This window comes from Anopheles stephensi, chromosome X, assembly GCF_013141755.1.
Source record: "Anopheles stephensi strain Indian chromosome X, UCI_ANSTEP_V1.0, whole genome shotgun sequence".
NCBI classification, from domain to species: Eukaryota; Metazoa; Arthropoda; class Insecta; order Diptera; family Culicidae; genus Anopheles; species Anopheles stephensi.
Genome location: NC_050201.1, coordinates 14356726 through 14419594, shown reverse-complemented (window position 1 = coordinate 14419594; position 62869 = coordinate 14356726). Strand labels below are relative to the sequence as shown.

The window sequence follows — 62869 nt, the reverse complement described above, 5'->3', positions numbered from 1 at the left end:
CGGTCGAATATGCTTCCGGACGGCTCCATCGATTGCAATGGTTCCGAACGTTTTTGCCAACTATGAACGGTTCCAGACGATTCCGCCAATCCTGGACGGTTCCAGCGGTTTCGATGTTTCCACCGGTTCAGCAGCTCCGTGAGGTTCAGGGCGATCTCGAACGGTTCAGGACGATTCTGAACGGTTTAAGGCGGTACCGGATGGATCTGATGATTCCCTTTCTTTAGAAGCGGAATCGGAGCCAAACCAGCTGGATGCGGACCCGAAATCATGGTTCCCATCACTGCTGACTTATGCTGCTCAAGCCTGCTCGGATATCTGACCTTTAAAGAGTTTTGAGGAAAATGAAACTCTATGTGTACATACTTGAGTAAACTTCGTTTGAAATTTAGAAGCTCTCAAATTCCTCATATAAGTCTCAGACTATTATTACTATTTAAAAAGTAATTTATTCATGTTTAGTACCACTTCTTCCCACAATCTTCACATGACTGGACTGGGGATCAACTCCAATTCGGACTATCTTCCCGTACGCAGGACTGAATATCTATGGCTTAAATCAAGTCGCAGAAAATCATAAATGGCAGGCCGAGACCATTTGAGGTTTAAGTGCCACAGAAGAAGCATATCTTCTATCTCCTATCTCCTATCACCTTCTTTCTTCTTTTTTCTTTCTTCTTTCTTCTTTCTTCTTTCTTCTTTCTTCTTTCTTCTTTCTTCTTTCTGAGTTCTTCTTTCTTCTTTATTCTTTCTTTCTATTTTAACTGAAAAACCTTCAAGTACTCCATCCTCACATACAAAAAAAAGTAGAATTTTAGGCGTTTAAGTTTAATATTTTTCATAGGAAAAAACATTATTCAATAAAAACTCAACTGTATCGGGATAGTCTAGTCACATCTAGGCGCGAGTGGTGACATAAGCTTTTCAATCGTTCCCCGAAATTGTTTATTTTGTATAACAACACGGGATGTTTTTGTTGTCGCTTGAATGTCTAAATGCTCCATCCCCGGTAACCGCTAATGGGATTGCTGAAAGCTGATCAACAAATGGTTCAATTAGTGTGCGCGTGTTGCTTTGTGCGTTGTCTGCTAAAAAAATCTAGAAATAAATTCCTATTACTATCAGTTATTTGAAACTGATCATAAAAATAGCATTACGGCGTACTGTATGCAGCTGCACTTTGACCTCGGGAAAAAGAGTGAAGAAGAGAGGGAGAGGAAAGGATGAAAAAGATGAGAGTATATTACATTCATTTATGTGTTCGCGGGTACGACTGACCTAGTGTGAACCGGGCGACTCATCCCCGGTACCATTTCGCAGCACTCAACTGAACCATACTGTTCAATTTCCCGCCCTTCTACTAGGTCCACCTTCTTCCTTCCTCTTCCCCACACACGGCGACTGACAATGGTGTCTCGTGTTGGTGTGGCGTAAAAGGCGAAAACAGAGGTGCAGCAGCGGTGGGAAATTGTGTCGCAAATACCCACCCCGGCACGCGGGGTCGAGGGAGCGTCGTGAAATATTTTAATAAATTAATTTAAATACATCGCGCAATGTAAATAAATGAAACCATCATTTAATTACAGTAATAAAATATTCTATAATTACTGCGCTTCATTTCAAAAAGCGAGGAGCTTTACCCTATTTACCTTTCGAGGTGGGGATGAGGAGCGGGAAGGAAGGAGGGCAGCAGGAAGGGGTTTGTTTTATTCGTCCTTGGTAGCACAGTGAGCTCTCGCACCAGTTGTCCTCCATTATTGGGTGATTTTTTTTTTCTGCATTGAAGCCTTTTGTATCGAACCGAACAGATATTACAGCAGAAGACGAAGGGAAAGGAGTGACGGGAGGGCGGGGGGGGGGAGGGAAAGAGAGGACACAGGAGCAAGAGGGCAAAAGGGGGGTGTTAGAAGAATGGGCCCCCAGCTACTATGTGTCTGATGATTCCAATTCCTGACCCGTTTTTTCTGCTCGCACGACGCTCCAAACGTGGAAACACATTGAAAATGCAGAAAAAAGGGGAAAAAACGTCACGGGCGCAATGCATATTTTATTTCGTGCATGAAACAAATCAAAACAGTCACACACGCACACAGGAACAAAAAAACCTTCCTCAAAAAAAAAAATCAAAAATCGTTCATGCGATGCGCCGGAAAGTATGCAACCTGCGTAGCAGCCTGCCTGATATTAACTGGGCTAAATGAGCGGTGAATCTATCCTTCTTATAAGCAAACGTGAGCCACACGTGAACTCGAGTGGGTGGGGGTGTGCCGGTAGGGAAAATCCCGAGAAAAACTTTGGCCAACAGTTCACGTATATTCGCGCTAAGCTTTCCCCGACGAACTTATCAGCAAACGTGAGGGAATGTTCTTCATCTTTTCTTCTTCCTCGCCGCTTCCTTTTTCTAACTTCAACCCCTCTTTTTTTTGTGCTGGTGTGAGAAAGTGTGCGCCACGTCCTTTTTCCGGGCGTGTGTTGTGTACCGGCAGCTGACCCAGTAATTGTAAGGCCAGCGGACTAACAGAGAAAGAGGAGAAAAAAAAACACGCTAGCCGGAGGAAAACCCCTAGCAAAAATACAACCGATTCCGATGAAAGCAAAACACAACGAGGTGTTAGCGAATGTGTGAGCAAAAAGAGAGTGGGGAAAAATCATAACGATGTCTTCCCGCACCCGTTTTTACCTCGGCTCGTTGGACGTCCTGCGAGTTGACTCTGTTTTTTCTTATTCTTAATGAAAAATAACATATAATAACGTGCCATCCACTATCAGTTTGTAAACACTCGAGCAGTTTTGGGAGCGTTTGCGGGAGGAAGGGGTGTGCCATGCCACTTACCGGGATTGGCGGGAAGTTTTTGCCAACCGTTGCGAAAGAAATGAAATACGACTCACCCTGTGACTGACTTGTCCTTCGGGCGCGCGCTGGTGGTGGCGAGATAAAAGTGGTGAGCTTGTGTGAGCCCAACCATCAGCGAGAATGTCGAACGAATGGCCGGTGTTGGTTGGTGAAGGCGGGGAAGAGTAACATTGCACCAACCTGGCCGAAGTGTCATCCGGCGACGACGACGACGACGACGACGAAAGCAAATTAGTTGCAATTGCTCTAATGATATTCTACGATAGAAAAGCTTCTAAATTATTACATTGAACCCCGTTAACACAGTATGTCCGTGTGTGTGTGGGTGTTTTTTTCTTTATTTTAACTATTTCTTATCCTTCGTCTTCTTCTCGAGAGCAGTTTTTTTCTGCTTTCTTTCCCTGGCTAGAAAATGGTTTCGAGCAGGGGACATTGAGCTGGACATTCGGGGGTTTTCACTTCTGTTATCGGTCCGGTCCGAACTGGACAGCCATCAATGGATGGTGTGTTCTGAGGCTAGCAAAAGAATTCTTCCTGTATTTTTTGTTCGTTCGCTCCTATAACACTTGACTGCTAGTTTTTTATGCGGTTGTTGTTGTTGGCGAGTATGTGGACGTGGACATTATGATGTTTGCTAAAGTTTCCCGAAGACGATGAGAAACACCTTGGAAAGCGGGTAACGGGATGGGCACTGTTATTGTTATGATATTTTCGTTTTGAAGTTGTGGTTTCGTGTTTGCTTGTCCTTTTTATAGTTTCTTGTGATAAATTGTGATGGAAGCAGAAAGAGTTATTGTAAAGAAACAACTCTTTATAGACGTGTTTTATTATACTTCTTTTATTTATTTTCTGAATTTTTTTTTACATTTATTATTATTTGATCCGGTTTCAAATTAAGTTTTATGGCAGTAATCAGCTGTAATAAATTAATAAATAAAGTTAAAATAAAACAAAAGTCTTAATATGCTGAAATTTTACATATTATAGTTTTCTGCTGAGCGGATTGCATACATTGCGGCGGAGTTGTTTAACGCTGCTCACACATTCCTTGTATTTTGATATTCAATTCTTCTTTTTTTCCTTCCTCTTAGCTTTAACCAACGACTAGGTCATGCCAACAATTTAATGGCTTACCAGATAACACACAGGCCGATAGTCAGCACCAGCAACTGTGTTTGATTTTCTTCTAAAAATACTTTTAAAATTTCTTTCGTTATAAATTACAAATATTTTCATTGATTTAAAGTAAAAAACGGTAGCAATACGGCCAGGCCGTTCTTTATGAATAAAAAAAAAGTAAAAAACGGGGCCGGTCCGGTGGCCGAGGTGACAGCGGCGCCAGTCTTCACACGGCAGGATCGGGGTTCAAATCCCATTCAGACCGCCTCCCCGTACGTAAGGCTGACTACTTTTCTACGGGTAAAATTAAGTCACAAAAAGCCATAAATCGCAGATCTGGACCTCTCAAGGTTGAAGTGCCAAAGAAGAAGAAGAAGAAGAAAGTAAAAATAAAAGATATATTAATGAAAGATTAAATTAAATAAATAAAAACTTTGAAGGTAAATAAATGCTTCAATCACAAGTTAGTTGTAAGTATCGCTTGCATGCATTCAGACGCATCCGAACTGAGAAAATCGTTTATTAAAGTTCAGAAAACTTATTTGTCTAAAATTTAACGTTTATTTTTAATTTTCTCAAGTCAAACAAGAGAGATTTCAGCAATACGGCCAGGCCGTTCTTTATGAATAAAAAAAAACAAGAGAGATTTGCAACAATTGCTCGTATTTTTGTTTGGTAAAGTAAAAGAACCTTTTGTTGAATATTTGAAGCATTCATTTTTTGTATTTATAGTTGTTTTTATCATTAAAACACAAAAACAAATAGAAAGGTTAAAATACCTTTCAAAAGCGACATTTTGTTTCATAGTCTGATTACTTTTGTATATGGATTGCAGACATGAAAGCGTATTTCGATGGAGAAATTATGAAAAACTGATGAAATCTCGACACTAAAACAATGCTTATCAAAGTAATTGGGGAAACATTAGTATCGATATTAATCTTGACGCTCCAGAAAATAGTGTTAAGCTGGTTGCATACATTTAGGAGCATTAGGATTTATATTTAAGTTATTCAACAACAGACACAATTTAACGAAAGCAATTTTTAGCAGTGAATTTTATTCAAAGCAAAGGGTTACTGTTTTAGGTGTTGCGAAGTAGCCCAGTCTAAGATTTGGAGGTCTCGTCTAAGTCTCATGACTCTGGCTCGCGCCTTTTCATCTGTATTTATGAGTGACTACTATAACCAGACGTTAATTGCTCCAAACACTTCCCACCGGAGGTGTTATATTTCACCTCCTCAGTCCATTTAAACAGCTATAACTCACCATCACAAGTATGGTTTCTTACCAAACGCGTAAGTGTGGCCCACAGCCCGCGAGGCAGAAGCGACGAACCTCGCCGGCCACGAAACTTACTCAAAACTGGCCAAAAAGGCTCATTATGCGGGCATAAATTTTAATCTAACCTCCCATCCAAAAGAATCCACAAAAATTAGCCGAAACACCCGGTGGTAAACTCCTTCCGGTTGGATCATGATTCAATATGATGAGGTGATAATGCGATTTTCCCTTCGTCCAGCGACGTTTAGGCCAACGGTTCCAAAGCTACGGAGCCGGAAGTACGGTGGGTAGTGCACTCGGGAAGCTGCGAGCTACCCTTACCCTAACCTGTCGAAGAAATAAAACCGGCAGCACCCGTACAGCACCCCAAGCACGCCAGTGTTTAAAACTTTAATGACCCATTAAATCAAAAGCAAAATTTGCACAGTCACGCACGTAAATCAGTCAGCACGGGGTGGCTCGGGCGTGGGACAGTTCGTCAGCTCACCCGCCAAAAAATACGCAAATGTGTCGTAATTTAAGGGCCGTATGCACCGGGTGCCTTTACCTTCCCTGGTGTGTTTTTTTTGTGCTTCTCTTGGGCATTGGTAAGCAAACGAACCCGGCTCTGCTCTACCACTTTTGGGTGGAAATCGTGGGATCACAAACCGACAGCCGTGCCGCCGCGGCTGGGCAAAGCATGATGTGCATTTTCATGGGTAAGTAAAAATTGCCCCTCTCCTTTTAGGTTTCTCCCACTCCAATCTTCGCAAAGGTCCGGTGCGTTTCGGGTGTTCCGTTTCGAGGCTACTTCGCGCTGACTCAAATGGGAAGACCGGAAGGAAAGATTCGTTTGGACGGGGAGGGGAGTTTTCTTTTCGGCGCGCGTCCGCGATTATTGACGTGGTTGGGAAAAAGCATCAATGGAACATTTATTCAAATGCGCATAATGTATGCAAATGTAAGAAGGCTCGGCTAGCACATTCCATGGATCAAAAGGTCTGTTCAAAGCGATGCTTTGAATGCGATGCTTCTGTAAGTGTTAAGATGAAGCTGTTGCGATGGTTGAGCGTTTGTTGCATTACTTTTCTCATGTTATTGCATTAGAACAGCCGTATTGCTAGTTGTTTGATTTAAATATATTTTTCTCTTTCGTTCTTTCCCTTTGGTTATCAACGGTATTTCATACGCACTCTAACACCCAAAAGGCGCTCGAAGATAGGCAATGTGCATAACATGAAGTACTGAAAGGTCAGTTTAGAGACTAGAGAGACAGTTTAAAGACGAGACAGAGAGAGAGAGACAAAGAGAGACAGGGAGTAAAAGAGAGAGAGAGAGAGAAAGAGAGAGAAAAAAAAGAAAGGAGAGTGTCAAGAAAATAATTAATGGAATATAACTGTTGATTTCAATTGGCAAGGTGACCGTGGTCTGCATACGGCAGGATTGGGGTTCAAATCCCATCTGGATCGTTTTCTCGTAGTGATGACTGACTACCCAATTACGTGGTATCATTAAGTGCAGTATCATTAAGTGCGGTCCAATCCTGTCCAAACCTATTACCAAATAGCTGAAACCTAGTTGCAAATCTTGTTTCATGGTGTTTTTTTGTCACACTGAACCTAAATGTATGCAATAGGATTTTTTTCGATTGGTTGAGTTTTTTTCTTTCATCGGCTCAATTGAAAAAACGGTTATACAATGACGAACAGTATAGGAAGATAATCTAATTTTGTAAGAATGGTTCAAGAATCCGATATTTTATTTCATTGTAAAATTAAGAAAAACAAAAGAACTACAATCAGAATCTAAAATCATAACAAAAAAAAAAAAAACTATCACGACGACTAGCTGTATTGTTTTAAACTAGATTACAACAAAAGAAAACAACTCACAACGGCATGTAGACATTTGCTCCTCCCAACCGTGAAAGAACACCTTATTCCAGGTGAGCTTGGCCGAAAAATTTAAACTTAAATAAATTTCAAACTTTTGGTACTTGGGTAAAAGACTTGAGAGGGCCCTCCCTAGAATCTTTTGCGTGCAGCACTTTGGCCTGTCATTTTTATTGCGAGATTATTTGAGAGATTTTATTGAGATTTTTGTATGGTCATAACTTTTTTGATATAAACATTGTGCATTGTTCCTTAAGTCTGTTACTAAACAGTGAAAAGAGCAAGATAATATAAATGGTCAGGATAGAGGGAGGGGAATTTAATTGAATAACAAGCAATATTTCATTTGACTTCGCAACGCTCTTCGCAACGAAGAATTACTTTTTTTTTTAAATTGTCTCTATCTATAATTTAGATTTTTCAGAAGCATTATTTTGTCGCATTATTTTGTATTTTTTAACTTTTTTAGCTATAAAGAGGATTATTTTGTCTGTCACTGTATTTATAGAGTGACAAGTGTTCATCTCATTATCAAAGACAACCGTCCTCAAACATTTTTACTATCTTATTCTTATATCAATGGAATCCAACTTTTTAATAATAAGCCGTAGTGTTTGTTTAATTTTTTTATTTTTATATTTTATATAATTATCGAAATTTTGTGATTTTTCATTTTCATCGAGAAACACCCAAACGTTTGTTACATGATTCTATCAGTGATTATGGATGCTTTAGCTGCTGAACGGCATCTTTTGTACATACCTTTGTGAGATAATTATTTTTCTTCTAATAAACATCTCATCTAAAATATTATATAAAATAAGCTCAATTAAGTCATTTTGTGTTAAGAAGATCCTTTTGGCAGTTTTTTTGACCGTACTGTCCAAATGAGAGTGAAAACGTTAGAAGAATTATATTGCATACATTATGGCGTTTTGTTATCTTCTCTTTCGGTACAACAGTGAATCGAAGAGCTTTATCGACAAGCGACAATTCCATTTATTTAGACCTACCGTAAAGGAAGACTCTTTTGTGAGTCTTAACGCCTAAAGTTATGCACAAAGTAGTATTATGTTTTAGTATTTAGCTAGCAAATCACGAAAATAATAGACTGAAATATATTTTCAAGAAAAATAATTTTCAAATTCATTTTAAGTATTTTTGTGTGCCTGTGTCGATGCAAGAAAGTACCATCACCGAGATGAACCTTAAATAGTGTGTCTCGCGGCACCATAATGTAGCAACCCCCCCCCCCCCCCCCCCTTCCTTCGCCACCTAATGTGGAAGACATTATCTATTACAAACCCAATTAAAAGCTGACCGATAAACGGTTTTTGGTCCCGGATCGAAGCAAAACGGTGCCACACACACCCACACGCACACTCTTGAAGTTGGGAGGAAAACACACACATACGCACAGTGGGGGGGAAGGTGAAAAGGAGGTGAGCACTGATGGAGTCGAGCGCTGATTTGTTGTTAGCATAATATGAGCATATGCAGCTGTCGGTAAGAACGCGCGTCGCAAAAGGGGGTGCCGGCGGTGTCCGCGCTCGAGGTGGGCGTTAAATGAGGGAAATGTGTTTATCCAGTGCTGCGCGTTCCCGTGCTTCGGACCGACGGACCTGGGCAGGGCGGACCGGGCGGGAGTCGCTGGCGGGAATGCAAAACTGTTTTTCAATCGCTGATTAGCACCTGCTAGCATTCCCAGGGTCCCAGGGTGGCGGGTTTTGCCTGCTGTTGTATTGCAAAACTGCAGCCAGTGAAATACTGATGGCCAGCAGGTCGGTCGGTGGACGGGTTTTTGCATTGCGCTGGATGGGTTGGAATGGTTGGGTGATTTTCGCTGCGGTCGGTAGGCCTCCACAAGCTTCGGGGAAGTTAATCCTGAAGTTGAATGACGAATGGCCGGAGAAAAAAAGATGGAGGAATTATTTGAAAAATTTCGGCATTCGTGTGAGGGTCGATCTTTCTGACGCAAACTTCCCAAACTGCGAAATGGACCACCTTCAGTGGCACTTTAAAATAAGTGATACGTCAACCATCATCGTTTTGAGGTTTGTAATACGACGCGCGAGACCGGGGGTGGTCGGGAAACACGGGAAGACTACAAATCGTCCATGCGTGTATGCCACACACAACACCGCACGTTTGTAAACAGTTTGTTCGGGTTTTGTACCGCCGCGTACACGATGGGCAGGGTATGAAGGACCGAAGCGAACTGCATCCGACCAGTGCACAACAGGCCCGACCGAGTCTAGCTTCGGGTTCGGGCGTTCGGCGTTCGAAACGTTCGGGTTTTTGTGTGTCGCTACGGGTGCCGGCAGCCAACGGTTGCTCCAGCATCGAGACGTTCCGGCAGTCGCGCTGGAGCAACGGTGCTCCGTGTGCAACCGTGGGCTGCTGCTCGCGCTAGCGCCAGTCTGGATCGGTGGATCGTCGTCCAGGTCCGGTCGCACCAAACACCGTCAGTCTGACGTTGACGTCCGGCCGCACTGGTCACACTGGTTCACCTTTACCTGCACCAAGCCTGCAACGTTTGCGAGTGCGTGTGCGAGTGTGAGTGCGTTTAACAAGAAAAAAAGGATTCTTGCTCTCTAGTTCATCAAACACGCCCGCTAAGTTCGCGCGCTGTCATCGGTCCCGTCGGAATCGTCGTTATCGTCGTCGTCGCTGTCGTCGTTTGTACAAGACCTAGTCCGTCACCAAGAAAACGCTGGTGATTTCAAGCAGCGGTTAAGCGAGCAAAGTGATAATAGCAGTTCGCAACAGTCACGTCGATCACTCCCTGTGACAGTGATGTGTGTTAATGAAGGGGTGAGCTCGTTTTATCTCGAGTGATGACGAGTAACTCGATCTTGTGAAATTAGTTAAGTGTTAAACACGCACACACACGCTAAGAAAAAGCTGACGTGTACGAGCGCCAATCAAAAAACCCGAAAAAAGATCAACCCCGTTTGCTGTCTTCAATCAGCTGCTAGATGCCAGTGGTTCATGGGTGACGTGTGATCTTGCGTAAGTAGTAGCAATTTAGGCGTTAAAATTCCCTTGTCGAAGCAGCACCGTCGGCAGGTAGCTCGTAAAATGTTTTCACTCGTAATAAGATACAAATTTTGTGTGTGATTAAGAGTTTAAGCTGTTTAAGTTTGAAGAAAAAATGCTTTTTCAAAAATACCCCTTAATGTAGGCAAAATAATTTCTAGAGGAGTATGTAAAGAAGGGCTTTTTGAAGTCACTTTTACCAATCGCTTTAAAATATGCAGTTTTAGAATCTACTATTCAAATCGATTGATAAAATATTGAAGTCAAATGCAAAAAAAGTAGTCCCTGCATGAAGGCACTTTGTCGCGCAAAACGTTCTTTCGATCATTAATACATTGTTAATGAACATATTATGATTCTGTGAGACGATGTGAGGTGACGAGGGGGTCTCATAAAAAATGTACTATCATTGATAATTAATTTATTATTATTATCATCATCCACTAAAGGTAGCGGTACAAAGAAGACTTTTGTCTAAAGTCTAAGTCTTTAGTCTTTTTTTGACTAAAGAAGATGAAAAGACAAAGGAAATGTAAAATAGAAAAACGTATTGGAAATTATTCTTCGAGTATAAAAATTTTGTGCAAAACATGAAAAAGTAAATGAATTACCAAGCTATAGGCCTTTTTTGGGAGATTTTGTATTAAATTATAAACAGTAAAATATTTAAATCTAGCAATGCGGCCAGGCCATTGCTATGGAACAAGAATTTAATTTTCAAATGATGTCATTATTATTAATTAGCAAATATTAGACAAATTAATAAAAAAACCAAACATATAAATTCAAAGCTCGAAAAAAAACCCCCCAAAAGTAGACACTTGGCACTTAAGATCGCTATCTTTTACACATGAACTTATCGCTTGCATCCTTCCTTATGCATTCATCCTTCAGGGGTAATTCAGAATTAATAAATCTTAATTCTTTGTATGTACAAGTTGTGCTTTGGATACACTCTGAAAAAAAGAATAATAAAACCTTTTTCTTGCATACTTTGAGGGAGGAGCGTTTCAACAAAATTGCATGATTGATTAATAAAGTATCAAAACATATACATTAACTTCTGCTTTGGTAAAAAAAGAAGAAATGCGTTTAAATTCTAAGTAAAAGTATTATGCCCCTATAATAAATAATAAATAAAAGTATTATGCCCCTAAATGTAGGCAATATTATAAATAAACGATATTTTAACGCAAACATAGCAAACTATAGCTAAAAAATCTTAAAGAGCTGTTTTGACATTTTATCTCTTTAGTAGAGTAAATATTCTCACCATTATTTCATTGAATCCTGTAAGATTATGGAGGAATCCTAGTCTTAATTTATGGAAGGGAAAAATTAGTTTCACTAGATTCGTAAGGCGGTAAAAATATCCTTTAAAATCAAACTTGTCCCACGGTTGCTCCTAAATGTAGGCAATTTTCCAACAATGCGATCTTTTAAGCCTTAGATCAACAATTGCATATCTTTAGAAGCTGTTTGACGATGTGTTTTGAGTAGAGCCATCTAAAATGTTCACTTCTTGAATCGTAAGCCCCTAAAACTTTGCAATGACCTATCGATAAAACGACACTACTGATAAGCCAATAATACTTTTCGCCTTATTCAACTGTTAAACACGGGCGGATCAATTATTTAATAGCCCTGCGACTACACTGCCCAAAACTAGATAGAACAAATACAAAAAAACACCTTCCAGAACTCCCGTCGGTGGCCCATTAATGGCTCACGAATAAACCCACGCGTTACATTGATTTATGGGCGTTCGATACTGTGTACGCGATCAGTCGGTCGTTCGGGCCGCGATTTTCACCCTTACCTTTAGGCTCCTACCCTACAGCCAGCTAATTAATGAAAGAGTGTCCTAAAAATCCATTATGTCATTTGTCCAACCTAACACTCGTGTTTACCTTTGGCCGGATAGAATAATGATAAAACCAACACCGCCAGGCCCACCCAAAAAAAAAAAAAAAAAGAATGAACCACGTCCCTTGGTGAACTAAAATTGATTTCAAAACACAGTTTCGTACAACTATTTCCTTGTTTTTCCGGCTTTCCCACTTTCGTTTTTTCTTTTGGAAAAGCGTACTGCGTGCGAGTGAGATACATAATTGATGCTGATTAGTGGTGGTAATGACAGCAGATAGAAGAAATTGATAATTCCCAATGCGTGCACACTGGTGAGTCGGGTGGTTTTGAGTGAGGGAGGGCACCGGGGAGGGGTCGAATTTTCCAGCGTGGAGGAAGTAATCAATCGCGTAAATTTACTCGCCATCAAACACCGTCCCGATGACATATGTGACATATTGTTTGGTGTTGTTTTGTTTGCTCCCCCCCCCTTGTGTTTTTTCTTGGTTGGGCGACTAAACACGGGACACCGTGCTGGCTGGTTGGTGGCTTGCTGGGTGGAGATAATCAGATCAGTACGTGATTGTGTAGTGGATGGCTGAGTGAATAACAAGGTACGAAAACATGTGTCGCAGAGCTTTCCAACTACCACCCAAATAGCACCGGTGGAATTGATTTTCCAACAGCTATTATCCGCGCAAAACCGTACATAAATCATCTAAATCTAAACCTACACAGAGGAGAGCGAGATGGGGCGGGTTTGGGAAATTAAATTCAATAGAAAGCAGTCACGGCGAGTGATCGAACGAACAGGAGGGAGAAAAATTAGCAAAAACGCGACTAGGAAAATCATCCATCTCTGTTACATTACATTTTTAATTCCCTTCTTAGAAGAATGTTCCACCAAACAGGGCCAGATCGCTATTACGTGTGTGTGTGTGTTGCTTTTTGTAAGAAGTTCCTTTCACCTTATTGTAATGTTCACCGGAGCAACCGTGCGCGCTCTCGTACACACACACACACACGCTGTGTCGCTAGTTTCGTAAGAAGCTTACAAGTTTTCCCAAAAACCCCGACTAGTTTGAATAATTAACGAGCACCGCGAAATGAACGTTTTTCGGTTCGGTTTTACCCGTCCCGCTCAGCGTTTTGTCACCGCGCAAAAAGACAGCTGTTCACCGTGTGGGGCTAAAAAAGCACACATTGCGGTGGAGGAGAAAGAAAAAGCCGCAGTGAAGCCTTTCGCCGCGAAACAAACCGCCCGCGAAACTACCGACGGGCGTTTTGCTCCACTACCGATCGGACGCTCGTTGATCGATGGAATGGTGCAAGGACACAGGGGTTTTATTCCTTTTTCCGATTGCATATGCATCCTGTAAAACACGCTCACCTTAAGCTGAGCTGGTGGATATGGATTAGCAGTTGATTTTTGGGGCTAGCTGAAGCGCCTTGATCATTAATTTAGAGCGAAACGAAGCGAATTTTGCTCCCGATAAATGTGGCTGACAAGCTGGGCAAACAAGCGGCGTGCGACCTAAATTTCACGACCGTTCTGGGACTGTCGTCCCCGAATTGGGTCTCTTAAAGAGGGTTACTGCGATAGTTCCTGAGTCGGGTGAGGCTCACTGGATTAGGAGTAGGAGTGCTTGTGTTAGGATCGTCGCACTTTTAAGTCTTTAACGGGGTAAGAAGAGCGATTCAAGATGGCTTTTAAGATGAAAGAAAAAAATCATTTTTCTGCAATATTTATTTTACTAGAAGCGTTTCTTTTCTTGAAACGCCTAAATGTATGTAAATTTTAGCAACTATTTTGTTGTTGTTTTATTTAAGACAATCAGTTTTCGCATTTTTTTTCTCACATATTTAAGAACCTAAGAATTTTAAAATGTTTACTTAAAAAAACTAAATAAAGTTTCAAAATAGAACGTGCATACATTTAGGCGCAACAACAAACACTTAATGTTGAACAGACTTCGTGAAGAAAGATTTATGAAAATTCTTATACCATGTCACTAATGATATAAAAAGAGAAGTCTACAACCATTTTCATGATAATTTTCATGACTAAAAACAATTACTTTAAAATTATATCCTTATTGCTAGGCGCTAATCTCTCTGCAGTCGATCTTTTAGTGTGTGCAGTGTGTGGTGTACAGTGAATAATTTAAAGTGTGATTTCATTGTTGTGGTTAATTGTGGTGAAAGCACAATAATACACTGTTAATATGGGTAAAGTTCACCTGGTGGATCACTGCTTCGATGTGTGTTGAATGTGTGACGCCTAAAAGTATGCAAAAAAAAAATTAACTCGATCGTTAAAGCACGTGTACGTACGCTCTGTGTTACCTTACATCACAGAACTGATGGTTAAACTGACAAGGCTCTGTTTTTTCTATCTAATCCTCTAAAAAAAGTTACTATTTTAGGCTGAAAATTGGTTATGTATGCTCCACACCTTTCGTGAGTGTTTCTTAATCTGATCTAGGGATTTAACTGGGTTGTGTTTCTCTTTTGTGTGCTCGTGTAGATAATATGTGGATAATTTAGCCCATGAAGGCTGAAACTGAATACCATGTGAATCTGTGAATCTCCAATCGCGGTGTAGTGTTTAAACGATCGCGAACATCTCCTTTGGCAAGCGTCTTTGTTCTGAGGTACTGTAGAATTGATATTCCTATCATTTATAACTAAACGAATGCTCGAGCACAGATCAAACTAAACCTCAAAAAATACATGCAGTTATCTTGGATATGAAATTGTCTGTCTTGAAGAGTGGTAAAACTTTACTTCAACTTTATATGTTCTAGTTGTGTGGCCTTTGGAGCTGGCGTTCATCATTTTTGAAGTAACCGTACAGAGTCCGCTCTTTTTATTGCACGTGTGAAGTAGCGTAAGACTCCGAAATTGTTGGACCTTCTCGTTTTTGGCTCTACAATCTGACTTGACGTTAGTCTACCATTACTAGCCATCCTTGACTTGATGACTTGAGTACTGGAGACGGGGGAGACAATCCAATCAAAATGCATTTTATAGACTTAGACTGCAAACATATTCTCTTGGACGTGATATTACAAATAAATGTGTTTTTATTTACATTTTATAAACTACGGACACAATAGCTATAGCAAGCCCCATGCTAGTGATGATGCTCAACTTTAACGATTTATATGAGCAATTCAGCTACAAATGTTCAATATAACGCTATAAAAATAAGTAGATAATTCTAACAGCCGTTTTAACTCTTCCGATAAGAATAAGCACAGTATTTGGACCTTTTCCGTCCTCTTTTTCTTGAGTACCAACAATCTCGAGAGATCCCTTCTACCCTATGTATGTATACCCTTTATTTGATAGATATTTCAGTTCAAAACAGTTGCAAAAGACACAAATTTATCAAACGATGGTAGAAACAATAAATGATTTAAAATTTATCAAAATTATACTACAGTCATGTAAGAGTTCGATAAGTCTCAAATACTCAAACGGCATTAATAATGATCAGAATTACTTAACTAATGTGAAATAAATCGCTTGTCACATCATCTCAACCAATGAAAATGCCTTAAAGTATGCAATCAGTACTACAAGGTAGCTTATTCCAGAATTATTATTAAACAAGGCTGAAGGCGGAAGGTAATCTCTTCCGAAGACACTATATCGTAAACAAAAGGACCTGGGAACGCCTACAACCTAACGACAGAAAGCCTTTTCCGGCGCGTGCCATTTCCCGTGCCAACTACATCCAGTCCCAGGCTCATCTGCCAATCAACCGCCGGTCGTATGCATTTTTCATCTCAAAAGCACCGAACGTACCCTTCGCTCGTTAAAGGTTGACCGTGCTGCTAATCTGCCAAGATTACAGGTGGTAAAGCTGTTGGGCCACTTTGTACTTGCTTGGCCAAGCCGCATCCTCCGCTGCACGACGGGTATCTGATTTGATTTTACATCAAACCGGGATGTCCACAAACACACGAAAGTGAATTAAAATGAGGCTAGCTGGAGTGAGGTTGTGCCGACTTTTGCCAAGAACTTTGTGCAAGTCTTTTTAAGTCTTAAATCAGATCAAATGCGGTTGGTGGAGGAAGGGAAGGAGAGGGAGGAGGAGGATGGCAGGAAAGTATCCTTCCGGCGTTCCTAACCGCGATACGGCAAACCCACCTCTTTCCCCCCCTCCCCTCCCCAAAAACGATAATGGCGAGAAATAAACAAATTAATTTAGCAAACATGCCGCCACCTCACCCATGCCCGGGCCGACACTATTAATGTTCGGGGCCCGAAAAATTCGAGTCTTCCCCGTGCGGAAAAAGGGTTTTTACCATTGAAACACACACGCGCACAAGGCTTTTCATCAGGATTCTCTAGCTTCGTTCCCTGCAAGTCTCTCTACTCCATCTCCCTCGATTGATAGTAAAATCAGGCGGCAAATGGGTGACAAGACCGCCGGACGGACGGATGGACGGATGGATCCCGGAACAAACTATTATCATTCGTCGGGCCTATGCGGCGGTCGGTCGGTGACGGTCTCATCAGTATTGGGCTTTTAGATTATTTTAGAGCGGCTGTCTTTTCACGCCATTCCCACGCCAGCCATGTCGGGTCCAAGGTTTAATGAAGTTCGGAAAAGGGAAATATATTTACACGAATTCCACAAATTTAATATTCATTCGAAAGGGTGAGGAAAAAGGGTTTGCAGTGGTAGCGTCTTCGTCCGTTCAGAGGCTTTTCTTGGCGTGCGATGCCTCGTGCCTATCAAGTAACTCGTAGTAACGCTCTGTCACGCCGTGTAACGGCAACGAAGCCTAATGGAGTTTTCCACGCTAAACTAGTGCTGAATTTTTCGCCCAGTTTTACACCTGTCCATTTGACGAGGCTGGGGATTTCACCCAGACATAATGGAATTTATTATGATGGACTAGTGTGCGTATGTGACCCGGGGCCTTCCACTCCTTTTCCAATCAAATGTAATCAAGTTTTGGAAATGCGCGTCGTCAACTTCGGCCGGAATCCACTTCGGAATCGACTGGTTTTTGGGGAGCATAACGTTAGAGTTGAGTGTAAATGGCCAGCTTTTTTGTTTTTGGCACGTTGAAACACACGGGGCCGTTCTGGGGGCGACCCTTTCGTAATGTACGACCGGCATCAAATTAGCCACTGTATATTCCTCACGGCGCCCTACGGGGGCAAGGATGTACGAATCGGACCATAACTCCCTGGGCAGTCGTATCGGGCAAAAGTTGTCGGGATGCCTGGAACCGTTCCGGATGATTGCGAACTGCTTACGAGCCGGGATGGTGATGGTCGTTAAAAAGCTGGACCCATTATCCGGAAGTGTTCGGGAGTTTAGGTAAGGTAATTTTGCCAATTCGTCAGGATAAGCCTGAAACCTTGCTAGCGTACCTTTGCGGATCAGGTGATTAGCAAATTGTTGATGACAATCGTTCTGATTGATTCTGCAAACACAGGTTTAGAACTGTTGGATGTAGCAAAAAGGGGAAAAGATACTCGAAATATTGTTAAAAAAAATAAAAACAGCTCCTTTGACTTATGATTTGTATAAATTTAGGATTTTTTTTTAATTAATTAAAGATACTGATGGTGAATTTTACGTTGAAAATTTCTTTAAAATTGTGTTAACTATCTTTGTTTATGTTGGTTTGATCTGAAAAACTTGAAAGGCTCAAAAAAGGTTTTTCTTGGATTTTTTTTATATTCATCAAGAACGGTCTGGCCGTATTGCTATTGGATTTTTATTGAAACTGTTAAAATTGATAAAATTTTGTCAACCCGTTTTTTCCTACCTCCAAAAACCTTTAAAAAAGTAAAAAAAAACATTGCATACTTTGAGGCTCCACAATATCAGCATTACTCCACAGGTAGTAAAAATTTGATGCACGATGAATAAAACCTATAAATTGCTTTAAGCATTCAATTTCACATTTCCAGCGATGCTGATTGCATAGTTTAGTACGCCCGTTACCCCCTAATTTATGCATTAGTTGATATAAATCGTAATTAAGTAAAACAAAACAAAGTAACAAAAAAAACCCCGACGCGCAATCATGTGCTCGTTGCGGTACATGAAATTTGATTTCTTTTTTGCCTGATAGACAGTCTGTAGCTATTTATTTAAAAAAAAGTATCATCTAGCAAAACCGCCAACGAATTGAGTTGTAATTTGTAACCTCCGGTGTGTGCAATTGATTGAAACCCCTTTTTTTCATAGCTCTAGTTTTGACAGCACATCCCCTAGTTTTTTTTGCTGTCGTTTCGCGTTAATGTAATGTTCACTTGCACGTTAGAAAAAAGCTGAAATTTTCATCGAACTCAACTGTGTTGGTGTTGGTTACCGTGTTGGTTAAGGTATCGAGTTGCGACCAATCCGGAACCATACAGCACAGCATTAAAAACGAAGCGTGGTATTTCTCAAAAACAACACGGAACGAATTTTACCAATTAGCACAATGCGTAAAGTTCAAGTAAAATCGAAATTGAAATGTATCCTTTACTTTTATTGTGAAAATATGTGGTTTTGTGGAACATTTGGGCAGTTGGAATTGTGCAATTAATACAAATTAATCCCTATTTCACTTTTTGCGGTTCCAAATAATTAAAATTAAATTTATTTTTGCATAAACTAGGAAATAAATTTTTATTTAGTTGCACAAAATGAAGTATAAAAAAAACGAATACCAAACCGATTGGCTTAACTAACATCGGAAGTGCCTAAATGTAGGCAATGCTTTGTTCATTGGAGGGAATGACAGGATTGCAGCAAATTTTTCGAACGTATTATGATGAATTTCACTTGTATTAAAGATCATCCGTTGGTGTCGAACATGTTCCAACCCCATTCACACCGTCCCCCCTCCCCAGTGCCTTTTTCTAACCCCAAAAGTCACCCCTAGAGAACGATCCTACTATGATACGAAATTTTCAAAGCATGACTTTTGCAACAGCCGCACGTGCACCGGGCTACATTTATCACTCGAAAATCACTACGCAAACACGCAATTAATCGTCGGAAAAACAGCAAACCCCTTTCCCTCCCGCCGTCCCAGCCCGTCCAGGTGCGGTGCCAGAATGTGGGGCGAAAAACAGGAATTACATTTGATAGAGTTCCGTAAGGTTTCTATTCCTGTGGAAAGGGGAGCACAAAACATGCTGTAGGAGAAAAACCGCCCGTAGTGCGAAGAGCATCCGATGTAAATGTGTCCGACACGACACGTGTGTGTGCTGTTGGTTTCAAAAGTGCGTGCAACTGGTGCATCATCCAGCGACTGGGGACACAGGGACTATTGGAATGTCGTGGCAGGAAGGTGTTTTTTCGTTTTTTTGCTGGCACATCCATTCACATCCAATCCGTACACCATATCGGTGAAAATCGGACCGAGAGGGTGGTACAGCTTTTATTTTGTTTTTAATACCGAAAGACGATAATGGGCCCGGAAATGTTCGAAAACGAATGGGTGAATTTAATTTGCATAGTCAACGGACGTACCATTCACTCACGGTTTGAGTGAAGAGACAGACAGAGAGAGAGAGAGAGAGAGAGTGAGAGAGAGAGAGAGAGTTGAATAGAGCTAGTGTTGACGTTAAAGACGAGGATTCAACGAATTTAGCACATGTGAATCAGGCGTCAACGATAATGTTCGAAAAATTAACACTATTCCACCGCTTGTCCCGCGAAATACATGAGTGCCGGGAAAAACTATGAATGCAGTTCAACTAACGCCTAAATGTATGAAATTTGTTACAAAAAAACAATTCACCATTCTCTTTGCAAACAAATGTTTGTTGTTCATTTTAATAAGGTACTACGAGAACTATCTAGTTGAAAACATCGCCTAAATGCATGCAATTTATATAACAAAACAAGCTTCTCATAGCACTAGTTGGCCATTTTGAAATAGGCACTGTGTGAAAAGTATGCTTTCGGGCAGGTTCATGAATTCAATTTAAAAACGCCTAAATGCATGCAATTTGCAGCATATAATAAGTGTCTTCGTGGATAAGTGAAATGAATATGATGAATTTAGAATGTCAAATTGCAGCAAAAACTGACTCTTGGTGGCCTTATTACCTGCCTGATTGGCACACCTTCCAAGCCAGTGGCATACTTTCTTAAAGTATTTGAGAAAAAAACGCCTAAATGTATACAATTTAAAATAAATTTTAAGTTCTCTACGGGCTTAAACGGTCTCCCGACTGTGTTTTGGTTAGTGCCCTAGACATTTTTTTTCAAGATTTCTCAAATTTATCCAAATGTTTCCAATTTTAATAATATTTGATTTAACACCTGATTGCTTTTGAGAAACAATGTTAGCAAACGATCTATACTCTTCTATTTACTGTTTGTTGATCATTTTTTCCGAGGCGTCTCGTGAAAGTATACTTTTAGGCGCATTAGTTACTGCAGTTGAAAACATCGCCTAAATGCAAGCCACTTTCTAAACAAAACTAGCTTGTGGTGAACTTTTCAACTGCCTGTGGTCCACTCTTTTCAAAGCATCACGCCACAGGTGTACTTTATTTACTTAGGAAAAGAAAACGCCTAAATGCATACAAATTATAATACAAAATTAGCTGTTTATTGCTTTTCCAAAGGATTAGTAGTTCAATATAATTTTAATATTTAATTAAATACCAGTTTTCTGTTATGAAACATTTTAAATGAATCATCTGTTTAGAAAAATAAGTAAACTCTTCACAATATATTCGTTCAAGGTTCAAGGACGAAAAAGCAGAGAGATAAGAGTAAAAATAACTTAGGAACCATACGCTTACTGAATGAAAACATTAATAAAAAAAGCAAAAGAAAATGCCTAAATGCATGCAAATTTAAGTTCTTTCAGGCCTTTAAGCAGTTTATAGCTTGTTAGCCACTTTTGGGAGAGGCGTGAAGGGAATAGTTATTGGAAAATATCGCCTAAATGCATGCAATTTAAGCACCAACCTAGTTCTTCAAGCCTTTATTAACTGTTTGTTGATCACTGTTGGCAAACGTGTCAAGCAAATAGCATACTTTTAGGCACATTTGTGAATAAAGCTGCAAAACATTGCCCAAATACATGCAAATTACAACACAAAAAGAAATTCTTTAACAGCTTATGCAGTACTTTACTGGTCTCTTTTAATAAGGAGCATCCCTCCACTCTTCACTTGATGTAAAAAGGGGGAGGGAGAAGAAAGTAAAATTAGCCACAATGCATTCCTGGCTGTTGTGCCCGTCCACGTTGCACTACTTTACGCGACAAATAAGCGCTCCCCAAAAACTATTCATAATGCCATTATAATGAAGTTTTGCAACTGTCCTAATCAACAACAGCAAAAAACGAGCGACGGAAAAGCGTTCGAGAGGTGCGGAAACGAGGTGCGGGCAACGCGATGTGAAGTGCATTAGTGAAAATGAAAAGCAATAAAAAATGGATGTCCAAATAAATTATTCCTCGGCAGTCCGGTTCGAGGTAGGAGGGAAAGGCGCGAATGGCTGGTTGTAAACGTTTTGCCTTTTTGCATACGGCGGAGTGCAACAACAACTACAGCAAAACCACACAAATAATAGCAAACACCAAAAACTCGAAAGGCCACCGAAAGAGAGAGAGAGCGAGAGAGAGAGGCAGAACCAGCAGAAAAACATTTATCAGCATATGAAAATTTATTTCCTTTCGCACCGAGCATCGCCAGGCGATGCACTCGGGCACACTGTCCCTAAGTGTTTTCCACTGTCAAAAAACCTGGGCAAGTGGGTGAGGGGATGTGGAGGATGGGGAGATGAAGCGAGGACTGGGGACACTGGAAGATGTGTTGCTGGTGGTCATCGTTGGCCATTGCCGTTTTATGATTATTGCACGCCGGGCGCAATCAGCGTGTTGCAATGTTGTCTCCCTAGTTCACCAGGCCGCAGTTTTTCGCGCGCAAAAGGGGCAAGACTTTTCGCGGTCGGCCACGTTGTTGGGTGGATGGGTGTGTGTGTGTGTGTGTAATTAGAAAGCGCTACCAAAATGTGCTTCCCGAACATGCCTTTCTACCCCACACGGAAACATTTTTAATGCTAAACTCAACCCAGGAGTGTAAGCGAGTAAAAAACGACCTTTTCAGATATTCTGCAAGTAACCAAAACCAGCTGACCAACAAAAAACTAGCTCTGCCTCCCCCTTGGATATAATGTGAGCGCGAAAAGAGTGCAAATCCGTGTTGGGTTTTTTTTCTTCTTTTGGTTTGCTGCTCGCCTCCCTGGCCCGTAGTCCGTGACTTACGGGACAGTTGATGGTTCGGTAAATACCTCGATTATGACCTGTTGTAACAACAACCTTGCGGAAAGCTGGCCCACGGTACCCGGATGTGTGTTTCTAGTTTGTTTCAATTTTGTTGAAGCACAATTCTCGACAGGAGGCAAACAGGCAAAAAAAAAAAGACCGGACACCCCCAACGGAGTTGTTACTTTGAAGCGAGACTGTGTAGATGATGGTGGACAGGCCGGCAGGACGCTGACGTTGAGATCTTACTTCAAACACCCGTTTCATAACCCGAGCGGTTTAAAAAGTGGGAAGGTTCCAGCTCGCCCGTAGGTCGAACGATCCGGATATCCCGGACTTTGGACGTGTGTGGTCAATCCAGCAATCCACGAGCACGTTACCGTGCAGCGAGCTCCCGGGATGGCTGTGGCTGGAGACATAATTAAAATGACTTCAGCCAGCTGCTACTCGAGGCGCTGCTTGTGCGGTATGTATTGCGGCCCGCTTTTGTCACATCCAGGGAGGCAAGAAAGAGCAAAAGAGAGAGAGAGAGAGAGAGAGAGAGAGCGAGAGAGAGAGAGGGGGGTATGTCGGCATGTATTAATAATCGAAAGTTGCGATTTTCAAACCTTTTACTGAAACAAAGTTTTGTCCAGGACCCTTCGAACGGTCTATAAGGATAAAGATGTGTGTGTGTGTGTGTGTGTGTGTGTGTGTGTGAATGTGTGCATATTTTTTGTGTTAGCAGCAGTATGCAGCACCAAGTAAGAGGGTGCCTTTCCTTTACCACACACACACACACATCCATGGGGAGGAGGCCAAAAATCGGAAAGTCCGATTTCCGGTGGACCCTAAATTTATGCCGTTCCTCTTCGCCAGATGCAAATCCTGTCCAATACAAGCGTATAATGCGATGCTTCGGCAGAAAAGTTCTACCATTACTCTATCTCACACCAGCCAAAAACCCCACCGCCCGCCCCGTTCAGCTTTTGTTTCCGCTCGGTAACCGTTCCGTTCCCAGGACTCTCGCCTGTTCCTGTTGGCAGCTGCATACTGACGGCACCAGGCTACTAACTGGAGCCCCGGTGCCTGCTGGAGGTTGCACAAGCTGAGCAGCAAAATTGAAGGCTTATCCACCAAGAAAAGCCAAAATTTAAACACCAAAGTCTTGGCACTCCTCCGTTGGTTGAGGTTAGTTTTGTAAGAAGTTCTGGAGAGGGAAGAAGCGGACAATCGAAATTTGATCTCTGCTCCGGCTCCATATGCCTCCATAAAGCAAAACGAGCTCGGTGACGGTGTTTGGAATGGGGGCGCTCAGCAAGGCAGAGGAATTAAAGAAGATGGCAGAATGCTTCGAGCTCTTAAAGACGACCGTGGCGAAGCGCTTCTTGAAAAAGATCAACCAGTGTAATGGTTGGCTAGCAATACACTTCGCACCGGGTGTTTTACTGTAAAAATCTGCATGAATGGGAGGGCCATAAATCTATGCGTAAAATAATTACCGCACAGTGAAGATATGTGGAACCCTTTTCCAGCCGCGGAAGGTCGATAAGCACCAGACCAGCGTGAGAGCTCCCATAATACTTACCGAACCCTTGGCATACATACCTCGCCAGAGTCGAGTACGTGCGTGAGTGTGTGTGCAAATTTTCTTCTAAAAATACACTCTGTGCCGGCTTCCGTGTTCTACTGCTCGCTTACTAAGCCGATCGGAATGTGTGTGTGCAGAAGTGTGTGAGTTAAGTGGCGAGTCACCCCTTACTCTGGAAGGGTATAATAATTGCAACTGGCAACACTGGTTGATAAAAGGAAGCAATTGCTCAAACCCCACTCTCAGGAATGCATTCTTGCAGCTCGTGAAAGCAGTTGTGATGAACGATCTGATAACAAACACATCACTTGGTGAAACGCTTCCTGGAGACTGTCGGCGGCACAACAGCAGGCTACAAAAGAGGACACGATCGAACGATGGGATGGGCAGATCGGACGATTTGTCGGATCGCATCTGGTCGGAGTGCTCCGAGGTTCGAGCTCGGATCACGATTCCGCACTCCGGAATGATAAATTTTCCTTAGGGGTGTAGTATGGATGGGATTTGATACCTTGTGCCGGGTGACCGCCTGGACCGCCTGCCACAAAACCTTTAGAGTAGTTAAACCATTATATCGATTGCTATACCAAACACGAACAATGTGTTCGAGATAGATTTTCAACTGGAACGGGAAGCTGTAGTTTGTAATGTTTGTAGTATAATCAAAATCCAGTATGAAATCAAATATGAATCCGGAATCAAAAACGAGCCCGGAACTGATCGGAATAATTGTTTTGAATCGGATCGGAATCGTGATTCCAACCCAAAGCACCCATCTCTAATATGAATGTGTCAAATATCTCGATCGCCGTAGTACGTCGCTAGTGTGTAGAGAGCGCGTCCAACCAACACACCCGCTTGAACAAGCTTTAGCAGGTGTGAAAACATGTTCAGACTACACTCTCGTAAAGTGGTGTACTTCGTTCAGCGGGCATCGGAGATCGGAGAGAGAGAGAGCGAGAAGGAGCATTGTCTTCTATCTCCATTATCGCCCCGACTATTTCATATTCCGCATATGCTTCGAACGTGTGCGCAACTCAAAGGCGTGCGTTTTTTTTTTATTTTTTAGGGTGTTTAAGCCCTAACATCTACTTTCAAACATATTGCGTCCACTCTGTCAACGGGACAGAGTCGAGCTGTGTGTTTTTGCTGTTCTTGGTGTGCTGCAGCTGACGATCTTTCACTCTACGGAACCATTCTCGCACTTCGCCGACAGGTTGCGCACCGTGACGAGCTCAGTACGGTTCGGTTCGTTCAGTTTGTTGCTGGGGCTTTCATTCTTTTTTCCATCTTGGGGCGAATGTTTGGAGAGGATATTTGTTAAGATAAAGGAAGAGGATGTCTAACGGCCGCCGCTCACCGCTCTGAAGATGTGTGTTTGGGATTGAAGAGGATCTATCATATCTCTAGAGCCGAATGATTGATTCCGGGTCCAGTCGGTAGGATCAGTACGCCGTACATCAAGAATGCTCCACAATCCAAGTGTAAAGAGTGTTCATTTTCGGTGACCTGCAAGTATCGCAATCGCATTATCGGTATTTTCCTATAAACAAGAGCAACAATCAACAGCAAGATCAAGAGATCTCCTGAGTGATCCCGTCAGCGCAAAGCGTCGCCCTTTACGGAATTCGCGTCACACGTGCTGAAGTTCCACTTGTCGCCATGTCGCGATATTCAAGGTGAGTTGTTATGGTACGCACCGTCCGTGCGGTGCCGGGCCACAACACTGGCCACCCTATTTATAGCACTTTCGGTCGAACGCCGCTACCAACGCTGTGCGAAATTGAACTGTTTGATTGTTGGGTTGAAGCGCGGCCACCAGTGTAACAATATCGAAGCCGAAAAGTGTGTGTTTCAAGCTGTCAAAACGAAGAGGAGATGTCTCGGTGGGTGCATTTTGGTGTGTGTTTGTTAAGAATATTATTAGAATTCTGTGCCGTGGGATGAAAATCCCATCGTCGGGAAATTCTAACCACTCAGGCTGAAGTCTGTCAAACGATGAGTCCCGATGAATGATGAACTAGATTGGGTATCGCATCAGGTAGGATCGCTGTTTTCCCGACTCCAACACGCAATCCCGGGGAAAGTCCAAACTAAATTGAACTGGGGCGTTGTGTGTGTGTTAAAAACTGACGCTCATGGTGACGTACGCAAAGACCACACGAAGTAGCAGCTTATTGCGCTGGAAATTGGCATCCCGCAAGGATGCTGTCCACCACCAGCAATTGCCGACTCCTCAAAGTTCTCGTCGACGCGCCGGCACCAAAGCGACAGTGCCATTGGTGGTCGTTTACACAATTTGCCCAAACTAATGCCCGCCTAATCTGGGCCTTTTAAATCAGCTCAGCAATACAAAAACCAATCAAACCCCATCATGGCACGGTCAAAAGAAGAGGGGAGAGGCCGACTGTAAAGCTCCAAATTTGGAAAACATTAGTTTTGGTCAATAGCGACAGTGTCGACGATGTTTTTGGGGGCAAAATTTCATTCTAAAGCTCGGTGCCATTTTGTTACCAAGCGATAGAGACATTAAAGGATTGAAAGCGAGCCCATTAACACCTACCGATGGCCAGGTCTCTTCCAGCTCATCATTCAAACTAGTTGTGGACGTCTGTGGGTGCGTTTGGATCGGTGCCTCAACTACCAATCGAACGTATTAAAATATCTGCCTATTAAACATCTACTCTAATCTACCTACTCCTTCGCGTCACCAAACGCGTTGTTGCACTTCATTATGAACCAATCCGCTGTGGTTGTTGGTCCCTCGAGGGTAACGAACGGGACCGCTTCTTATCGATCAGCATAGAATGTGTATCGATTGTGTAGGTGATAAGAGATATCTTGTTGTGTTTAGAGTCAGATGTCAGAACCTTCAGATGGTTTTTGATGCAACATCCGTCCACTGCTCTTTCGGCCACGCGCAACAAATGAGTGAAGCTTAAGGAGAGAGCGAGAGAGCGAAAGAAACTCAAACAGTGCGTACCGATTATGACCCACTTTGCGAGTCCCGATGCAGCGTTGGAAAATCTCGGCACCGACTTTTCGCACCAATGCCACTGCTAACCGTTGGCGTGTGTTTATTTATAACCACTAAGTATCTCCCCCCCCCTCCTTTCTTTTTTCCACACATATGCAGACACACGCACTCACGTACAGATAAACATATTCATAAACACCCGTCGCGGTAAGTGATCTTTAGTGGAGTGGGATAGAACGGTAGAGCGAAGGCACGAAAGAGTGGGAAAGGTCTACGCTTAGTGTCGGAATGTTGAAACGGGCACAAGTGAGTTGAAGTTGAAATTTTATTGCTAGTTGAGGATGTAGGTTTTTGTTTTTGTTATTGCCTTTGTGTACATAAACGTCATCGTCGAGTGACTACACTGCTGCCGAGTGTGAGATGTTTCATATTTAAAAGCAACAGGGAATGAAATCAGATAGAAGCAATAAACAGACACAAATTGATGGGAAGAGATAACAGATTTTTCAGCTCAGAATGATTTGGAACCTTCACTATGAACCTCTAGAATCTTTGGACACCTCCTTCCTACTCCGTAGAGCAGCATATTGTAGGAACAGCCGAATATTACTTTGGACACCTCCTATACGTTTTAGGGCGGCTATGGGAACCTTAATTTTATGCTTGGTTGGAACCCCTGTGCCTTTGGACACCTCCTATAAATTGTTAGACACTTTTTTGCTTGAAATTTCATCATGGACCCCTGGAGCTTCACACGATAGGACCGTACGCAGGGCTGACTACCTTGCTATGCGTAAAATCAAGTCACAGAAAGCCAGAAATGGCAGGCCGAGACCTCTCGAGGTTGTAGTGCCAAGGAAGAAGAAGAAGAAGAATAAGATTTTTGGCCCTGTATGTGTAGAAGGACAATTGGGGGAGTCGCTACACTGACGAGCTGTTTATGAGTTGTTCGATATTCCGTACGGCTTGCGCTTGCTAAGCTCTGGTAGGATTTGATCAACTGAGAAGGCGTATTAGTCCCTTATTAAGATTTAATGATGTGTGACAGTGAGTGATATCGAGAGCTTCTTCAGACGGCCAAAACTTTGATGCAGTTGTTGTACCTGTTAAGAGAAGAAGAGATGTTGGATTGACTATTGTGGTGAAGTGAAGGTTCATGATATTCGTCGTGAAGTGAGTTAGACACACACGATGACCTATTCGTCGTGAATTGAATTAGATTCACCAGGATTCGCTGGAATTTGGATGTGACATGGGAATGACACTGGATGAACCTGACGATAGAGTCTGGTATCCGATCTGTTCTATAGCTTTGGTATGCCTAAACTGAGATGGAGCTATAGTGTTGATGAGTCGGGTCAGAATAGCCGAGAGAAAGGACACTGGACCCGTGAGTGATATCGAACTTGTCGAATCGACTTGTTTATAAAGCCAAAACCTTGCTATAGTTGTAGGTTCTGTTAAGAGAAAAAGAAATGAGAAATATCAAATTCATGTTTGTAATTGTGGTTTCTGGTCATGTCATGAGAATGGCACTGAACGACCTAGCCCAGTGAATTCATTTTAAAAGGAGGTATTTACAGAGTTTGTAGGCCCTTAAGTATGAGTATTGTTAAATTAACCAAATGGAGATGATTTCTAGGATGAACAAGAAGAATAAGAAGACCGCTCAAACAGAGGAGATGAGGTAGACCTAATGCGTTCGCCTTAAAGTCCTGGATAATGGATAGGCCGACTGAGCCATTGTCTGAGACCATCGAGGACTTTTACAGTAGGTTAAGACCGTGAAGCAGTTTTAGCGCCTAATAAGAGAAGAACAGAAAAGAATGGTACCAGATTGACATTTGTGATTGTGTAGATATTAATGTCCACTTGGTAGCTTATACACGATCATAGCCCATTCTCTGGAATCACAAGCAATGCTGATCATACTGGATGGTTGTTTACAATACTAAATTTGTTTACACTTCACGTTTAATCACCTGTCAAACAGCTCTCAGATCCACTTTGACACGCCGCATGTACACTAAGATGTGTCACATGTGGAAACACACACACACTCACACCCACACACGAGCGCATACTCTCATTTGCTGTTTGCAGAATGGCGGCAGGATACTTGGAACAGGCAAGCCGACAAACTCCCTAACCAGCGTTTGTTTACCTCGGACGACCGATTCCAGCACTTCCAGTTTATATTTCCAGTTCTGTTTGTTCTCCTTTTTTTAAATGTTGAAGCGTCCAGCAGAAGCGTGCCCACACAGCGTGGATGTGAATTGACGACCTTTGACAGCGTTTTGTCGGTGCAAAAATAAAATGCTCGCGGCTTCAAGCCATTAATATGGGAAACGTGCCCACGGCACTGGCTGTTAGATTTGATTTCCATTCTGTGTGGGTTGAGTTTGTACGTTTGTGTGTGTGTGTGTCTATGTGAAAGTCCATCTCTGAATCGATAATGCACTCTTTGCCGCCATTTCGAATCAGATGAATCAGGGAGCAACGTAGAACCTGTCAATGTCGCTGCAAAATGGTCACAAATTGCGTCGGGTTTGTGCTTGTTCCGAGGGAAATCTTAGCAATTATCTGGAGAAATCTCCACCGCACATTGGAGCTGGTTTGCAGTTGGGCAATGCGCCCAAGACGCTGGTCGCAAAAGTCTTTCTCCGTACTTGCGACTGTTGATTGATATTTACTTGTTTTCTTATTTACTCATGTTTTGCTGTATCTTTATTCTCTTTCTGCTTTCACATCATCTCTTCGCCATAAAAAATCCTGGTGACCGTACTCCAGGGACGACCCACGTTCAATTTTCTTCAGCGGCAGCTCGACGCCTCTTCGCAGTTACGCCGGGTCGGATCTGTTCAAGCGTTCCTCAACCGCTCCGGAAACTCCGAGCCAATCAGCCAGCCCTACGCCTTCTACGTCCTCGACCAGCCCTACCAGTGCCAACCCTTCCACTTCCGCTACCGAACCCACCAAACCCGAACCCGTCGTCCGTATCATCCCGATCCTGTACCCTGCCCAACCGGCCCGGCTTATTGGTGGCACGAGCAGTTACGGGAACGCTGCCCGACAGAACCCTACCGATGGATTGCCGGGCGCGGATAACACACCAGTGAAAAGTCCTGAGGTGACGGGCCCTACACCGACACCATCTTCGTTGCCACCGACGACCACCACCGGCATTCTTAAGTCACCGCTCGGTACACCGTCCGCCGGTGGTTCCGGGACGCCATCGCGCGTTTCCTTCTCGACCCGTCCGGCCACCACCAAACCGGCAATGGCCGGCCCGAGCGGCACTAACCCGTCCAACGTTCCCGCCACCGGCACCAGCAACGGTGTCCACGGTCGAACACTTCCACTAGCGAAGGCATCACGGTCGATCGATCCTCCACTGCCACCGCCAGTCGTTGGTGGTGGTGGTGAGCCGACACCCGGTCTGCAACATCATTCCGAACCCGGACCGGTGGGTTCCGGTGGGTCGGCCTGTCGCATGCAGCTAGCACTGTACGGTTGGCGCAAGAAGTGTCTGTACGCGCTCATCTTCATCCTGATGGTCATGATCATCGTGAACCTAGCTTTGACGCTGTGGATCATGAAGGTGATGGAGTTTTCCTCGGTGAGTGAATCCAAAGTAATATCTACGGGAAAAGAGTAACCTTTCATGCAAGGTTATCTAGAGAAATTTATCGTGCGCCTAAAGGTATGCAAAACGAGTATTAAAATAAGCGTTATAGAGAGCGAGAGAGGAGAACATTAGAAACTTTCCAAGGTCTTGTTGACCATATGCTCGACTTGTTATTACTGGGTATCCTTATCAGATTACAGGATTCAATTCGCGGTCCAGCCGTGTGAAGGCCGACATTGCTACTGTATCGACCTCAAGACTATCCTTTTGCATACCCATAGGCGTTTAAAACTAAAATGCCACAAATCAGTGTTTGGGTTTTAGTTTTTTTTTGCAAATTTTGAAGAATTAATGTTTACCAAAGAGTGTTTACTTTAATCAAGAGAAGTCCTCTAAAATCCGAGTTTCTTTTGAAAAGCGCCTGGAACTATGCAATTTGATAAACATTATTAGCTGTCTAAGGACTGGATAGATTTTTCAAGACGTAGTTTTCTACCTGTTGCAATGAGCGAAGTATTTAATCCTATTTTGCTAAAAGCAATTTACTTTACGCCTACGTGTATGCAAAACAACTATCTGTGTGACCATTAATCAATTGCTTCGATAGTTGGAGATTTATATAAAAAAATAATGCCAAAGACTACGTAAAAAAGCTATCAAATTAACTGCTTGACTGTTGCTGGGTCTTGGTGCTATAAACTTTAAATGTGTCAAAAAAAGGAAGCGTTTGCATATTAGAAGGCGTTTAAATTAAAAATTACAAAATAATGTTGAAGAGTTGATTACAAAAAAATCTAATCGATGTTTTCTAAGTTAGAAGAGCATTCAGCTCCAAAGGATTTGTATTTGGACAAGGGATTTGGTTCTCTAGGCGCCTGCAGCTATGCAATTTCATAGACATATTTAGCTGTTTAAGGATAACATGGCTAATCACAGCAGCTGAATTGAGTAAATTTAACCATTTAAATGTTTTTACTTGGAGAATTGTGTTTTGTACGCCTACATGTATGCAAAAACAAAAACTCTCAATATGAGCATTATTGTAATGCGACTTGCGTTGACTTTGACACCAAAACGTGGTTCTTCTTTGACACTACAACCTTGCAAGGTTGCCATTTCTGGTTTCCAAAGACATGATTTTACCCGTAGCTGGAAAGTCAGTCCTGCGACCAAAACATGAATCGTAAAAAAGCATTGTAAGCTTTTCTTCTTTTTTAACTCCTTTAAAATTAGGCAAAAACAAATAGCAAATTAATTGTCTTTTGCATAGTGTCTTGTGGCTTGTACTAAGCTAAGAGCAAAAAAAAAAGTCACAAAAAGAGAGTTGGGCTTAACATTTTTTAATGTTTGTAAAAAAAACGCCATAAGAAGCATTGCTTTTACTAAGCGCCTAAAATTATGCAATTCAAAGACATTATTAGCAATTTAAGGCCTCTATAGCCATTCCATAGTGTGGTTTCTTACCAGCTGCAATGATTTTACTGTCTGTCTCGCTTCAATGGTATAAAGTGGTCTGTAAAACTTAAGGACCCTAACTCCACAGCACTCGAATGGAAAAGAAACAGATAACAACATACCTATTCGCGTCTATCAAATCATCTCCCGGTAAACCCTCATATTACAGGCATGTTCGATCACGGCTGGCAAGCTGCTCCAATTTCATCCATCCGTTCAATTTATCTCAAACGTAAAAGATTCACCCTTGGCTTAGAATAGAACTTTCGGCCTCGCTCTCTCTCTCCCTCTCTCTCTCTCTCCCTCTCTCTCTCTCCCTCTCACTCTCACACACCTTACTGACTTCCAATTCTTTATCTCGATACAAAAGAAGAACCCTTACACAAAAGAAGGGGCTGTGGGCGTCTAATTTCTCCACTGCCTGCAAAGCAAACAAACGTGTCAGCATCAGCCTGGGGTAGAAAAAAAGCCGACTTGCCCACAAAATGATAGGTTAAATTGAAACTTTCACTTCCATTTCGGGTCACCGGGTTCGGGTTGCCGATAAAGTGTCCATCAAGCCGGTCGACCTTTTGCTTGCGACCGCTTTTGCCACGATTCCACCTGCCACTCAATCCCTACACACATGCGGTTGAAGTGGCAGCGAGTGTAAAGATCATGACACGTGTTTATTTATTTATTTTCCCTCTTTTCTGACGCCCTATGTAGTTTTTTTTGTGTGTTCTGTCAGGACTTTCTTTAGGAAGCTGTTTTTCCGAATTTTTGATTTGTTTTCCGAACGCCTTCCGAGCTCCAGAAGGCAGTGCAAGTCGAAACAAAGTTTGATTTCTCACAAAACATGAGGTTGAGGTTTTTAGGAGTTTAGCTCCTCGTTCCCTGCAGCCACTGTAAACACGTATGACCGGCCTTCCCGTCTTGCGTCTAGGAAACTCGGTGGGCGATATCCTAGACTCCGGTTTGGATGGCAGGTGATGGTCTGTTTAGTTAGCTGATTAAGTTGTTTTCTGGATGGTTTGAGAATGAGAAGATGGTTTTTTCTTACCCATTTCGCTTACTTCAAGCCACCCGAATCGAAGTGGTCAACATTTTGAAGCACGTCAGTAGGGATGTCAGTTGATCAGTGGCTTGTAGCAAGAAGTTTCGCTTTTTGATTTTCTTGTGGTTTCCGGAGAGGTTCAGGCTAATGAAATCACACCGTTAACCTCTAATCGTTTGGTTTTTTTTGTTGGGCTATTTCTATTTGGACATCAATTGCCTGAAGAATGGTATGGGCCAGCTGAAGATAGTGCCGGGCGGCATCCAACTCACCGGACAGGCGCTAGTCCTCAACACACTGCGTGCATCGTCAATTCGTTCGAAACACGGACAACCGATCTCCGTCGGTGAGTTACCTGATGCTGGAGATTCGCTTTTGACAGCTGCGTGACGTACGTGTTCTCTCTCTCTCTCTTTCACTCCACAGAATCATCACGCAACCTAAGTGTAAACACCCGGAACGCGTATGGTGCGGTCGAGAATCAGCTCTTCCTTGGACACGATCGGCTAGAGGTACTGGCGAATCACTTTCGCATTACGGACACACACGGCACGAACCTGTTTGCGGTCGACCGGGACGAAGTGATCGTTGGAGCTGGTTCGTTGCGAGTGGAAGGCGAAGGTGGTGTCGCGTTCCGTGACTCAATCCAAACGCCACTCGTTCGGGCGGATGCCGGTAAGGATTTGAAGTGAGTACCGCGTCGATTGCAGCCTGATGAGCAGCTTCAGGCATACACTTAACGTTTGGTTTTTGGGTAATGATGGGCAGGTTAGAGTCACCGACCCGATCACTGGAGGCGAGAGCAACGCAAGAGATATTCATCCAGTCGCGGGCGGGCGGTATTGAGACGACCTGTCTGAACGATTTGAAGCTACATTCGGTCGCTGGCAGTGTAAGTATACACCTTGGGAGAGATTTACTTTTGATAAGAGATCGCAGTTATTGAATAGAAATGGATGCCATAATACAAACAGGGGATTTTATCAATACAGCATACACACACGGCAGGAATGGGGTTCAAATCTCATTTGGAGACCGCACTCCCCGCACATAGGCCTGACTACTTTGCTACGGGTAAAACCAAGTCACAGAAAGCTTGAAATGGCAGGCCGAGATTTTTCGAGGTTGTTGGAGAAGGGGTATACATTTAGGCGCCTCGAGTTTTAATCGCCTAAGCAAGCAAGAGTGAAGTCTATCTCCGAAAATTTGAGTTCAACTTGGAAACAAGCTTGAAAAGACATTTACTATTTGGTACTGTCAAGAACCTGCTCGATTTTTAGTCTTGACTGCATAACACTGTCAGAAGCAAAAAGAGCTCATTTGGAAACTCGGTCAAGTTTCCCAGGTTTATAAGGAATGAAAATGATCATACTTTGATATCTCAGGTAAAGGGGGGATAGTTAAACTCTCAATGCCCCTACCAAGGGCCTACACTTGGGAGATCGACTTGCCTCTCTTGTCTCATCACCGATTCTGGGAGATGAATGCTCCAGGGGGACCATTTCCTGCAAATCTATCCAGAGCTACATACGTTAATGAAGTAAACATCATTAGTTTGAGGCTCTCCTACAAAGCAGAAGCTTACCAAAGGGTCGAGCAGACGGCACGAAGGAGTGATGTAGAGCCAGGTGATTTATACTTCATTCAAAACTTTGTCTACACGGAGTCAAAAGTCGTCAATCGGGCTCATGCTACTGCCCGAGGAAGTTTCTCCTCATCTGTCTCTGAATTCGAGCTTACCTCGACTACAGACTCGAATATGGACTATACTCTTACATACGCATACGAGACATCTTAGTCTTTGAGAGGAAAATGGAGGAACAACTTTAAAGATACGAGCTGCATGATGATCAGTCAATAAGACGCATCAGGCTCTGATAGGTTGGGCACGTCGTAAGAATGGCACTGGACGACCCAACCACTGAGTCTTTCACAGACCGTCTACATGGACAGAGAAGGTCTGGTTTGTCTAATGAGAGATTCCTACATGTAGCTTGGCTTAACCAACAAGCGCCCTATAATCGAGCAGTGAGCGGCGTCCTCGGCTGGTATTAGTACGTATCGCCTCACGCCAGCTTAAGTCATCAAAGAAAGCTAAGGTAATAAGCTAGTCTAAAGCGCTAAAAGTATACCAACCTGTAAAACAATCTGCAATCTCTTATCAATATACCTGCTGTATATATGTTAGGTTAGGTTCTTAATGCAAAACCCCCTTCCAAACAGATCCGTCTCGATTCGAGCGCCATCTACATGCCTAATCTGAAAACGGTGCAAACGGTAGGAGGCGCTAGTGGTGGTGCTGGTAGCAGCAGCCTACTATCGTCGGCGGCCCGTGCTGATACGGCGGGCAAGATCTATCAGCTGTGCGCGTGCTCTAGCGGTAAGCTGTTCCTGGCGGCGCCCAACAGCGTCTGCACTGCCGACGATAGTGCCATCTGCAGGTAATACTAGTTCGCACGCTTGGTCGAAGCCAATTCCTTTACCGGGCTATGGGAGGTTCGGTGTGTGGGAGGAGGAGAAGGAGGAGGAGCATTATGGAGGACAAAACACGCTGACAGTTAGACAGATAGGCTAGGGTTGAAGTAAACGCGCAGGACCCCCCGACCCTTTCACCCATCTTCCCGTCCCGTCTTCCCTTAGAGTTGCCTGAACACACGTACACACGAGTCAGTGACACGGTTACATGGAGTGATTCCTCCGGGCAGTAAGTCCGCCGGTGGACCACGTTTACATCCTGCATGAGCTTACACTGGCGCTCGACCGGAAGTGGCCTGACGTGGACGATGATGCATCCGGTGAGGGTAGTGCGGGGTTCTTCGATTCTACCGTTGCTTCAAGACAGTTTGAAGACATCCTTGACCCTAGACCCTGACCTTGGCTCAGAATCGCTTCCCATATTTCGCTCCTTCTGCGCTCCTTGCCTTCCTGCTGTTCTACAACGTGAAGTGACGTTAGCGAAACTTAGCGAGCAAAAGGAAAAAAGTGTTATACTCTAGCAACCAATTATGCATACAATTAGAGGAACGACTATATATATATAGATATATATACAAATAACAAACAAACACACACACACACATCTAGACACAATTACCTTAGCAATGACAGATAAGCGTTACCTAGAGCTAGGATGTCCCGCGATGATGCGTGGCAGACACAACGATATCAATCATACTGTATTAGAGTGTTTCAAATTTCGGTGCGATAGAAAAGGAAAAAGAAAACAAGAAAAGAGAAGTACGATAATGCAGCATAGAACAAACAAAAAAAAGGAAACTAATTAAAGCTACCAGCGCGTTTTAGATAAAAGGCAAGTTAAAAAAAAATATTAAAAACAAAACTAATATATCTCCCCACAAGAAGAAGAAAAACATCCGCTCCACTGTTATCGAGAAAAGAAAGATACAATGAGAGAGCGAGAGAGAGAGAGAGAGAGAGAGAGAAAGAGAGAGAGGGGGGGGGCCTTTTTTCAGCAGTGTAAGGTGCTGTTTTGTTTTTGCTGCTCGTACTTATATATATATATGAGATACATATCAATAACGGATGCGTTGTGTGCAACATTTAACATACACATACGTACATTGAATCAAACTACTACAGAGACACACACACACACACACAGATACACGTTACTGAAATGGGTTGGTATTGATTCGGCCTTGGAAAACCGTCTCGTAACCGCCATCTTTGTTTTGAGTGAATTGTGCAGTACGGCTATGAATGGGTGAAGAAAGTCACATATGCAAAACAACAGAGAGCAAAAGAGTAAAAGGAGATAAACAAACAAGAAAGTAAGAGAATGTGAATGAAACTAAACAAATAAAAACAAAAAAAAACAATAAAAAAACGATGAAGAAACCAAAAAAATAAAGAAAAGAGAGAAATGAAAGAAAAAAGAAAGAAAAAAGGAGAGGTAAGTAATTTACTCTATCTGTCAGTTTTCACCATTTGTTGCTAATTTTGATAGCCCCCAGCAGTTGTGATATTTGAGATCGAGCTTGCTGGAGGAATGAAGTAGCACGCACAGCCACGTCCACAGATTGGGTAAATTTAATCCACCTGTGAAATGTCAAACCGGGCTTTTATACAAATAAAATTCAAAAGCGACAGATGACAGATGTGACTGTGCCTGTTACGTTAAGCTTGCCAACCTGCTCATTACGAAATGAAATCAAGAGCCACGAAGTGCAGCAAAAACCGGGCACTAGCACAGGCAGGGATAGCAAAAGCTTGCAACAAAAAGAAGAAAAAAAAATATATTTATATCCATATCCAAGACATGAAGTCGGAATGCCTTCACTTCGCCCATCCAACATCACCAGGTAGGTCCTTGCCGAGTCCGCCTCCGTCCCGGAGCAGGAAACATTCTTACAAATGGTTGCAACTTGAAGCGGCCTCATGTCACAGCATGCCATTGCAGTATCTGATTTCATCCTTCCTCTCTCTCTCTCTCTATCTCTTTCTATCTCTCGTTCTATCTCACTCATTCACACCGAACCGCTTTCTTCTGTACTAGAATTTGTGGAGCAAGAACAGACGGACCATGGGCACGGGCAAATGATGAGCATATCGGAAACCCATCACCGATTGTGCCTTGTGGACTCCACCCGGATCACCTCACCTGCTCCCTTTCACTCCCTGCCTTACCTTCCCCTTGCTCCGCACCATTCCGTCAAACCATTCCGCACACCTGACGGAGTGCGCTGCTGATTCGGCGGTGGGAAATGATGCACACGCTAACCGCAAACGACAGCCCAGACCCCGGCATTTGAGGTTCCTGCTCCACTCACACAAATGATGTCCTCAAGCACACACACACACGTTCGTACATGCGAGCAGCCGAGTAAGAAATGGTACATGTCGCACAACGGGGGCAATCATTTTCAGTTTTCTCGAAATGGAACTGAGAACGCGGCCGAGGAGAATGGGAGATGGGAAGAGTGTTTGTGGCTGGTTCCTGTTGTTGTTCCTTTCGGGCGAAGTCGGCCAGCAAAACAAAAAAAAAAAACACATTTCTCGCAAGGTGAGGTAATCCCGAGGTAAGCTCTAGACTTTCACTAGCAAGGAGGAAGGAAAGGAAAAAAAACAGAACGGAAAGCTCTCGTCCCATCGCTAGATATCAACAAACAACACTGTTGCGAAATGTCCAACTCCAAGTTGAAAATGGGTTTTTAAACCACAGTTGTTGACTGTACCGCTTCCACCGCCTCGTATTTTGTGCTGTCCCTCTGTAACGCTGAAAAGAATTATTATTGAGTAAAAGATCCAGAGGGAGAGGGGCGGGCAAGAGGGGGAAGAAGGTGGGAAGGGGGCAGATGGGGAGGGGAGAAGAATCAATGAAGATCATGACACACAGGCACAGGCAGGAAGCTCTCATTGCATTCACTCGCTACAGCTCGCTCAAGGAGGGGATTTTTGGTGCCGTGACCAGGATACACGTCGGTTAAAAGATCGCTGGTTTCTGTTTTTTTTTGTGGAAACATTTTACCACCCATCACAATGAATGGGTGGTGGTTGCTGGGAGAGGGTTGGATTGGAGCTTGGCATGGTAAGGTATAACTCGTAGTGTAGATGATTGGCGGAGAGATGACATGTTTGCCTTTTATTTTCGTCTCCTTCAGCCACGGTAAAAACAGCTAAAAAGACAAAACCCTGCCAAGCGATGGGTGCCAAGTGAGCGCGGGCTATGAGGTTGAGGTTTCGGAGGTGACGTTAGTCAAAAGGCGCAACGGAAGAGCTTTGGTTTTTGTGGATTTTTGGGCAGGGGGAGGGGAGCCTCGGAAGTAGGAAGGAGGGGAGGGAGAGGAAGAGAGAAAGATGGCGGAGGAGTCCTAAAATGTGTTTCCAGACCAGAAACGTAATATGCTTCCCAAGTCAATGTCAGACGGGCAGGCATGTTTCTGGCGAGGCACTATGTACGTACACCAACCTCTACTCTCTCTCTCTCTCTCTCTCTCTCTCTCTCTCTGTCTCTCTTGTAGCAGCATAAAAAAACGCAAACCTCCACTATGACAGGTGCGCTCGATGGTTGGAGAGAGCAAAAAAGGGATTAAATTTTAACCGAAGAAACGACAACAAAACGGCTGCCAAACGGGTTTTCCACCATACTTCTGAGCATCGTCGCAAGGATGCACCCGTATTGAATCACCATTTTAGTGGTGTGTGGAGTGAGAGAAAGAGAGAGTGAGAGTATCCCGTATCCAAACGAAAAGGAAACACACAGCTGCACAGCTTGCTGTTGATTCAATGCATAAACACAAACAAGAATACACACACACGAACAGTCGTCTCAGGACGAACATGGTTGCATCCTGATGTACCGAGGAACACAAAAACAGGTGGAATCGGCCCAGCTGGAAGCTGAATTTTATGTGATTCAAAATATTCCCTTCCTCTCCCTTCCCCATCATTCCCCTCCTCTCTAGTCGTCGTCATCAAACGTCCTCAAGGGTTGTCTACCATCAACCACCCAACCCAAACCCAAACCTTCCATCCACCAGATGCACAATTATCCTTCCTAACCAGACATTCAACCACCATAGCACCATGGCAATGCCAAAAATAAAAGAAAGCCAAACGGATGCTGCGGCTCCGAGAGTGTTGTCCGATTGGGTTCTTCTCTCAGCAAAATAGGCCTCCTGTCCATCTCTACCAGCACCCGACACACCTGTACTGACTTTGGTGTACATATCTCGGGGTTAGGCATGCATCCGCTTGAGTCTCTACCGTGATTAGCAACACTCTACAATTGGATGTGAAGTCCACTGCCGCTTTTTGCCCGAAAGGAATCTAAATAAGTTTAATATATCAGCACAGAAAGAAAAAAAAACCTATTTCATTGAGGGTAAAATTCGTATTAAAACGATATTCTTGAAAAAAGCGCCCCAAAGTATGCAGTGCGTATAACAAAACTACCAGTTTTCGCAATTCTTGAGTGAAGTGAACGATTTTCTCTATCTACTTGGCTGGCCAGCGTTTGAGTACAGCCAACTTCTGTATCTCCTGTTTTTCACCTCCCCCCCCCCCCCATTTCTCCCTGCTTCTCATCTTCCCTTCTTGCTCGCTTTCTATTTCTCTCCCTCTCTATCTCTCTCTCTCTCGACATGAAATTATCCATGCAAACGCTGATGTGCGATCGCATTTAGCTAATCCAATGGCCTTTTCTAAGGTAATTGAGCGTACGGAAATTTTGGACAATTTGACGATGCCGGCCGTACGTACGTGCTGGCCTTCTGCTTCCGAGCTTTTCCCCCAATTTTTGCCTTGCGTAAGGAAGAGATTTGAAGTTCATGTGGGAGAAAGATTACGTTTTCACTAAACCGATAACTTTTCTTAAATGGGTTTTACTTGGTAGAAGATTAAAATCAATCTTGTTTTTGGAACAAAACATCATTAAAAAATTGTTTTGCCCAAAAGTATGCAATGAACTTGAAATTTTTTTTTGTAGTTTTATAAATAAAAAAGCAATTTTAAAACGAGTTTTTAGGGAGCTACAAACCGACAAATTAATCAAGGATATAAATATTTTTTATTAAAAAAAATCTTAAATACCATCCAAACGTCGTACTTCCCCTAAATGCATGCAATCTGCTGTAAAAGTTCTATCCTTTCCAGTTGGCCCTTTGCCCGGTATAATAATCGCTTTAAATTTTACGATAAATTTACTTTCACTTCCGGTTCTCCAGTTCTGTCTGCCACCCACCTGCCCATCCTCCCGTCCCTCAACCTCTTGTATGGCGAAGGGCGTCTTTTCATTCATGAAAATTGTGCGAAAAGTTTTTGAGGCGTGCGGCGTAATTTCGTCTTGCTGCGGGGTGCGTTGTGTTTCACATTTCTTTTGTTCTGTCTCTTCTTGCCGGCCAGCTTAACCGGTATGTAAATATGGTCACAATATTGTAGAGCAGGTGAGAGACCGAAAAAAAGACAGTTCGTACGTTCTTACGGTTTGTCCTTTGTATGTCATGCCCTGAAGTTGCTGATGTTCGACCACAAAACAGGCCAACCGATCTCGAATCGGTGTGTAACAAGGTGAAGAGAATTGTGTCATCAGCTGCTGGTCCACTTTGCATTCGTTCGTGTTCGCTTGTTCGGTACAGACTCGGAGTGGATCATGCCTGCCTGGGGGCGACACAATTAGCGATTTATGGTGGTTGGTCTTTTTTGTTGTTGTTGGGTGGTTTGGGTCACCATTTTCCACCCGAAAAGCTCACCTGCTGAACAGCTGGAAACAACCTTACGGGAGTCACACACACACACATACACTCGCACGCCAAAGTCAACACGCGTCCTGTCTCCTCCTGTGGGGTGACTACAGCAAGGTAGCGATTTTCCGGCGATTTTCCACCCGATTGATATGCAAACGCTGCGATGCTGTGGAAAATCGGAAAATCGAGATGAACTGCAACAAGCCGAGGAAAGACTCACACCTCCCCCGTGAAAGGACATTTCGCCAGACGCCTCGCCTCCCTCTCCACCACCACCTCCCGTCTCCTACCATTCCTTTTCCAGTGGGAATCTGGTTGTGATCTGGTTTGTCGCAAAATCGACGCCGATTATTTTCGATCCACATACACTCACACCGCTTGCAGCATCCAACAACGAAACAAAACCTACCCCTACAGCAAAGGAACGTGATAGAGACGGGGCGACAAAACTCTGGCTCGAAAGGACAGGGATGGACAGATTTTCCCTTCCAGCTCGCAGCTCGTTCGCTGGTTCGAGCATCGCATGCTCGAAGTTTCCTCTAGCATATGAATATTTATGACTTTCTTGTTGCATACATCGGGTACGGTCGATCGGTTCAAGCAGCCTCCGGAGCGTCCGTACTCCACATGCGAGCCGACAGCGGGCAGGCAGGTTGCAAGGCAGCGTCGGGTTCGCTTGCGAGTGCTGCACCTTGGTGCTTCACACCGTACTGCACTATGGGATGAAGGTGGTCTGAATATTTAAAATAAAACAACTACTTCGAAGACTTATGCTCTAGTGAGCCTAAAACGACAAGCAAAATATATAAGAATAAAACTTTTTTTAAGTGGTTCGGTGGCCACAGCGATAACGGTGCCGGTCTTCATACGGCTAGACCGGGGAACAAATCCCATCTAGATGGCCTTCCCATACGCCGAAATCTATCAAGTTACCGGGAAAAGCAAATCACAGAAAACCAGAAAAGGTAAGCCAAAACTTTTCGCGATTGTTAGCGCCAAAGGGGAAGAATTTTAATGATATTAGGTGCGAAAATAAATTAAAAAGGCATAATAATACACCTATCACATCATTATAAAAGAAAAACAGATTTCTACAGTTTTTGTGTTAATTTGTTGGTAACAAAAACCAAAAAATTAAATAATAAAAATGAATTTCTACAAAGTAATTATTGATGGAGACGCCTAGTACTTGATATTTATCGCTGAAGGCGCCCAGTACTTGATAGTCATGGGTGGAGACGCCTAGTACTTGATAAGCATCTACAACAGCTACCAGTGAAGACTTTTATGCTCTAAACCAACTTTTTTATTTTAACATGTTTTGGCTAAAATGCTACGAATTCTTTAAGCAAATTGACAATGACAATACAAAACAAACAGTAACAGAAAAAAAAACAAAAATCTAAGAGTCGATTGATTGTTCTGGTGAGCTCCTATGGCAAGGGCAGCCGAAGTTGCAGGTGCTTTAGGAATTTTAAAACAAGATTTTTTAATAAACTATCACTGTTAAGTTATTTGTTTCTACTCGATAGGAATTTTTCCGAAGATATTTTGTTTTCTCTTGTATACTCATTGAAATATTCGTTAAAGAATTGCCTCCACGCTAATGTTTAAAACTCATCCAAGAGCATTAAATTCATGATAAAAGGGTGATGCGTGAGACGGTTCACGCATAAAATTTAAAGAAACTTCGGTAGTGCTAAAAGCCGTCGATAGAACGCTTTTTATTTAACAAATCGACAAACGTTTTGGATGGAATTTACCAGGTTTAGCTTAACTGTTTTATCTTAGCTAGAATTTTTGACAGAAGCTTTCAGACTTTCTAGCTGAAGTTCTCACTTATTTAAAAAGTCAATGAAGGTGCTTTATTAATGATATTTCTGAATAGAGTCACCTAACACATGGTAACCATTTATGGAGGCGATTAGCATTAAATAGTTCTTGATGGAGACGCCCAGTGTTTTATAATGGATTGAACTTCTTGCCCACAATCGTACCTAGAGGAAATTTAACTGCAACTATAGCATTATGATCACACCCGGCCCATTGTGCCTATTGTCCTCGGTCCATACGGAGTTTTTCCGGTGGATTTCGACGCGCCGTCGACTGTGCGCTGGGAAACAGTGCAAACGGTGTGCGTACCTCGGTACATCGGTACATGAATCTCTGTCTGTGTGTGTGTGTGTGCCTGTTTGGGTAAGATACTTCCGCCCGAAACCTGGCAATGCTCCGATGCAAAAACCAGTGCAAGGACGCACTGAACCGATCCGAACTCGATTGACTCGTTTGAAATCTGATTTTCTGTTTTATTTAACCTTTCGATTTTCCCGCCTCATCTACACCCTCCCCACCCTTTCTGCCTTCTGCCTCCGTGTGTGTGTGTGTTTTTATTGTGTATTGGTGAGGGATGTAGTTTCCGGTTTGATTTATCACGCTTCATCGTGGTGATTTAAGTGACCTCAACGAGCCGGTGCTCTCTATGTTTTCCCTTCGGTTCGTTGTTCCGATTGTTTCCTCTAGTCGTGCACACATATAGACACACACACACACACACACTAACTAGAATAGCAATACGGTTCTGTGTGGTTTTATGCGTGTGTGTGTGTGTGTGTAGTGTAGTGTAGCGGAACGCATAATGTATTTGTCCGTAAATCGAAATAATGTTTATGCGTTAACGGTTCCTGCACGCACCGAGCCGTACAGTTTGCCACCCACCCCCTTACCTCCCCCCCCCCCCCCCGTCTCCCTTCCTTCTCTCGTTCTCGTATTTCTTTCGTGTAGTTATGTGTGTATGTGTGTTTGCCTTTCAGCCCCATTGCCTTGTTAATGATGCTGTTTTCACACGTTCCGTAGTACGTCGAGAGCGGACTTTATACTAATATAAGGTTCAGGGAAAGGTGTGCGTGTGTGGCTGTGTGTGGAAGAGGGAAGATTCACCGTGTCCAAATAGACATGCACCGTTTCCCAAACACTCACTCACACACACACACACACACACACAAACACAGTCACAAAACCCATATTAATGTTGTGAACGTCTGTTCGATTGAATAATGCATGAGCTGTTAATTTTAGAGCGCGCTGTCATATTGTTTTTAGGTGGCGTCCTCTACCCAATACTCGTTGATCCCTGTTCGATAGAAGCGGAGTGTGTGCGAGAGAGAGAGAAAGAGAGACACAGCGCACGAGACAACAGCAAGAGAGGTCTGGCATTAGACATCCCGTGCACAGAACAAAAGGGAAGTCCAGGGAAAAGCAGATTTTGATTGAGAACTTTACTATCGAATCACTCCGTTGACACATGCCTTTCATTTTCCCACCCCCTCACCTATCGCTCCTCCCCCCATCCATCCTCTCCAAACAAACTCCCCGCTAGCGGACAGCCGTCTTGGACAGGTGATGTGTGTTGTCTTCGGAAAACCGGTCGTCCTCGTCAACCGTCGCCACGCTCTCTCGGGAGGGTTCTCGTTCGGGTCAATTAAACCAAATAATCTTCGCCTCATAAGAAACTTCCAGCCGTCTCTCGTACCATCCTCTTTCCCTTCCCATCTTATTTTGGTGCTCATCGTCAACCTGCGTGCAATCATTATGTACCGAACAAAACCTCCCCCATCGGTGCAGTGGAAATTGAATTTTACCCCGGGAAAAGCCCAAGTCCTACGTTCACACGGAACACACATTGCAGGTGTTTCGATGTGCTTCGGTGATTAGAAACTAGGTTAGGTGTTCTTTTTTTTTCTCATTTATAGACTGAGATGAAAATGAAACTCTTTTTATAGCGATTTGATATAAATTTGAGCTTTTATTCTGTAACGCGCCTAGAATTATGCAATGTGCCAAGCAGAAGGTATTCAATAAGTACTGATGGCAGGGGAAACAAGGCCTGAATAACATTATTAACAAGATACAATTCCTGCTTCTTCTACTTAAGCAGGCTCATTTCAGCAGTCTCTCCTAGATACATCCCTATAAAACAGAGCTCTGGCAATCAAAATCCAAAGCTCTGGTATCAAAAGAAATCAAGAATCAAGCAAGATCACAGGCACAGTCAATGAGACTAGTTTTAATTGTTAAACTTCGAAGTAATGGAAAGCACTGTAAGAGCTTACAAGATGTTGTTGGGCAAGAATCAGAGTTCTGAGTAAGATTTCTTCTGCATCGGAGTTTGAGGCTTGCTAGGCTCCATGAAGACTTTCTTGAAGATATCTCCTTCCGCCTCTAAGATACAACCCTAAAAGCTCAATACTGTGGGCAGATAACAAGAGAAAGCAAGACTTGAGCAAGATCACATATCTGCTACCAACAAACTACCCGAGTAGATCGCCACGGCAGGTAATTGATGCGTAGCACAGGTAACTCAGGCCCTGAACCCTTAATTTCACGACCACATTATCCGGTCCGACACCAAAAAACCTTCCCATTGGAACGGCATTTATCAACGAACCCACCCGGAAAACAAAAGCAAGCAAAAACCCACACGATCAAATAACTCCGGTCGCGCAGCGCAGTTATGTTTTGTTCATGCCGGTCGCGCGCCCGAAGTTTGTTTTATTTTTCGGTTAAATTTGTGTTAAATCGGGCCCTCGACCTCCTCCCTCCCAGGGATACACCGCGGCTCGCCATTTTTCACGCACGCTTCGAATCGATCTTTGTGGTGTGATTGTGGCCTGATGAGCGTTCCCGTGTTTGACAATGCACAAACATGTGGGGTTTTGGGAAGGAAACGGGGTGAGGGGGGGGGGGAGTAGTTGAAGGGTGGGGGTCGTTCTACATGTGCAACAATAACAGAGAACCCACGACACTATAAACCACCCCGCGCCTCACAAACCCCCAACCCCGCACCCCCAAGGTTTTCCGCGTATAGTGTGTGTGTGTGTGTGTGTGTGCGTGAGTTGTTCGCACGGCACGGCCACTGTCTCCGTGTGTATGTGACGAGTGATGTGGTGGTTGATGGTGTCATGATGCGAATCGGCAACCGCCGAAAAACCTTCACCAAAGCTTCACCCGGGAGGTCTCCGGGTTGGGTGGAAAACAAAGATGGCGGCCGGTTGGCAGGACGAATCAAACAACCATAAACATGCCCGCTTCCGGATTCCGAGTGCAGGCAAAAGGAAACAACAACAATGTGAGATGGGGGGGGGAGGGGGGTGGTGGATGGTCCTCATCACCACAGTACCCGTGGCCTCGAGAACCCGACCGTGTTTGAACGTTTGAACAATAAACAAAATATTTCCCCGACAATAATCATTGAAATTAATTCAGCAGCACGATTTCTCGTGCAATCCACCCACACATACACACACACACACATCGTTCTCTCTCTCTCTCTTTCTCTCTCGCCCAACCCAACCACCATCTGGTGACAATGAAGCTGGAGAGTTTCGAGAGCTGTTTTGTTGTTGGAAGGCTTTTACTTACCACCCAAAGCCCCGTACGCTTCCCATCACACTCGCTATGACAACAAACCGATTTCCCGATCCCTTTTGTGTATGTTTGTGTGTGTGTGTGTGTGTTTTTCCCACACCTCATTCCAACGATTTTGTTGTTTTTTGGTAGTTTCAAGCAGGATCAGGATCGGAGAATGAAACAAAACAAAACAAATGGAAACACACTGGTTCTTAATTTCGGGCTGCAACAAAATGAGTCGCAGCAGTGAGCGTTGCTGCACGTGGCAAGGTCAGTAGTGTGGCCGATAGATAGAAGAGGAGCTTCCTTTTGCCCGTACAAATTACTGTAAGCCATCTACTAATTGCATAGCATTGAGCGTGCTGTGCTGTGGAAAAGAAGTGTCGCCTAAAGGTAGGCAATGCAAATGTTTTACCATTCTAGCTTCATGATTGCTTTGGCAGTTACTCAATGTTATTATTTTTGCTGTTTTTTTTTTTTTTTTGTTAAACAGGTTGTAATCATGTGAGGGAAAAGCCATCAATAAATCACAAAAAGTGAAACAAATAATAAAAAATTCTACTCATAAAAAAATCCTCACATGCCTACGTAGCTCAAAGTAATAAAGTAATCAGAATAAAAAGAAAAGGAACAGAAGTTGATGAAATCAATTTACTGAATGTTTATTGTTGAAAATCACCTATTTGATCTTTGCGCTAAATTTAGTTTGCTTTTATGGATCAATTTAACTATCAAAGGATGATCCTTCCGACCCAACAACAAATGAATTTTACTAAGATTTTTGTGTGATTAAAGTTGGTCAAATAATTAAAATGATTTTTTTTATTCATAAGGAACGGCCTGGCCATATTGCTCATTTAAATGATTTAGTGGAACGAAACAGTTCATAAAGCGTGATAGAAACAAAATTTCAAGCTTGTTATGGAACTTTGTAATCATATAATAGAATACTGCAAATTTTTTCTACATAATTTGCAATATTATCATGGAACATTGCAATCAGCGGTGGATTTTCTATCGAGTATTTGGTCCAATCCTGTCACTCGCCTTATCATGTACATGCGGACAGGTTTAACATGAAAATTATTTTTATATATCAATTATGACGAACCGATGCCACATTGTCAAACTTGTAAATTAGTTTAAAATAATACTTTAATTTTAATTTAATTAAAATAAAATTTTAATTTACTCGATGAGATTGCCAGCGCCATCTACCAAAGCAAAAAGGCTGCTGGTAGTGATGGACTGGCGGCCGAACTCTTCAAGATGGGGCCGGAGAGGCTTACCGTCGAAATGCACCAGCTGATCACAAGAATCTGGGAACAGGAAGAATTACCGGAGCAGTGGAAGCTGGGCGTCATTTACCCAGTCTACAAAAAGGCCGACAGATTGGAATGCTCGAACTATCGTGCTATTTCAGTCCTCAATGCCACCTATAAGATCCTGTCCCAGATCTTGTTCTGCAGACTTGCTTCCCTTGCTACGGATTTCGTCGGGAGCTACCAAGCTGGGTTTGTTGGAGGCAAATCCACCACCGACCAAATCTTTACTCTTCGGCAGATCCTCCAGAAGTGCCGAGAGCGCCAGATCCCCCCACACCACCTCTTTATCGACTTCAAGGCGGCCTACGATACCATAGATAGGAATGAGCTATGGAACAGCATCCAGCGGCACCTTTTTCCTGCCAAGTTGATCCGGCTGTTAAGGGCTACCATGAACGGGGTGCAGTGCAGAGTGAGAGTATCGAACATGCTGTCGGAGTCGTTCGAAACTCACAAAGGTCTGAGGCAAGAGGGCGAACTCTCCTGTCTACTATTCAATATAGCCTTGGAAGGTGTCATACGAGGCGCGGGGCGAGACAACGACATCCGTGGCACGATTCTCTATCGGTCTCTCCAATTTCTTGGCTACGCGAACGACATAGACATCGTTGGCAAGCCGACATCGAAGGTATGTGAGGCGCACACCCGACTGAAACGTGAAGCAGCAAGAATTGGCCTGATAACTGATTGCCCGAGGCTCTGATCGTGATAGAGCCCGAGTGGGAAGCATCGTATTAGTCAAAGGCGACAACCTCGAGGTGGGAGAGGAGTTCTGCTATCTTGGGACTGTCGTTACTTCGGATAACGATGTCAGCAGCGAAATCCGGAGAGGAGTGGGGCAGGAGAATCGAGCCTACTACGGCCTTCACCTTCTGCTGAGATCCAGGAGACTTCGAGACCGCACAAAATGTGAGATCTATCGTACACTGATTCGCCCGGTAGTCCTATATGGCCACGAGTCTTGGACCATCCGAGCGGAGGATGCAAACGCTCTGGGCGTGTTCGAGCGACGGATCCTCCGGACCATCTCTGGTGGTGTGTTCGAGCATGGAGTGTGGAGGAGCTTGCTGAGCTATACGGCGAACCGGACATCGTGACGGTGGCGAAGACCGGCAGGATACGATGACTGGCGCATGTTATGAGGATGCCGGACTCATGCCCCGCCAAGAAGGTATTCGGCAGCGACCCTCAGTTCGGCACGAGGCGTCGGGGAGCACAGCGAGTTCGTTGGCTGGATCTGGTAAAGGGAGACCTGTCGGAGATCGGGTGCCTACACGGATGGGAAGCTGCAGCCAGGGATCGAGTTTCCTGGAAATCTATTGTTGACCGGGCCATGTCACGACGACGTGCTCTTTTAAAGAGTAGGCCAACACCATGATGATGATGAATACTTTAACTCACAGCTTTTTGTTAAATTTGAAAGGCACGTTGCATGTTACCCCTAGATTTATCCAATATTCCATGGTTTCAAAACATTTCCCTGAGTCTATGTGTACTATGGCTTAGAGTCTATCGAGTACTCTCGGAACGACAGAATCCTATCCATAGCTGTGTATGTACAATTACATAGTAAAAGTTAAACAAATTGCATACCTTAAGGCGTGTTCAACTACTGATATTGTATTAGTGCCATGAGTTGGTGTTTCTTTTTCACTGTTGTTTTGAAGTGATGTAGAATTCAAGTATCATTGCTTCAAAATAACGATAATTTCGTCAAATAATCCCACGATTCTTTTAGACCTTCTAAAAGCGCCTAAGATAAGAAGGTTGCTCGCAGTTTTCGAGAAAGGTATCCTTGCACAAACAGTGTAGAAAAACATGCTTTTTTTCACCAAATTCTTTTACTCTCTTCAGGCCACACAGATGCCGAAACTTTTCATCTTTATTGTTGTCCAATCCATCGAAATGATCGATTTCTTGCCTTCTTTCTTGCAAGCTATCCTCGTATGCTCCTTGCCAGGTAAACGGCAGCATCGTACGGTCGCGTAAAGCATACCACCGGTCGCGTAATGAATTTGGAAAATTTGGTTTCCCGGGCTCTTTCATCCTCGGTGTTTGGACGCGTGATACACGCGGATCAAGGTAAAATAGTTGGCAGTATTGTGCCTTCCTACTGCGTATATGTGTTTACCTAACCTGTTTTCAATTTTTTTCGCTCTCTCTCTCTCCATCTCACTCCCCAACAGTCTTGTTTATAATCTTTTGATGGGGACGCTTTTACTGACCCCGTATGGGAGTGATTCCTTCCGATTTGCGCACTCGGGGTGGAGGTGGGTCCGCTAGGCGATGAGGAGAGTAAGAAATTCTGTGTTTCAAGTTTCGGTTTCGGTGCTGGGTTCGAGTGGAATGCAAACACAATCTTCTGGGTTCTGCGATTTTCAATAACGGTTACGTAAATCATGTTTTCGGCCTTGCTTTTCTTGAGTTTCAATCAAATGGATAGTTGAAGATGGAGAAGGGGGGCTCTCGATTGCTCCGACCCCTGGATATGAAGCAAGGATGCAAAGTCGAGCGAAAGTAAGAAAAACAAAATCCGCCATGTAAAGGTATCCGAGAATGTAACCGCTTTTACTGGGCTCGCTGAGGAGGTTTTTAGTTTTCAACCCAGAAGGTTTCCCGTTTCCGAACGAACGAACGACTTGTGCCGGTTGTTTGAAGTATGCAAAACAACAATCTAAAACACCGGTGTGCCGGTCAGGAGGGGTTTTTGTTTTACTTTGACCTTTTTTTTTAACCGACGTTAGATGGTTAGTGAAGCAGATCGTAACGATCCGAAATGAGTTCGATGACATAACCTTGCCCGGTTCGGAAGTCAATGATGCGTTGTAGGTAAATGTTAATTCCAAAGAAGGAGTCCTACGTCGTGGTTCAGTGGCAATTGATTGCGGTAATTGGTAAACGAGGGTCAATAAAATTATATTTGAAAAACCTCGGACTGATTACCAAATGACTAGTAAGATTAAGTCAAAGAAAAAAAAACCAAAGTCAAAGAAGAAAGAAGAAAGAAGAAAGAAGAAAGGAGAAAGACGAAAGAAGAAAAAAAAAAGAAGAAAGAAGAAAGACGAAAGAAGAAAAAAAAGAAGAAAGAAGAAAGAAGAAAAAAGAAAGAAGAAAGCAGAAAGAAGAAAGAAGAAAGAAGAAAGAAGAAAGAAGAAAGAAGAAAGAAGAAAGAAGAAAGAAGAAAGAAGAAAGAAGAAAGAAGAAAGAAGAGGAGAATAGGAGATAGGAGATAGGAGATAGGAGATAGGAGATAGGAGATAGGAGATAGGAGATAGGAGATAGGAGATAGGAGATAGGAGATAGGAGATAGGAGATAGGAGATAGGAGATAGGAGATAGGAGATAGGAGATAGGAGATAGGAGATAGGAGATAGGAGATAGGAGATAGGAGATAGGAGATAGGAGATAGGAGATAGGAGATAGGAGATAGGAGATAGGAGATAGGAGATAGGAGATAGGAGATAGTAGATAAGCGATAGAAATTAGGTCATGGAAGATATAATTGGTACAAGAAAAAACTACTAGTCGCCTAGTTCTCATATTCACCAGAATAAAACACGACTCATATAAAGTAGGTTAGCCGTAATTAAAACACCTCATTACTCTAAATCGCACCTCAGAATCTCGCAATCGTTGACACCAACGGAACGCTATCGATGTGGACAAAGTTTTCACCAAATTGAGGTTAATACTGCACCCAGATGCTCTAGATAGGGAGCCCAGAAACATTAACAGGGCTTCAAAACATATCTCCGGACTCATGGGTAATGTGCCCTAGAACTCGAGAACCGCAAATGACTTCATCGCCATCACCTGTTCCCTTCTGTTTTGCTCTTCATAGTTTCCGGTTTCGGCTAAAAAACCAACAAAGAGTCATCCGACCGCTCACCGTGCCAACTGCCGGATCCCGGATGCGCTTTTTTGTTTCACGTCTCTCTCACTCTCTTGCTTTCAATATTACGTGTTCCTGAAGCGCATTACGGAAATAAATACCAACGACCCTATGCACTGATGGGTGAGTGATTTGAAGAAGAGAGAGAGAGAGAACTAGGAAAGGACCTGAAAGAAGTAGAGAAAAAAGTGGCACATACATCCTTACCTCCGGGGGGAGGGTAGTGAGCTCACGGTGAAAGGTAGCTTTTGTTTTCGTCCACGCGACAGTGCAGTGACAGTGACACACGCCCACCCCGCCAACGCAAATGGCGGACACTAAAAGCGAGGACACTAAGCAGCCCGAGGGCCTAATTAAAAACTCTCCTATTCTGCTGACTGGCTGGCTGGGTGACTGACTGCCTACCGTTACCGTTTTTTTGTGTGTGCTCAGTAAAACCCCGGGTTGCATTCAAGCCATGATCCAATTTGCAATTCCGCACCGGATGCACTTCGTCTTGGAATTCTGCGTGGCATCCAGGTCGGGTGGGCGAACAAGTTCCGGAGCGTTCCTGAACGTATCTGAGTGATGCGGGTTAATGGAGGAGAGGGGATCTGAGATGGATAGATGATGTCGCGGAGAAGAAATAGAAAAGCATTGACACACCAGACACACACACACTCCGTATCTGTTGTAAACAAAGGCGTAATGCGTCTGAGATGCGAAAACTATTCGCAAGGGTGGGTATTCGCGCCCACCGAGATAGTCGCTGTCTGTCTGTCTTGTTTTGAGGTTATGGCTTCTAGTACTAGACCAAGAAAGGATTTTACTTTAATGTTTATGAGGCTATAAAGATGCATGATATATGTATGTGTGCGTGTGTGTATGTGTGTTTTGGTTTTTTTTTTCATTACACCTTCCCGTTGCATACATTCGGCCTGAGCTAACAGCTAATGGTGTACCTCCCGAGATCTTCGCCATTATCGAACCTAGAGAAACGTTCCATACGGCGATACGTTAGGAATAACTCTCCAAATGTACATATTTATCGTACTGGCTTGTCGGTAGACAGTTGGCGGACGCTGTGGAATCCTGCGGGAGTCCTCGTACACCAGATGTACATTTAAAGTGTCATAAATGAAAATCGAGACATCGTCGGAAATGGGCTGGGCGGTATTGGGAGTATAATGCGTTTCTGCCCCCGTCGGTGCATTCTGTTTATTATTCATGAAGCTAAACGATACCGACAGCGCATTACTTCGCAAGACTTCGATTTTGCTTCAGCTGACGCGGCAGGGGCTTGCGTGTTTGAAGGTTGCGGCGGTGGAAGCAGGTGCGCGGGCTGTCTCGACAGGTTCTCGAGATATTATTTCACCGAAGCACAACAACAACAACAACAGCAACGGTCCACATTTCCCGGACTAAGTGTCTTTACAGTCGAGATCACGATATAATAGGCCTTGAGCTGACGGGGCCGACTTCTCCCCCCCCCCCCCCTTACCCCCAGCAACCGCAAAAACGCTTCAACGATTTTTCCTTCCTTAAGCGTGTCGGTCTATGGTGGGGGAGAAACACACGGACGCAGTCGAGAACAGGCAAAATTAAACACTAAAACATCCATTTCATATACTGTAATATTTTAGCGAGCGGGAAGTCTTCGTCCCACGAAGCAGCGCTCCACATCACGATGACCTTCATGCGAGACTGCCCAATGGAAATGGTTATGTTCGTCCGAGCAGCACTCGGAATTGGGCCAAAGCGCCGGGGAAAAACAATTAAATATAAGCTGCTTAAAATAAATGTCCCCTAGCTGGGGATAGGCTTTGGGCTGGACGCCGTCGGGCCGAGGGTTGCCCGCGAGGAAGTTTTAGAAGGACCAATATAGGGACAACCGCTTACAAACTTCCCAACACCGTGACCAAGAAAAACCACCCGTACCGGAGCAATCTGATGGAACCGGTGGCAGAGAGAGAAGGAGAGGGAGAGAGGGAGAAAAAGAGAGAGAGAGCGAAAAAAGAGGTTTCGCAATCTCAAGACAATCCTAATGCTGGTGCTTAAAATAAGGTTGCGGTAAGGTTCTTCCTCGAGGATGATAATAATAATGGTAAGGAAAAACCCACCAGGGGAATGCACAAAATGGTCGAATGGTTTAATGTTATTAAACGTCCAGCCAGCACTTTAAAACTATCATCTCCGACGCCGGCGTCCGCAGCAGATGCGTCTCCTCGCCACGCCTTTTTTTGCAGCTTTGAAACAGCAAACCAAAAAAAAACTTCGAGAGTAATCAGCTGGCTTGGTTTACGACTCACTCGCTCACACCCGACTGCATTCGGACGCACTTTAGTATGGTGTATGCAAACTATCACTTGCTAATGGCTGGTCGGCACATCGCCACTTAACAACGACCAGTGCTTGGAAACAATTTGCTGTGCATCTAATGTTAACTTCAAAATGGGTAAGAGCAAATATTTTCCGCTAAAATTAAATTTTAAGGAAGTTGATTTATAAATAAAATTGCTTACGAAATAGCGCATATTTGTTAAAAAGTAGAATTTTGTCATGCAAATTGCATACTCTTAGGTGTATTGCGCGAGAAACGCTTATATACGGCTTAATCAAATGCAAAGATCTATTAATATAGTTTAATTGCTATTATTTTTGTCAAAGTAAAGTATAGACAATACGGTGTAGAGTCATCATGATAGAATCAAAATGAAAGTGAATCATTGAATCATTAAATCATTAAGTTGTGACTATTTCAAAGTCGCTCAAAAATTAGACCCAACAATAAGGAAGCTTTTTTTTGCAATGGCAGTAAAAAACAATGTTTGGACCTGCAAAATTAATTTAAAATTTTCAGCAGGGTATTTAAATTTACGGCAAAAAAAGAAATAAGTAGTTTTCTAGTAAAGATTGCATACTTTTAGGAGTTCTACTTCATAGTTTGTTTTGTATAGCCAAGGAACTTGTTTTTTTACTGATTATAACAAATTGTCTAGATTACGGGGTGATGTTCGAACTATTTTTGGACGTTGCCCACGATCAAGTGGACAACTGGCTGGTAGAACTGGACACTTTCATGCTTCCGTTTTGTTTTTTTAGCAACAATAATAAAGAAGCATAAGAAAAGCAAAAAAATATTCTGATGCTTAAAAAACCGCTGGTAATCAAAGACTAAATGAACTTATTGGTAAACAGTAAAATTACGTAATGAAAGTTGCATACTTTCAAGAGTATTTCTGAAACATTTAATAAACTCAGACAAAGCAAAATAAAAACATTTCTTTTAACACTGCAAATGCTTTAACAAAACGCAGATATGAAGAAAAATGTTAAATTGTAACAAAAATTGAATACTTTAAGGAGAAAAATTAAATGGATTAATTTTACATTTTTTCTCATTCAAAGTCAAAAAGCTGCTTATGTAGTGTAAAAACATTGTGCAATTATCAATTACTTTAATGTAGTTCGAAAACGCCAAACGCGCCTAAAGGTATGCAATTGATATTCAAATGATCAAATTGACATTCACTCTGACTGTGTGAACAATTATTTTGAATACTTTTGTGCGTTTTTCTAAGAAGAGAACAATCATTAATGCATTTGTACCGTATTACGTACCAAAAGGTGAGTTTTTAAGCTTTCGCATCGTTCGGGAAAATAAAATCAACCACAATTTTTTTCCCCCGCTCGTCATTCTCGTCATGGAAACATCCATCCTTGCAGTGTATTTTTCTATGGCTGTTGTAATGCAATACACCGAAATTCCTCCCGTCCTATGATTTGTTTTTCAGCGTCAGTATACTTGTCCAAACAGGTTTTACAATGTTGAAACGCATCAAACGTTTGCATACGAAGCCACACACGCACGTCAACATCCACGTCCCAGCTTTTTTGTAAATTGTGTAATTGAATAAAGGAACGTAACGTAACCGTACTTCCACGGAGAGAGCGTGTTTTTCCCTGCCATTTGCATACTTTTAGGCGCATTTCGATGGTACCAAATGCAACTTTTCTAAACGCGCCTGCTGCATATGCAACTCGCACAACACAGCGCAAGCTTATTACCGGTGTTTAGGCAGACTTTTCGGTAGCGCGGAATCACTTTCGTTTGCGTATTTTTCGCGCATCGGAATGTGTTAATTTACCCTATTCGTTCCCTTTGCTTTCGGGTTTGTTTCCGCGGAGCTAGTTTTACATCGCACACACATCTCACCTACCCATTTCTCGCACCAAACATAAACCGAAAAAAAAAATCACACCGTTGCACCAAGAGACGGACACCATCGCGGCCGTCCGCAACTGATCAAACGGAATTTAAATTTATTGATACCGAAATCGAGCGCAACGTTAGAATATTGAATTTGAAAGTCAAACAGTGATTTTTCCCCCATTTTTCCGTTCCATTTCGTTCACTTCTTTTTTCATCTTTTTTTCTCTCTCTCTCTGTATGCGTGTGTGGAAAATGCAACGATGGTGTAGATTACTGAGCACACAAGTCGGACGGTGTATGCCCGGTTTTCACTGCTCGTCCCGAAATGGGTGAAGTGAATCCAAACAAACTCACACTCCTCTCGCACACATGCACACTACAATCAACAGGATTAAAAGCACCACACTGATGGGGAGATTTTTTTTTTTGCTGTTTCATGCTTTTTTTTCCTCTTCGTTCGACTTGTTGTGTGTATTTTCGGCTCAGCGCACAGTGATCAGAGTCAAAAAACATTCGGGACATAATTATTTGGATGTCACTTTGGGCTTATTATTTCAACCTGTTGTATTAATACTTCGTGGCCGTTCCAGTTGCATTAAAAAAAAAAAGTTTGGACCTAATACAGGAGATTTAGTCTCAATGGTGGATGAGGTGGTCTTACCTTTCCTCAGCTCAATCTTCAATCTGAAATGAGATTTGAAAGTGAAAACTCCAGGGATGTCATATTCTATAACTGAATCCAGAGTTCAAACCTACGCTGATGACATAGACATCATCGATATAAGAATCTCCTATGTAACAGAAGCTTTGCCAAGGGTAATCAGGAGGCACAAGACCGTTTTTTGATACGATAGATTTATGCACCTTTAAATTTGTTCAAAATTTAATCTACTAGGATTCAAAATTCAGCATCGAGCAATCGCATAGATGTTGAGATTTGCGTATGATTGCTATATTTCAACCTGTCGTATCGTGTTAGCACGAAATAGCGACGAACGAAGCTGATACCATAAATTACATTTATATTCACAGTACTCTGTCACAGGCGGTCCGATGGCCGAGGCGAGAACAGCGCCGGTCTTCTCACGACAGGACCGGGGTTTCAATCCCATCCAGACCGCCTCCCTCTGTATGTAGGGCTGACTACATTGCTACGGGTAAAATCAAGTTACAGAAAGCCAGAAATGGCAGGCCGACACCTCTCGAGGTTGTAGTGCCAAGTAAGAAGAAGAAGAAGAAGAAGAAGAAGAAGAAGAAGTACTCACAAGCCATTCTGAGAACGGGAGGATTAAGCCTCTCGGAGACCATGAGTGAAATGCATGTTGGAGGCCTCGTCAAACTAGAATTTATTGACCGGAAGCATTTTTTTTATGCTGGTCATGATCGCTAGGACCCGTCAAAAATAATACTGACTCTAGGACTCTGTCCAAAACCGATAGTACCCTCTTAACTACGTTCGAAATATAAAAAAACGAAGGAAGAAAAAAATGTTTGGCTAAGTATGCGTGGAAGGGTAATAATATGAAGCAGAATTATTTACGAGTTATAATATGTTAGTTTGATATCAGCAATAGCACTTTAATGTTTTTTTTGTAAAAATGTCCTCAAAAACATTTACTTACAAGCGTGAGTTAAGTTATTTGAAACCTTTTCCAAAATAGTTCTATTAACTCTGATAAACACGCCGCTAGTTGAGACATTTCTAGCAGGAACCAAAAATTTGAATTAATTGATTAAGTTTTTTTCATCAAATAAAACTTTGAAATTTTAGAACATTGCAATCGTAAAGACCTACTTTTTTCAGTATAAGTCCTGTACTCTAAGTAAAAAATTAAAAACCCATCTCAAAGTCTCAAAATTAATTTTGTCCTTTTTCTCCCATTCAATATGCCCACAGTTCCGGTAGTTGTTAGGGCGATGCACATGAATGCAATTTCGACGTACAGCGTGCGTACTTTGTTTGCTGCCAAAGTGACAAACGTGCGATTTTTTAAGCCCACTCTCAACTCCCATTCCAGCACTTCCCCACACACACACATATATAGCCACACACGCACATACAAAGCGAACGAAATGATTCATTACAAATCTCGATTTGAGTATTTGGCGTGGGCCGGGAGGCGAAATAAAATCTAATTAATTTTATTTGTTTGCATAAAAAGATAGACCAGAAGGGTGGGAAGAGGGAAAAGTGGGAGACGAAAATTCCACCCAAAATCAGAGCGCACATACTCGTAAACAATCGATTTGGAGAGAAGCAAAAATCTCATCGAAAATATTTATTTCACTCTTTGCTTGTTTTTCAGGGTGGTCGAGAGAACAATTCAGAGGAGAGTCTGACCGAAAAACTAAAGACATCCTCCATTCACAACAGTTTTGGTCAGTCTGGATAGTTCTTTTTTTGGTATGGGAAAACCCCTTCCTTTCGCTTTTCACAGAACGGCGCCAGCAGGTGGAAGGAAATTAATTTAATTCGGTTCTGCACCAACCCCATGAGCCGGAGCCCCATTATGGCCATGCGTGGGGTGCTGTTTGGCTAAATATGAATGTAAATGCGTGTAAACATGTATCAAAACACTCGCGAGCGCGTTTTCCACCTACTCCTCTTACCAACTCCTTTCACAGGATGTCTCTTGCTCCGTGCGTGCAGCCAAAACGAGCCTGGCGGTGAGGTGCACTGTCCGGGAAAGGTGAGAACGGTTGGTTAAACATATTGTCCTCGGGGGTCGGCAGGGTGGCGGCGCGGTTGGATGTTGGCAAAATTTTCCTCACCCTTCACTAATTGGTAACGGGGTGAAGAGGGAGGGGGAATTTTCCCACCGCACAAACGTAAGCAATTTATGATTTAAATGCGAGTGAATTAGCCACTCACACACACACACATACCGTAGCGGATTGGTGTTTTCTGCTTTTCGGGAGTCACAGCGAGATGGAGAGAGGAGGGGGAATGGGAGTAAAGAGGTATGGAATACATTCCGTAAAGGTTTACCTTCATCCAACCTCGCTTCCCCCGCTTCGCCTTTTCCTCCCAGCAGCTATTTATCTCAATTAAAAGTTAATTATCCGCCACTGATTTCATCGCTTTTCTTCTCGCCATTTTCTTTTTTTGTTCTTATGCAATGGACAGGGTAATTTTTTGATTGGTTTCTTTTTTTTATGAGTGTTTTTCGTTTTTCTTGAGAGGAGGTACTTTGGTGGATTTTTTTAATTTTCGATAAGATTTTTTTATTTCATTTAAATAACACAAAGAAGTAATGTTAAATTTAATTTAAGCGTATAATATGCAAAAGTCAGGATTCCTAACAAGAATACGAGTTAGCTTGAGAAAGCGATTTAAGAAATAAATTGCTTAACTTTAGGCGGTTTGACACAAAGCTGAAAAAAAAAACGTTAGAAAACGCTTTCAAAATAAATTTGGCATTAATTTACACAGATGTTTGAATGTTATTATTTTTGTGGCTTAAAGCAATGTAAGAAAGTATGAACACAATGGTTCCAAAGACCATTTATAATCCTTACAGTGATTATTCTTCCCAGAAATATTTCATAACAAACTGTATGGCTATCCAAATTGCATATTACTATTCGCTTATAAGTGTGCGCCCAAATTTAGACTGTTCTGCATTTTATAAAAGACTAGCTAAGCAGCTGAAATTACTGAACATTTCATCTATGTTACTTTTTTTTGCTTTCTTTCAAAGAAATATTTAATAGCTGTAAGTTCATTTCACATTTGACAGTGATTCATTTTCCTTCTCCTTTATTCTTTTTCGCGAATGACCTTAATCAACCCAAAAGTATGCTGAAACGTCAAACTTTTGTTTACCTTCCGTTCGAAATCAATATCGCTAGAAACGAAATTAAACTCCACACACCGACCGACAAAAACCCGAATCGATCGAACACCAAACGCGCTGATGATAATTGCTGACTGGAAGCTTTAAACCCATCATCCTGTCCTGTCGATGGGACTTTCCCATTGTTAGGGGAGGCTCTTCGTCACCAGATGCTTCCTTCCAATCCGGACTCCATTAATGATCTCATTTCCTTCGATTAGCTCCGCTTTAAATTGGAGGGCGTGGGAGCGTGGATCGGTGCCCTAGTTGCTGAATTTCTGGGCCAGCTGAACTTCCGGACGAACTGTAAGCGCGAGAAGGTCAGCGCAATATTCGCTCCTCTCGGCTCATTTCGGTTGGTCTGATGCAGGAGGCGTAGAATGGCTAAAAAGTTATTTTCCAACTCTGTACGAAAGCGGCTTAATAAAGAGGAATCCATCTTGAGAACTGGTCTGGGTGAGGTTTTTAGTTTCGCCACCATTAAAGAGCTTCTTGATTGATAATTTTAAGTAGTTTGGTGCATAGGTTTTCGATAGGTGAGGCCTAATATAAAGAACTCTGATCTTCATACAGCGATTCTTAATCTCGCTGCCTTTTTTCTTGGATTTACGACCGCGAAGATCATGTCGGCCTTAAAATGGCTTACTAGGCTTCACATCATCCTACAGAAGCCCAGCATCTCAGATAGCTTCCCATGAAGTCAAACTGACAACATTTTTGAGGATCTCTAACAAAACAACCCTTCCAAAAAGGCATCCACATGACAGCAGGCATCATCCAGACAGAAAAGAGTCATCTCGTATCGAAACCGTCACCAAGGTGAGGAAATTAGTTTGTTTTTCTTTTCGTCCCCCCATCTATGCCATTCAGTTGTTTGCTTAAAATGGAAAACTTAATTTCAAAATCCACCACACAAGCGCCACAAAACACTGACAGATGTTGTGCGTTTCCTTCCGGCGGGCAAACATCATCCGGAACGGGAGGCGGTTCGAATGTCAGAAAGAAAATAGATAGAAAGATGAAAGCTGTTAAATATTGTACCACGCGACTTGAGTTGTCAATATTTTCCTACTCTTTCTCTCTCTCTCTCTCTCTCTCTCTCTCTCGTTTTAACCTTTCCTAGCAATTCACACACGCACACTCGAATAGGAAGGAGAAGTAAAAAAAAACGAACCACTCTGCACAAGATGAAGGCAAGATCAAGATCTAGAGATCCAGCAAACAACAAAGACACTCGACCAGTCGGGGAAGAAAAACAAAGTCTCCATCCATCCAGGCTATCTCCACCAACAAGTTACCGATCGTAACTTTTCCCATTTTCGCTCGTTCTCGGCTGCACGACTTGCTGCGCCGGGAAGGAGTTTTTCGGAAGGAGCAGCCGGACCACAGCCCGACCAGTGTCTCCGGGGAAATTCTACGTATAAGAGGGGTGTTTGGCAAAGTTTTACCGCACCCGAAGAGTAAAGGGAATCCTCTTCGGCTGCTTGCTGATGCCGTTTTGTGGTGCAATTCGGGTTGGGTCGGTTTCGAAGAGAGCAGCAAACTTGTTTTAAAATTAATTGTGTTCTAAATAAATCATTACCGGGCAATCGGAGGAAGAGGGGGCCGAGTGGTGATGGTGGCAGGAAGTGGTTGAACCGATTCGAACTAAACAGCTCGTTCGGCGGCTCGGAAAGTCGGAAAGCTAATTTCAATCCTCTCCCTTAAGTTGTACAAGACGGTCATCATGGAACTGAAGCAAGGCGAACCAGGAGCTAGAGTTGGCGACGGTCCGGCAAACAGTTACTATTTAGGGTTGTGATTCTTCGAGCTACTTTCCTGCAGCTACACCGTAACGCTACCGTCACACAAAACCGCCCGGAATAATAAACACTCGCACTCGTCCTCGGGGCAGATATGATTTCGAGGCTAGCGCAATGATTCCCCATTGTTCCCGAACCCACCGGTAGCGCTCGGTGCCCAATGATTATTTCCACTTTACCGCACTCTAATTCACTTTGCCACCAGGGGAGCCGTGTGGTCGCATTCGTTCCGATGACTTCATAAAAGCGTAACGGTGGTCGTAAAAAAATCCGGTCACCATACCGGAGCTTGGTTGATGGTTGATTCCATTTTTTGTTTGTTCTGTGGTGCTGTATTGCTCCCATCGAAGTAAGTTGTATCGCAAATCGAACGACGTCTCTACATGGATGAAGAATCAACGTGCGACACGGCCACTACAATTCACCATACAATCTCGGACACACGCACGCCCGCCGGGTCCTGTAAACGAGTCCAATATCCGTAGATAAAATGTGCGATGAAGCTGAAAACAAATTACCCTATTTAGCATACTTGTGAGCGATACGGCCAAGGACGACGTTTGTAGCGAGAACGAGCGCCCGCGCACACATACACACAGCACGGCAGGGAGGTGTCGAATTTTGGCGCTACAGGTCCATCGCACAGGATCGCAAATTCTGCTTTACTACACCTGTCATCTCCCTGCTGTTTTCCCCCTACTCACTTTTACCGTACTAAGTGCACACACTCACACACACAAACCAAATGAACTTCAGACAGTGGTGCCGGGTATCGTACCGAACAGACACAATCGCACAGTTGCACGAGCGGACCGGTGTTCGTGCCTGGGACCTGTGGGAGATACACTCACCATCCACCACCAAGACTTCTTGCTTCGGTACCGGTACGGCACCCGGATCAGGGTTTCGGTGGACGTGATAAGAATGAAGTATTTTGTATTAAAATATATGTGATTTCTTATTCTCCAGCGTGTTACCATACCGTCTTACCAGACGCCAGTTTTTGGTGGGTAAGAGCCCCAGGAAAAATGAACTTACCAGATGAGTGTGGAATCGTGGGAAGAAGGGAAGCGGAGGGGGGAAGGGAGACCACTCCCACGAGAGGTTTGATCCTTTCCGGTCCGTTTGCATTGTGTCTCCCCGTTACCATTCCGATGACCGCATTCATCACACCTGAGTGTCGAGAAGAGAATCCTGGGTGGCCCATGGTGATCGTAGCAAACCATCAAGGGCACATCTTCTTAGATCACGGATACGGTGATGAAGACCCTGATTA

At 43.2% G+C, this 62869-nt stretch overlaps 1 protein-coding gene across 1 annotated transcript; it reads left to right on the top strand.

Moving 5' to 3' along the window:
• The first annotated feature begins 24749 nt into the window (after positions 1-24749).
• On the top strand, positions 24750-36264 carry LOC118509744 (delta-sarcoglycan). The gene is made up of 6 exons (XM_036050878.1): positions 24750-25520; positions 29609-30437; positions 33163-33283; positions 33364-33625; positions 33706-33829; positions 35161-36264. The coding sequence occupies exons 1-6, from the start codon at positions 25504-25506 to the stop codon at positions 35380-35382; spliced, it is 1575 nt and encodes a 524-aa protein (XP_035906771.1). The 5' UTR covers positions 24750-25503; the 3' UTR covers positions 35383-36264.
• The last annotated feature ends 26605 nt before the right edge of the window (positions 36265-62869 follow it).

Coding starts and splice junctions, on each gene's coding strand:
- LOC118509744 (XM_036050878.1), top strand. Junction 33,284..33,363: donor CGGACAACCGATCTCCGTCG/GTGAGTTACCTG, acceptor TTCACTCCACAG/AATCATCACGCAACCTAAGT. Junction 33,626..33,705: donor GATGCCGGTAAGGATTTGAA/GTGAGTACCGCG, acceptor AATGATGGGCAG/GTTAGAGTCACCGACCCGAT.